Raw genomic sequence first — 72089 nt, 5'->3', positions numbered from 1 at the left:
AAAGGAGTTTCTCTCCAGCGCTCAAATTTATGTCTAGCTCAGCCACTCTGCCACCTTTTCTGATACAGCAATAAGAGCGATCCTGCATCTGTTTATTAATTAGAGGGAAATAAAAGCTGTTACTAAGGTCTGGAAACTCACAGGCATGAAAAACAAGGAGCCCTTTGCAGACAGTGCTCAGCAGACATGTGTTATGCCTGGGAGGCATGCTCTGTCCCTCTCCGGGGACAGCATCAGCACAAACAGACATGGCAAGAGATTCATTCCGTCTGATCTATTGATTTCCTGGGCATAGCACAGGAAGAAGACATTCAGAACTGCAGATTGTGTGTGTTTCTAAGGCAAGAACGATCCTAAAAAGGTCAAAAAAGTAATTGGGATGTAATAGGATTGTGTGAGATTACATTAAAGCCCACAGTTATTCAGTTTATTACATTTTGCTATGGACCACTAAAATGTCTATCTATCCAGGCAAATTGAAGCTGATTCAGTTATGCGTAAGAATGCTCAAGAATGAGTATTTTAGGGGCCCTCGCTCATGGAGGCTGTGGTAAGCGTGTTTCTCGGGGAAGTGATCTGCCCTGTGGAGAGAGGGCCACTAAACTTCAGTAACTCACATGCCAAAGTCACAATTTTTGCTGTATTATACAATTAATAACCTGGTTGTTTCCTCTTGGGAATCTACCCTTTTTCCTTTTTCTTCTTAAGTACATTTATTTGAAAAGGAACTGCAAACCCCCCTACCAAAAATTTAAATAAATGTGTGTCACATGTACACACAGACAGGGCCAGGCAAAGTAGGTGTACAGCAGTTCGTGTGGGAAGAGACATGCGGGCTATGGGTAGTACCATAGCTTGCTATACTCTGTGTTTTGTGTACTCACAAATGTGGGCATATACATCTCCCCTTCAAAAGCTTCCTCCCGCTACAGACTATATAGATGTATGTATGTGTTAGGGATGCTGTTATCTGCAAGGTTCTGAGCCTGAGGCCTGATCTTTCTTTTTTTAAAGTAAGGTAAGCCCTGGCTGGTTTGGCTCAGTGGTTAGAGTGTTGGCTCATGGACCAAAGGGTCACAGGTTCAACTGCCGGTCAAAGGCACGTACCTGGGTTGCAGTTTTGATCCCCAGCCCCAGTGAGGGTCGTATGGAAGTCAACCAGTCGCTGTGTCTCTCTCACATTGATGTTTCTTTCTCTCTCTCCCGCCCTCCCTCCTTTCTACTCTATCTAAAATCAATGGAAAAATATCCCTGGGTGAGGGTAACAAAAACCAAGTAAAGCAAGAAGACGTTAGGGAGTTGGGAGGCGTTAGCAGCACGCTGGGCCTGACCTAAGGCTTCTTCACTGGTAAGTTACAAATGGAAAAATTGTCTGTGAAATGAGATTTATTATTGTATCCATGTACCATGCAAAGTATTTTTTAACTATGTTTATTGATTTTTAGAGAGAGGGGGAGGGAGAGAGAAATGTCAATGTGAGAGCAGATCACCCATTGGCTGCCTCCTGCACGCATCCCACCAGCTACCTTGTTGCGCACGGGAGCTGCCCAACTAACTGGACCACACCGGCCGGGCCGTGAAGTCCTGTTACACACCATCGGACGTGCACACCCACCGCTCAGCGATGAGCACAGTGGAAAGAGCAGACTTTGGAGCTGGACGGAGCTGGGTAGAAACCGCAGCCCAGCGCGCCCTGTGCCCCTTGGGTAAGGTCCTTGGCTGTCCGTGCTTCGGTTCCCTCGTCGGCAGGATGGAAATAAAGCACGCGGTGGCGTATCGTGAGAGACCTGCAAGGCACCGTCTGCAAAGTGCCAGCATTTCAGCTAGGCTGAACCACATCTCAGGATGCCCAGAACGTGTCTGGTCACGGCGCACCTCAACGCTTTCCCGTGTAAGAGCGGAGGGCACGGAGGAGGCCGAACTGTGAGCTGCGGAGAGATGGCCAGAGGCCTCGGTCTGCCGCCAGCGCGTCCTCTTCAGCTCAGCCTGGCTCCTGACGGCTGGGCCCGGGGCCACCCAGAGGGGCTCAGCCTCCCACACTCCTCATCACAGCTGAGGTTGTCTCTTACATTTTGTGTCTCCTGCATAACATAAAGCCCACTTTTAGGTGAATAATTTCTGACTGATTCCCAAATAAAAATAACCACCATGAAAAATCTGACCACAGCTGCACATGTCACTGACCCCCAGAGGCAGAGGAAGTCAGAGCCTCACTACAGGTCGGCAGACATCAGTCACCTCCCTGCCCGCCTTCCGGAGGACGACCTCCAAGGACAGCCTCACACAGTGCCACAGGCCAGCGTGCCCCGCAGCACAGCCCCACGAGCACCCCCCCAGTCCTGGCTCAGCCAGGCTGTGCCCACAACCCAGCACAGAGCCTCCCAGGGCTCCGCCCGGAACCAGGACGTGGGGGCCCGGGGAGGCCAGGGCAGGCTCAATAAGGACGCCGCGTGTGATGTTTCACTAGAAAACATCTCCAACGCTGCCAGAAGTAAAAAGAAGGCAGCGAACACCCACGTACCGGTCTCATACTCGGCCATGTTAACGGTTCACCATCTTGCCATATTCTCTCTCCAGGATGGAGTAGAAGGAGCTTTGGGGGGACAGTACATTTTGCAGGGCTCTGTCTGTAGTCTTTTCAGCCTTATACACCCAGCTCCTGCACAGGCCTCCAGCCGGCTGTCTAGCAGCATCTCGAACCGCACATCCCGACCCCAGCACCACTGCACCCTGTCCTCACCCCAGGAAATGACACCGCCGTGCTCTCAGTGGTTCAGCGTGACAACCTTGGTGTCAACCTCGATGACCCTCTGACGTGGGACACCTCGAAAGCACTGTGATTCGGGGGCAGACCCGGGACAGGAGAGGACACGATGGCGCGGGGGCTCTGCGGGTGGACCCTGGAGTCACGCTGCCCGGGCCGCTGCTGAGCAGCTCACTCACGAGGCATAGCTTCCGGTTCCTCCTCCGAAATGTCCAGATCACAAGATCCACTCCCACGGTTGCTGTGGACATTACATGACGTAGTGTGACAGCTGTCCGAGGTCAGGTCCCTGGGCGTGAGAGGGAGCCCGCTGCTGCCAGTGCACAGTGTCCTCCGTGCAGTGAAGAGGGCAGGCAGGTCAGAATCCACGCGTCCCCACGGAGCTGAATGGCACAGCAGGAGCCGTGACTCGCTGTGGGAACCCGGAAGCTCCCTCCGAGGTAAACTTGGACTCGTGCACTTTTGCCAGACCAAGCCCCTCCCTTGGTTCACGCCCTCCTTCAACTCTACTCGCTTCCTCCAGAGCCCCCCCGAGGGTGGTGGGCACGCTGGCTCTCCACGGTCTGACCCCGCCGTGCTCACACCCACCCCTGTGCGACACCCACCACTAGTGTCGGGTCCTTGGCCACCTCACGGGGCCCGGGGCACTTCCTCAGTGGGTGTGATTTGATTGTTTGCTTATTAAAATCAGTGTGTTCAGATAATAAATCCGAAATAATGATGACTTCTGGCTTCCTCACAACCATGCAAGAAATGTGGTTTCTAATTCGATCAAGTATCAAAAGTGGATGTATTATCCTTTAAGGATCAACTTGTTTCGTGTCATTTCAGTCATTGATGAAAAATTATTTAAATATAGATACGTGATGGTAAAAAAAAAAATTGATAAATCCAACTGAGTACATACATTGTTTTAAAATATATCAATAGGTGAATTGTATTTTAAAGCTATATGTATAGCCCTGGCCGGATTGGCTCAGCAGTTAGAGGGTCGGCCTGTGGCCAGAGAGACCGGGTTCAGTTCCCACTAAGGGCATGTACCTCGGTTGCAGTTTGTCCCCAGCCCTGGTTGGGTCGTGCGGGTGGTGACCACTCAATGTATCTCTCTCACATTGATGTTTCTCTCTCTTCACCCTTCCTCCCTCCCACTCTATCTGAAGATAAATGCAAAAGTGTCCTTGGGTGAGAATTAAAAAAAAAAAAAAAAAAAAGGGAGCAACCACTGTCCAGTCAGGTCGGTCACCTCACATCCCACAACAGAAGCGGCAGGAGGTACAACTGGTGAGCTCAGGACCACCTGCTGACAAGCAAGCAACTCTCACTCATGGTGAGCATCTCAATCTCCTGGATGCCTGTCCTGGGGCCTAATTTTGTCTGCCTTGACCAAGAGTGAGAATTAGGGGGAGGAAATAAAGGATTTCTGAAAGCTGGTGGCGGGCACAGCGGGACCACGGCGTTCTACTGAAGATAAACAATTCCGCAGACACCAGCACCCAATGGGGTCCCTGGGATCATGACAGAGCGAGGTCAAGTACAGACAGAAACAAGGCCACGAGGAAACCGTGAGAATGATCACTGCCCCCGCGTGCAGCTATCACGAGGGCCACGGCCCTTCTGCCATTGCATCTGCCATTCCATTCCATCGCTCCCACTCCCCGGGGACACGCCTGGGGCACACAGGCACAGACCCCATTTCACTCCCTGCCAGTGCTCAGTCCCGAAGAGAAATTGCTTCTTTAAACATCCCGCAAGATCAGCCAACACAACATTCAATCCCGGGCTGCTTCCTGGTGGAGTCTCCTTCGTAGTAACAAGTAACCCAGGCAAATTTGTCCCACTGCAGATGTGTTTTGGGGACTTGTGCTGTGGGCAGTGTTAACACCAATAACTCCCCTGGGTCGCTCATCTAAAAAATGATCCAAAGCCAGAGAAAACCGAAGATATAAATAGAAATAATAGTGACCACTCAGGAGACATGTGCCAGAAGGTATTTTCACCTGGTTACCTCTATCTCACCCCTCAGCTCTGGGCTCTCCTGTTCCTCCGCAGCCCCTCGCATCCATCAGACCCCTCAGCTCCGCCTGCACGGACCATCCCGAACCTCACCTCCTCCCAACATCACGGTGCACACCACGCCCAGCTCCCTGGGCCACCACCACACTGTCGCCAGAGCCTCAGGAAGGATCTCTCAACCTCGGTCCTGGCCCCCACTCCCCCCTGGCGTCCATTCGTCTCACCACGGTTGGCGTGAGCCTCCCAAATGGGAACTCTGTATGTATCCGAAATATTACGTTTATGAAAAGATGTTCAACCTCAACAAAGAAAACTAAACGTGTTCAAATGAAAGTAACACATTGCTCAGTGTGGTGGCTGGCCCAGGACTGTCGGTGAACATTCGTTGGAGACGCGGAAAACAATGTTTCATCCGACAACTGGCAAAGAGTGTAAAGTATTAACCCCGGCGCTGGCAAGGGCTCACGGAAACCGCGCTCCGTGCACCGCTGGAGAGAGCGGACGTGGCATCAGGAAATCGGTCTCCAGCGTCTCCGAGACGGCCACACACTTAGAGCAAGCTCTGTTCATGTCACTGTTTGATTTAAGGATGTTGTCGGGGATGTGCCCAAAGCGTATGTATATTGAGCAGGCCAGGCATGTTAAGGAGCGGTTTCACCTTACATGTTTAAGAACGGGTCCTTTTTAGGTCATCAAATTCACTCTGGACTAGAAAGGGGCTTTCTGTTGTCGGCGGGGAGGAGGCTGTTTATTCTCTGTGGCTGCGGTAACAATTGGATTCACCACCAATCCACCATTAGGCTTAAAACAACACCCATCTATTACCATACGGTTCTGGGGGACAGAAGTCAGAATGGGGTCTCACTGGGCTAAAGTCAAGGTGTCCCCAGGGCTGTGCCCCTGCTAGAGACGCTAGGAGAGAATCCACCTCCTGCTTTTCCAGATGCCAGAGGCCTCCTACAGACAGGATGCCTGCATTTCTTAGCTCGGGCCTCCTCCTCCATTGTCAAAGCCAGCGGCACATCATCCTCAAGCTTCTCTCTGATCCCTGCCTCTTCCACTCGTATAACTGCATCAGGCTCACCTCCATAACCCAGAACAATTTCCCATTTCAAGGCCCTCTGATTAGCAATTTCATTCCTTCTGCGACCTTAATCCCACCTCACCCTGCTACGTGACATAGTCAGAGGTTCTTGGGGTTTGGATGGGGACAGTTTGGGAGGACTGATGTTCCACCTACCACAGCGGGCATGAGCGTTTTGGGCTCACTCCTAAGCAAACGATGACGCTTCCAACCTCCAGGTGGGTCTCCCAACTCCAGAAGGTGGCTGAGACTGTGGCTGCAGAGAAGAAAAAAAACGTCTCAGCACACTCAGTGAACCTGTTGGGAATCAGCATTGCTCTTATTGTTCGCAGTCCAAATATTCAGGCAATAATATCTGTAGCCTGACCAGAGTCAAGACAGATCACTGAGCCCCAAAGCCTAGGCTGAGTGTACCTTGAAGCAATCAGAGGGGAAGAGGGCAGAACTTGAGTTCTCCAGCCGTCTGAGAGTCAAAGTTTAAACACAGATCTCATGCAGCAGAAGTTGGGCTGAAGCTGAGAGACCAAGCCAGGGGATGAAGCCAAGTGTAGCTGGATGGACCGGGACTTCACATCCAAACACTGAGCCCATCGAGCTGCGGCACCCGCTGCGTGCCTACTGGACACTTGCCCTCACGGTGTGTGGCAGGTCAACCTGGCTTAAAGGTACAGGTTTGGCTGACATTATTTTTCTCACAAGAGCCCTTCCAACTATACCACTGTGTTGATTTATTTTTATTTTCTCCCACAAATTCAAGGATCTCAGTAGAGGAAAGTCTAGCCCCATGCCTACTAGTCATCCCAAGGCAGGAGTCAGCATTTAGAGCTACTGGCTGGGGTCCCCTCCCCCAGCATCTCTGCACACACAACCAAGGCAGGTGGATGGAAACCAGGCACCTAGATGCTCCCCACTCACACATTTCCGAAGAACTTGTAGGGCTCTGATACCCCTTCCATCCGGGTATCATCACTCTTGTCTTTCTTTCAACGGAGGAACCGGACTGGTGAAGAAAACAACATAATCGGGGTGGCGCCGCAAACTCCCGTTCACTCTGCTGTGGCTCAGAGTCAACAGCGCAGTGTTCAGCCTTCTGACCCGCGTGCTTCGTAGATTCGGATGAGGAAAGGAGAAATAAATATATTATAGCTAACTTCATCCTAGAAGCGCGAAGGACGGTATGGAATAGAGATTAAAGAGTGTATGGAATAGAGATCAAGGAAGACGCATCTCCGCTCGTTCTGTTTTTCCCAAAAGGAGATCGATAAAACCAAAGCTCAAATCCTTGTTGTAAACTATCACTATGCCAGAGTCCTAAAGTTCTGAGGACTTACAAGACAAGAACCACAAGCCACGAATACGCTCAAAGAAACCAGACCCGGGTGGAACTATCTTAAGATTCCATCACAAACAGTAGTCTCCCTTCCCATACCAGGAAAGTGTCTGCTTGGTATGAAAACAAATTCTCTCCGTTTGGCCGCAAGCTAAGCCAACAGAAGAAACATTTATTCCCTCTGCCCCCGTCTGGGCTCCCTCCCAGTGCCTGTGTTTCTTTCACTGGGAGCCAGAGCCCTAGAGCCAACATCAGGGGCGAGACTCCTCCTCACCCCTCATGAAGGAAGCAGTGTTGAAAGCCAAGTATTTGGTTTCAAGACAGGAAGGCCTGTTCTCAAGGCCTAAACATTCAGCTGTAAACTGTGTCGTGGAATTCTGGCTGTGGTCATGTGTCAAGCTAAGAAAACATCACGCCACCTCAGCCCTGTATGTAGCACAGAGCTACAGAGAGCTGAGATGGATAAACACACACATATGTTGTTAGCGGTGACAGTGAGCTACAGGAGCAGCTGGGAGGGTGTCTCTGCTACTGAAAAATTAGAGCCATTGTTGTATAAAAGCCATGTAAATTTTGGCTCCATATCATCATCGGTTAAGCAGTTATAAAGATCTGTTGTATGAAATGTACAAAGAGAAGGGACTATCTTATTTTTCCATGAGACGTGTTTGTGAAAATAGGTAGGTTTTTGTACATGAAATCACATCAGGCATGTCACTGTTTTAGAACGGTTTTCGATAGCGCTTATCACCATCTACCATAGTGTAGAACTTACATGTTTCTCGCATTTATTGTCCACTGACTCTTTGCATATGGTGGCTGCGGCTGTGGTTGTCCACCCAGGACTCGGCTCATCTCCAGGGCCTCTTACTCCACATCTGCAGCTCTTCCTCTCTTCCCCTCCACTCCGCTGGCCTGGGGTGCTAATCCTAACACGTGACTATCCTAAAGGTATTACAGGGCTATTTAGTCCCCGAACAGGGAAAAGTTTCTCCCTTTTGCCAACCCCTCGACCCAGCTGCAATCACTGGTTGGAGAGATGTTCCCCACACATGTCCTGACTTATCATTTCAACCTTAAAATTTGCCCCAAAACAAATACTTATTGAATGCCTACTATGTGCCACGCACTGTCCTGGTTGCTTGGGATACGAACATAGACAATAAACTCCTTAATTAATTAAACTGAAATGTCTCAGGGACCCATCGGAATTGGTCCTGTGGGCAATGCCTCTCTATAAATTCTCCCCATGTTGAAATCTCAACCTGCACCAATTTCTGATGTTTGCCTTTAAGAGAAGCAGACAGTAGGGCCTAGCCTACTCCAGATCTCTCGGGTTTTCATTAGCGTATCTGACTTGACACTTCCTGTAAATGAACAGGTGCACACCTCCCAGAGGGCCCCAGGAAAAGGCTCATTGAGTGCAAAAGCCTCAGGTTGTACAAACCCCACTGTCATTTCAGAGACTCCTCACACTCCCAAAGGAGCCAAAACCCAACCGAATTATTATAGAATTCCGGAATCAGTCGCGCCCTTTCAGAAATCACTCTGCTTCTATCTGACCATACTGGGCCCACGACCCGCCAAGTGGAGACCCTTGCTCGGGCAAACCTTTGGAGGTCTCTAGTTAGAGTGTAATTTATGTGCCGGGTCAAAATAACTATTTTGAAAATATTAGAAAAAGTCAATAGAGTGAAAAGCTTTCCCTTGTTTCTTTCTTGAAATTCTTTCTCCAGCTTAACCCAATTGCCTAAGTCACTTCAAAGCCTTTAAACAAAATGAAATCCTAATGATGTCTCTGCCATGAATAATTAATTGTTCATGTACCATCTTCTCAACAAAATCCATTCTCATTAGATTAGAGGTTTCCTCAAGATATGTGAGTTCATTATGGGCATTTTTACCTCCTTCTTGTATCTTCCTTTCTTTGTCCGTCTCGTCTGTGTCTGTGACCTGGGATTCCATCCCCTTGGCAGCTTTCCAAAGAGAAATGGCTGTCAGGGCCGTAAAGACCTTCCAGAAGTGGTCAAATGTCTCGCTGCTTCAAAACACGGCGGCTTAACCAAGACAGGAGGGAGCAGGTGCGAGGGCTCGGACTCACCTGGTGAGTCAGGGCGCCTTGGTCTTTCGGTGGGAAAAGAGGTCAGTAGGGCAGGGGTGTGCCTCACCGCCTGACTTTTCCCCGGAGTCTCTGTCTTCCTGAGAAAGCCCGATGACTAGAAAGCCTTGGGGAGAAAAGAACATCGTAACAAAAGAGCATCGTGTCATTTCTTTTCGGAGGATAAAACGCAAGGCCTTAGACACGGTGGGAGAATCTTCAAAGGTCATCTCCCATTCACTTGACAAAGAGCTGAGCGCTGCTGTCCATTACACAGTGCTAGCCACTGGACCACAGTGACCCGTGTTCCTGTCCCCTCCCCAACCGCCTTCTCGTTCTCCCCTCCTCCAGCCTCACGCACAAATGTGTTCAAGTCTCCTAACTGAATTGCTGAATTGAATCAGATTTATTACATCTGTGTTTACATTTTTGAAATGAATCTAGAAGAAGAAAAGGATCTCATCTATAACTTCAAACACGTTTCCTATTTTCCTCCTAAACGTAAGTTTGGATTATGCCCAAATTACAGTTGTTTTTCACAGTAATGGGCTCAAGAACATTTAGGCGTAGGACGGACTTGGCAAACACTAGACACAGAGCTTTTTGTCTCCTGCTCTTCTTACAAAGCTCTACTCCTCCAACAGACAAAAGCTTGTATTCTGTCCTCGCCACCTAGCCTAGCGGGTGCATTTTTCAGGTTACGGGGTAGTCACAGCCATCGTTTAGAAAAGCCACATGACACTCCGTGAAGCACACTCTCTCTCCATTTCCACTACTAGAGAGAGTCTTTCTGCATACTTTTCCAACCTTCCGGATCATTTCAACTCTTAGAAGTGGAAATACTGCCTCAAAGGTTAATATTTGGGTTGTTGAGGCATATTGTGAAAAACTTTCCCAAAATACTGCTCCCGTTGAAACCCCTATATCTCCTACTTAATCAACAGTCTCACTTAACCTTTCACTTGAAGAGGTCATGACGTACAGAAGAGGATGACTTTAAATATTTATCGTGAAGTGTATCATACATACAGAAAAGTATATAAAAGCTATGTAGCCGTGGCTCAGCGGTTAGAGCATCGGCCTGCGGTCCAGAGAGACCCGGGTTCGGTTCCCGCTAAGGGCACGTACCTCGGTTGCAGTTTGTCCCTGGCTCTGGTTGGTCATGCGGGTGGCAGCCACTCGATGTGTCCCTTTCACGTCGATGTTTCTCTCTCTCTCTCTCCCTCCCACTCTATCTGAACAAAAAATGTCCTCGGGTGAGGATAAAAAAAAATAAAATAAGTAAAATAAAAGCTATGTAGTTTTTAAAATAATAGCATTAATATCCATATAACCCATGACCCAGTTTAAGAAACAGAATATTCCCCGGCCGGTGTGGCTCAGTGGATGAGCGTGGTCCCGTGGACTGAGAGGTCCTGGTTCCATTCCCGGTCAGGCCTCTTCAGGTGGCTTCCACCTTATAATTGTACCATCTTGGAGTTTTTTCCTTTTAGTCAAGTATAACAAGTAAGAGAGAGGGCATGGAGAACTCATATCTGCTTTTATTTATTTATTTGTTAATCTTTATTGATGCATTACAGATGTCATATCTGCTTTTTAATATCTGCCTGTCTCAAGAAGTGATACAGGTCTGCTTTCTTTGGTAAGAACTGCCACATGGCCTCAACTTGACTACAAAGGAGGCTGGCAGATGTGGCCTTCTTGACACCCACACAGAGCTGCCCACCGCATGTAGGCTGTGCCACAGCTCCCTTCCCAGAGACAACCCTTCCTGACGTCTATGTTCATCGCTCCCTTGCTCTTCTCTATAACTGAAAAAAGAAACTGAGTAGGCAGCACAAACCTAACTGCGTGAGAGAAGGATGATACTGACACTATTACATAAAGGCTCCTGCAAGCGGATAAGATAACAAAGTGTCTGAGTCAGTCTAGCGTTAGCCTCCCTGAGAATCTGCAATCGACCTTTCTGGGGATGTCCATGGGCAAGGTCGTGAGTGAGTCTTGGGGATCACAGGGACCACCAGTTTTGCAGTGTTTGACAGCACTCCAGTTTGGACCATATGCTCAATGTCCGTCCGAAACGGCTTCCGAGGGAGGAAGCTGCTCTGTAGTTTTCCTTCTAAACTCACCATGATCTGAGGAGTACGTTGGAGCTAATCCAACATGAAGGCACAGAGAGTATGCAAAATCTCTCATGGTACGTAGTCAACACAGGACGAGTGCTGAGAGGATCTGGCCAGTCTTGCCCGCACATTTGGTCGCAATGACAAGGACGGTGCTAAGCACAGGGATCGTAGGATTCACAGTGCTCAACGTGCTGACTGATGACAGCCACCCTGCGGTCTCCCTCACCACCATCCTGGGGCTCCCTTCATCTCCGCTGCTGGATCTCCTGGTTCCAGTACCCCACAGTTCCTTCTTTTTTCTTTTCTTCTTTTTATTTCCCCTTTATATTTTATTCCTCAAAATACTGAGTATAATTGTTTTAAAGTCTTTAACTCAACTCTAATGTCTGGAGTCCCGAGGTCTTCCTATTGTCTATTTTTTTCTGCTGGAAACACATCCTCCTGCAGCTTCTTAAGAAAAGATGCATGAGAGGTCTGTTTTTTGTTTTTTTTTTAAATCCAAAAATATGCATTTTTGAGGTTACAATGTAGCCTGTACAACCATCATTTAGAGAGGCTGTATGACATTCCATCGAGTGGGTACACCCTTGTTTACCAAACCTTACCCTTTTTTTAGATATCTGTATTGTTTTCTGGTCTTCATTGCTATGAGCAGTGCTGCAGTGAGCATCCTTCTGCGTCTGGGTGCCCAGTGTGGACCAAGCGCTCTGGTGGGCGCTGAGGTCAGACACAGCCTAGCGGGCACAAGCCAGCAGGGGGCAGCAAAGGGAAGTAAGGTGTCTGTGCTTAGAGACACAAGCGCTCATTTCCCTGAGAGTCTGGGGTACAAAATGGCCTTTCTCTGAGGTCTTTATTCTAACTTAATTACACACTCAATTTTGAATTTTTATACATAATTATGTCTATGATTTGGACATTAAGTAATAATCTCTTAAATCACATTGGTAAATGACCTCACCTGTCACCACTGCTCTGTGAATACCTCCCCAACCACATCTGCACAAGCCACCTCTCAAGTTCCTGTCGTGCATCCAAACCTGTCTGCTGCCCCACCCTCCGCCGCTCCTCAAACCCAGCACATCCAGACCCCAACTCATCACCCTCGTTCCCCCTTGGACCTGCCCCTGCCCCTCAGCCCATTATAAATCTTCTGGGTACCAGCTGATTTAGTGAGGGGACAGCTTCACTCACTGGAAATCAGGGGAGGTGACTGACTACCACCCCGCAGAGGCCCACTGCCCTCCCAGGAGGGGCGGATCACCCACGGCCATTTGAGAGAGGCTCGGGACACCCGGGGGGCCGGAGTTCCAACAGTGACTTCTGATGACTTCTAGAAGGAAAAGAAGGACAGAGGGACCCATGACGGTAAGAAGAGAGACTGGAACTGAGTTTTCTCTGAATGCAACATTGTCATAGTGCCGCACCACCAGGAACCCAGGTGTTTCATTCGACTACTCAGGTCACGGCACTGAGCCTCTGAAGATAAATGGAGAAATAACCTCGAATGAGGATTTTTTTTAAAGTCCCCGGTACACCCTTCACCCAGCTTCTCCAAATGTAAACACGCATAGCCATAGCGCAATGATCAAAACCGAGGAATTAACTCTGAGGAGATACTGTGAACTAATGTACAGACTATACTCAAATGTCACCCAGTGTCCCGCTAACATCCTGTTTCCGGCCAAGGGTCAAATCCCCTGCCTTTGGTTGCTGTGTCCCCTGTCCGGGGGAGTGTCCCCGTCTTTGTCTTTCACCCCCTTAACACTTCTGGAGAGTCGAAGTAAAACAGTTAAACCCACTGAGTTTATGACCATCTCCCCAAACAGTTTTATTAATTTTAACAGTTTTATTAAAGGCAGCTCCCCAGATAGTTGCCAGCACATTGGGGGAGAGCCCTGATGGGTTCTAATCCCAGACGACTCTATTCCCTCCAGCAAGTTCCCAGCAGGGGCACGAGGAGGACAGAAGAGTGGTTTAGCGGGACCAGGACTCTACCCCGGCACCCCGAGTTTTTAAATCTAAGGTCTCCTGAGCATCTAAGCTTAGTGCCATGGTCCTGGATGCCCAGACACCTCACCCATTCGAAGGCACATCTGTTGTGCCATGTGACAAGTACACCCTCCAGGACTTGGTGGAGACTGCGGTTCACCCCCAGCCTGTCTGAGAGAAGCCCAGGCTGTCAGGACTGCCCATCCTGGAGCTGACTGGGGTCACTGTCCCCAGCCTTCAAGGGTGAGAATCCCAGGGCCAACCTCCAGTGCTCCGGTGCCCCCAGGCTCAGAAGTAACCTTCCAGGACCCCCAGCAGCAGAGCTATGTGGTGTTGCACTGCCATCTAGTGCTGAAAGTAATGAAATGCAACAACTCTGCCCCTGCCACCAGTCACAGCTATTGTAACAGAGAATGCAGCAGAGGTCCACAACCTTGAAGAAGCAACATGCCAAGCTTTCATCAGTTTACTCTAATTTCACAGGGTGACAAGCCAACGTGATTTATTGGGAAGAGGCACTGGAGTCAGGTGGACCAGGAGGGAATTCCTCCTCTGTTCTTATTCATGTGACCTGTTCAGTCTCTGGACATCCCTGAACCTTATTTTCCTCATATTAAAACAGCTACAGGCCCTGGTCAGGTAGCTCAATTGGCTAGAGTATCATCCGGATATGCCAAGGTTATGGGTCCAATTCCTGGTCAGGGCACATATAAGAATCAACTAGTGAATGCATAAATAAATGGAATAATAAATCAATGTCTCTCTCAATTCAAAGATTAAATGGTGCTTTAATAAAATGTTTGCATAAATAGCCACAGCAATCTTGAAAAAGAAGAACAAAGTAGGAGGGATCACAATACCGGATATCAGGTTATAATACAAAGCCAGTGTAATCAAAACAGCCTGGTACTGGCACAAGAACAAGCATATAGATCAGTGGAACAGAACAGAGAACCCGGAAATTAACCCAAGACATTCTGCTCAATTAATATTTGACAAAGGTGGCAAGAGCATACAATGGAGTAAAGACAGCCTCTGTAATAAATGATGCTGGGAAAATTGGACAGCTACATGCAAAAAAAAAAAAAGAAAGAAAACTAGACCACTAACTTACACCACACACAAGAATAAACTCAAAATGGATAAAAGACTTAAATGTGACTCGTGAATCCATAAAAATCCTATTAGAAAATGTAGGCAGCAAAATTTCAGATGTCACACGCAGAAGAACTTTCACTGATACAATGCCTAAGGCAGAGAAACAAAGGAAAAAATTAATACATGGGACTACATCAAACTAAAAAGCTTCTGCACAGCAAAAGAAACCAGCATCAAAATAGAAAAGGAACCCACTACAGTGATACCTCGGTTCTCGAACGCCTCGGTTTTCGACCAAATCGGTATTCGACCAGGAGATTCGAGAAACTTTTGTCTCGGAATCCGAACAAATATTTGGAACTCGAACTTCCGAGATGAGCCGAGTTGAGCCGAATGGCGTTCATTCGGCCCAGCGCGCCTTGCTTGCGTCATCAGTGTGAGTGCAGAGAGAGAGTCACGCTTTGTGGAGTCACGCTTTCCTATTGGTTTCATTGCTTCGGTTCTCGAACAATTCGGTTCTCGACCGTCCTCCTGGAACGAATTATGTTCGAGAACCGAGGTATCACTGTACATGGGAGAACATAACTGCCAACGATACATCAGATAAGGGGTTAATTCCCAAAATATATAGAGTACTCATACAAGTCAACAAAAGGAATCTAAGAACCCAACTAAAAATGGACAGAGGACCTAAATAGACACCTCTCTAAACAGGATATACAAATGGCCAAGAAATATGTAAAAAATGTTCAATGTCACTAATCATCAGAGAGATGCAAATTAAAACAACTAGGAGGTATCACCTCACACCTGGCAGAATGGCCGCCATCAACAAATCATCAAACAAGTGTTGGCGAGGGTGTGGAGAAAAGGCGACTCTAGTGCACTGCTGGTGGGAATGCAGACTGGTGCAGCCACTATGGAAAACAATATGGTGTTTCCTCAAAAAACTAAAAATTAAACTGCCATTTAACCCAGTGATCCCACTTCTAGGAATATAGCCTAAGAAGCCTGAAACACCAATCAGAAAGAATATATGTACCCCCATGTTCATAGCAGCACTATTTACAATAGCTAAGATCTGGAAACAACCCAAGTGTCCATCAGTAGATGAGTGGATAAAAAGCTGTGGTACATGTACACAGTGGAGTACTATGCAGCTGTAAGAAAGAAAGATCTTGGACCTGGAGAGTGTTATGCTAAGTAAAATAAGCCAGTTAGAGAAAGACAAGTATCACGTGATCTCACTTATTTGTGGAATATAATTAACAAAATAAGGTGATGAACAAAAGAGACCCAGAGAAATAGAAGTAGGGTACAGACTGACAAACTTCTGAGGAGGGAGCAGGGGTGGAGGTGGGGGATAAACCACAGAATTTAGGCATATAAGCACATCCAATGGACACAGACAACAATGCTGGGGGTTGGGGGAGGGGTGGGAATGGGAGGAGGGTGTCAATGGGGGAAAAAGGAGAAACATCTGTAACAAAAATTAATTAAAGAAAAATAAAAATAAATTAATTAAATAAATGCTTCCATTGCTCCACAAAACTTAGGTTCAAGATGCATCATGATTTATTTCTTTGTGTTTAAATGTTTTTAAATGCTACTATACTATACATATATATGTATAGTATAGAGTATACATATGTATATATATATTTTTTTTTTAATCCAAGGACATATTTTTATTTTTTATTGACTTTAAGGAAAGGAAAGGGGGGAGAGAGAGAGAGACATTGATCAGTTGCATCCCATGCACACCCCGACCAGGAATCTAACCCACAACCCAGCCATGTGCCCTGACTGGGAATCCAACCTACCACTTTATGCTGTGCAGACGATGCTCCAACTAACTGAACCACCCAGCCAGGGCTGTATCATACTTTAAAATCTGTTAAGGTGGATCTCATATTAAATATGCTTACCATAATAATAAAAAATATATTTGTAAATGGTTGAATACTGAAACACCCACAATATTATCTGTGCAAGACATAAATACAATAAACGTGCTTGGTACCCACCGTGGTGCCCATGTGTCGTGCTTTCCGGGTTGCAGTTAGAGCATGTGAGTGAGCCAGCCGCTCCCAGGGGTCTCGAGGGGACACCAGCACAGGCCAGGGCCTGGGCGGTTCTGCGGAAGCAGCAGCTTCCGGATACAGCAGACCTTGGGGTCTGACGCCCCAGACTTACAGCAAGCTGACCTGAAGTCAGCACCTTCGTCTTCAGTGAAGCAACAGCTGCCACTGGGGCCGCACCCATGGGCTCCAGGACATGCCTGTGCCCCTCATTTGAAGCCACATTTCCAGCGATGGGGAGTCAGAGCCTGAGAAACCGGTTAGAATAATGACGGGTGATGGCATCAAGCTGCGCCACCACTCTACGGCGAGATGTCTCCCTCTCCAGCCCTCAGAACCCCCTCCCTCTTACCCACCGGACACGATCTGACCCTCTCGCCCGCACACCCGGCTGTAGGTCATCTTGACTGTGCAGAGTACTGGGAGCAGTCCTGGAAGAGTTCCTACCCCACGAGCCCGGCCTGGTGTTGCTAGTCACCACCGGCCGTGTCTAGGCTGCTGTGATGCTCGTCTGCCATCTGGAAGCCAACGCCAAGCCACCCGCCCTCGAGGTGCTGTCTGGCCCCAGTAAGACCACAACTCCTCCTTTAATTGTTCAAAAGACAGCTGACGCTGTAGTTTTTGACAAGAACTACCGCAAGTGAGGCTACCACGAGGAAATTAGCAACATGGGGAAATAACTAAAATTGGGCAGTCCCATGTCCTTCGAATCCTTGGCCACACACCTTCATGGGGGGTCGATGACTAGCATCTTCCTCTTAGGCCCCAAACCACCATTCGGATGCAGACACCTACTCCTCCAGATGACTGTCCCCCCAGAGCTGCTCCCCTCTGTGAACTGTGGCTCCCATGCCCCCTCTCCAGCTCCCAACAGAAGAGACTAACCTCGTAATTCTCTCTGCAGTTTTACTCTCCCCACCTGCTCTGTTTTAGGATCTGACCCGGGGAGTATGCCTTCCAGCTTTGACAGTTTATTTATTTAGCTCCCAGGTTCAAATGCAGATCCTCCCTCTGATTGCACCAGCCCTGAAACAAGCCATCCCTCACCGGGGACCCAAACCAGGTACAAACGCTTGTACGGAGCTCACCCTGCTGAATTCAGTCAGTTCTCATTTGTTCCTATTATAAACAATATCGAATATCCTAAAAGCTAAATCTCACACGTGTGCTACCCTTTCCATCTTGCTGATGCAAAGAGTGATTTCAATCACTCATCCAATATGGAACTCACCGCTGGGCACTCTTCTAGGTCTGAATATACCATGAGGAGCATAAACACTCCCCAACCGCACAGCCCTCCTGTCTTATGGGAAAGACAAACAAGGAGATAACCTTAAACTGCAACCGTGTTAAATGCAGAGGGAAGAGCGTCCCTAACCTACGGCTGAGATCTGGTGACTGTGTGTGAATGAGTTCCAAGCCAAGAGCAGCAGTTTCAAGCCCCGGGGCTGGAAGAGTGCTGGAGTCATGGCAACCAGCTGAAACAGGGGTGTTAAGGGGAGCACAGACAGAAAGGGTGCAAGCGCCCAACCTCTCAAGACTTCGTAAGTCACGTTAAGAAGTTTGATCTTTACTAGAATAGGATGACATTGAATGATTCTGTGCAATTTGAAAATCTGATACTTAGTGGATGGGCTATATACTATTTTACATTCCCCTATAGCTCCACCAGCACGGAGTATTATCTTACCAATTTGATGGTTTTAACTTGTACACATCACATTTTTTTCATGTGTATTGCCCGTGCTTGTATGTTATGTAATGTTTGTGACCTCCCCCTCCCCAATCCTAGCCCCCAATGTGACAGGATTCGGAGGGGAGGTCTTTGGGAGGTATTTAAGGTGTGAGGGTAGAGCCCTCATCAATAGCATTAGTGCCCTTATAAGTGCAGACAGGAGAAACCTTGCCTCAGCTCTATGCAAATCAGGAAGTGGGCCTTCACCAGACACCAGATCTGCCAGCACCTTGATCTTGGGCTTCCCAGCCTCGAGAACTATGAGAAATAATGTTTATTGTTGAAGTCACCCAGTCTGCGGTGATCTGTTATAGCAGCCCAAGCTGACTGACAGGATGCCTGTCCATTCCTACTGGGGCACTGCACACACACACACACGCTCTGTATGATTCCATTTATAATAACGTTTTTGGATTTACATATATTTATTACAAATTTCTCTTTATTGTGGAAAGTATTACAGATGTCCTTCCATACTTCCCCCACGGACCCCTCCCCAACTCCCCCGCCACCCAGCCTTCACTGGGCTATTACTGTCTGCAGCCATCGATGATGCTCATATGCACATCAGTTCTTTGGTTTATTTCTTCCTGATCTCCCTCCCTCCTTCCCTCCGAATGACCTATTACCTTTTCTGTAATCTTCTTTTCCTGTTTGGCTTTTAATTATTTATATCAAAACATTATAAACAAGCAACCTTCTTTTTTTTTTAGCGATAAAGGTATTTTCTGACCCCAATATTATATAGGTATTCATCTATAATTTCTATTAGTATTTGTGGTTCAACTGCTCATATTCAATCATGATGTCTTGATTGACATCTATGAACAGAAACCTAGTATTACTTTTCAAAAGGTAAACCAGTGGTTGCCTTGGAATGTCACCGTTATTATTATAAGTAAACAACCCAGAGAATAATTCATGGCTGTTTTCTTAATCTACCATTTTGTTCTAGCGTAACTGTAATACATTCCATGAGACGGAGCTCATCCTTGGTAAGTCTTCTCCATCCTCATTTATTCCATTTTAATTAACTCCCCTGTAAGAAACATATTCCTTTTATATGAAATACTGAATTGGCTTACACAGGGATTATTATTTTTTAACTATTGAGGATTTGGACCACCTGAGAACTAGGAGGTGTCCATCTGGAATGGAACAAGGTGAAAATTCCCAACATCCACTTACCTTCATAATGATTTTTGCACATAATGCATATATTACTAAAGAGTTTAAGCAAATATGCCATTAAGACAGTTTATCATAACTGACCTTTTATTTTAAAAAATTACAGGGAATGATTTCCAACATATCTTATTTTATAAAAGTACTGCTTATATCAAACATTTTATATCACTATTAATTCCATTGAAGAGCTGCCTTTTTTTAAGGTACTAATTCCAATTGATGGGACACTTGCCCTTAAAATAGAAATTTCCATTATTTATTCAAATGTCAAAATTAAGATTATTGAGAAGTTTATTGCTTTATGGCTGGGCAAGATACTACTAGCACATTTTAGGTAAATAATAATCTTTTTTAAAACTATGAGGTCATTCTGTTTAAAACTTTTAGAATTATTCACAGAAAATAGATAATATTTATTCAGTTACACACTGAAGGGCTGGGCTATCATAGACACATATATAAAGCAGCTCTTTAAAGAAATAAGATGCACATACAGGTCTGTCTGGTATAATCCACATAATTGAAATTAATAAACCTGGAAGACCAGTATTGTTACACTATGTTCTGTTAGGATATTTAAAAAAAAAAAAAATCACACATTTAGTAGTCCATTTGTGCTTAAACTATTCATATGCATGAGAAGCTTAAAGAAAAACACTTCTGTACATGATGATGAAAAGAAAGTAAATTTTTTGAAATTGCACTGTTATTTAAATCACGTTCCAAAGGCCAGACCCTCCTTGGCAGCTGGCAGAGTTTTCAGGTCTAATTGGCAACCTGGGGAGGCCCCTCCGGTATCAGTGAAGTGAAGAAGGTGGTGATAAAAGACCACGCGGAGGCCGCCAGCCCAGGTCTCTGCAGTGCACTGGCCTCTTCGCCTGCATCTTCTCCACTCTCATCCTCAAGCCCGTCATCCATAAGACGCTCCTTCCAAACAAAACAGGGAAGACACTCCTGAGTGACAGAGCGAGCACGGACTCATGACAGAAAAGGAGAGCAGCCCTTCCCTACAATAAGGACTGTGAGACCGAAATAAGAAAGTGGTCCATATCTGGTTATGAGAAATCTTTGCTAAATCCAAAATTGATAAATTCCTTGGTGTTTGAATTCAAAGGGACAACTGCCAATATAATACAATAAACTCTCGCGATGTGCATAATTTTCTTTCTGGGCTATTTTAAGGAAGGGTATTAGGTCTTTCCACTTAATTCTAATTTGACTAAGTTCTTCCAGATGAAACCACACAATTTATGTTATCTTTTCTTCATGTGTTATTCCACAAATAACATGGAACATCCCAAGATTCTTTATCATGTTGACCTCATATAACGCTGAGGACACAGCTACACTGAAAGTGCACCTCTCATTAGCATACCATTTCTTCGAGTTCCAGGTTGTTTGCGTTCTGCCCATCATTAACTTCAGCATTGTTGTTGGGAGCCTGCTGCTGACCCCCTTCTTGCCTAAAAGGAAACCATCCAGCTTGGTGTCTGTTTGGTAAAATAAAGAGTAAAGTAAATTAAGTCACAACTGTTTTTATCTGTAAAACTATAAAACATCAGTGTCCTACAAGAGAAAATATCAAATGAAAAGGCCATACTGCCTACTTTGGGCTGAGTACTCCTCTCAAAGCAATAACAGCAACACAGAAATGAATTTAAGTCAAAAAATCTATCATGGGCTTAACAGCTCTACACTAGACATGAAAGATGTCAGGAGCTGCAAAATCGCTTCTGCTACATTTCAAAATGAAATTCAACTTCATGAGTTGTTTGCCTCTTGGGGAGCCAGGGGGCAAGGCAAAGTTAGTCTACTTATGAAGAAAAAAATCTGACCTGTGCCTATAGAACTTACTACTGATAACTGTAATTAAAAAGAACATCCTTGTAAAAAATGAATCATATACTTCCTTAAATTCTAAATAACTGATGGAGCATATCTAGCTGAATTAACAAGTTTTTATAAATGACAATAAAGGGAAAATTTGCTTCTAGACAATTCTAATAAATGTTCTCACTCAACATAACCTGGTTTGCTTCTGATGCCATACCTATGACACTCAACATTCATATTCCCGCATCCAACATCCACAACAGACACCACAGGCCAGGTTCTATGCTGAACAGTTTCAGAACGTCACTAAAAGAAACTACAGAAAGGTAAAGAAATTCACTCACAAATAAACCAGCAGCATGGCTCCCATGACCATGACAAAGCGGCTAAAAGAAGAATAGAAGTAGACAATGCTAAGGAGAATCGCAGCTCGTGAGAACGTGTACATCCAGTCTAGCCAGTCTCGATTGAAGTCTTCTTCGTTCAGCACTGGACCCCCTTGTGCATTCATCTGAACATTCTCATTCATGGGTCGGTTTTCTTGGGCCACTCGGTTGGGGACTGGAGGGGGTTCTTCTCTAGGAACATGTGCCAAGTTTAAAGGCTGTGAAGGCGCCGGCTGGGTGGCGGTGGCATCTGATGTGGCCTGAGCTGAAACTGCAGCTTGGCTGGAAGAGTCACCAAAATAAATATTAAAAAGGAAGGAACTTTATCACACTATATATTTTTCAAAACTTCCTGGGTGAGCCATATGTACTTTTCATAAACCTGATATGGATTATCGCTACCCTGCCCCCATTCCTTAGGCAAGCACACATCTCAGTGGAAAGTGAGACGAGATTATGGCGAGAGTAGCTCAGGGGAGGGTGCTTAGGCTGGCTGGGGAAGGGAGGAAGAACAGCCCTGTGCATCACTCTTTTCTCCCTAGCACTAAATACTTCGTACAGTAATGACCAGGTCTCTTTGCAGCCTCTTCACTAATGGCCCCTTTAGTCATTCGCATGGAATGAACACCCCACACCCACCACCTCTGCCCCAGACCCTGGTTTCAAAAGATTTGTCTTTAAATACACTGGTCATTACCCTGTGTGTCCACTCTCAGCGATAATGATTTGTATTAGTATTTTAAGATATCAACTAGACTCCAAATAACAACCCCTCAAACCCAATCCTGACTTCTGAGAACTCCATCTGAGGATCACTGGCATAGGTCCTGAAGTATGCTTATAATTTAATTCCTTGAAAATCAGAATAAGTTTTCCTATAATATGCTACCAGTGAAATGACAATATATCTGGAATATAAATTATCTAGCATAGGGGGAAAAGTTATAGAACAAGATTGCCATGAACTGATAAATGCTGAAACTGGGTGATGAGTACACAGTGTTCATTTTACCATTCTACCTTTGTATATGTTGAAATTCTTCTATAATCAAAAGTTTAAAAATCGAGATAGCAAAATAACATAAAACATAAGTTTCCTAGGCTACAAAAGCCAATTTAAGTTTTCTCCTCTTATATATGAATGCTTTTTCCTTTAGCCAATTGATTTTTTAATTTTTTCATTTTATTTTTTCATCTTCTTTTATCCCCCCATACCCTCTTCCGCCGTCACCCACTCGCCTCCCCGCCCCCGAGCAATCATCACTGTTGTCCATGCCCACCAGTTCTTTCTTCGTGCTCAATCCCTCCACCCCCCAGCCCACCCCGAACTGTCAGCTTGCTCTCTACCCGCGCGTCTGTCTCCATCTTGATTGTTCATTTAGTTTGTTTACATTCCACATGAGTAAAATTATGTGGTACTTGTCTTTCTCTGACTGGCTTATCCACTTAGCATAATGCTCTCCAGGTCCATCCCTGCCATCACAAAGGGTACATTATTTCTTCTTTTTTATGGCCAAGGAGTATTCCATTGTGTAAATGTACCATTCACTCATCTACCAACAGACACTTGGGCTACTTTCAAATTTTGGCTATTGTAAATAACACTGCAATGAACACAGGGCTGCATATATTCTTTCAAATTAGTATTTTGGGTTTTTTCGGATGAATTCCCAGAAATGGAATCTCTGGTCATAGGGCAGTTCCCTTTTAAATTTTCTGAGGTACCTCCATACTGCTTTCCACAGTGGAAGCACCAGTCTGCATTCTCACCAAGAGTGCAGTGGGGCTCCCTTCTCCCCACATCCTCACCAGCACTTGGTATTTGTTGATTTAATGATGACAGCCATTCTGACAGGTGTAAGGTGGTATCTCATTGTGGCTTTAATTTGCATTTCTCTGATTAGTGACAGTGAATATCTTTTCGTATGTCTATTAGCCATCTTTATGTCCTCTTTGGAGAAGTGTCTATTCAGGTCCTTTGCCCATTTTTATTTATTTATCTTTTTAGTGGCTTATAGCAACTCATGTATTAAGTCACAGTTCTGTATGTCAGAAGTGCAGGTGCAGCTCAGCTAGATCAGCTACAGAGGGGCTCCCAAGGTGAAATTTACGTGTCAGCTGGGGCTATGGTATCATCTGAAGTCTGGAGTTCTCTTCTAAGCAAATTTAGGCTGTTAGAAAATTCATTTTCTTGTGGTTATACATCTGAAGTCCCAGTCTGTCATGCTGGGTGACAGTCAAGAAAGTAGCCTCATTTCCTAGAGGCCACCCTTAGGTCTTATCCAATGTGGTGGCCTCCTTACAACATGCTAGCTTCCTTCTTGAAGGCCCACAGGAGACGCTCAGACTTCTTGTAAGAGCTCACCTTATTAGGTCAGGCCCACCCAGCACAGTCTCTCTGTTGATACTCAAAGTCAGCTCATTAGGAAACATAAATGCCTCTAAAATTCCATTCACTTTGCCATATAATATAGTCTAATTAGGGGCATATCATCTGGGATTATTTGGCCTGTGGTGACTAACTGTTTAAAATAGAACACTATAAACATGACCCCATAAACAAATGACTGTAATAAAATTTTATAATCATCTATATAAACTTTAAATTTTATATCACTTTATAAGTTACGAAGTACTTGTAAACATTCTGCATCCTTTATTTTTATGACTACCTGTCAGAGAGGCACAGTAGGTATTAGTCCAATGTTGCAGGTGGGAAAAACCAAGGCTCAAAGCCGCTAGGAGACGCCCACAGCTTTATGGAACAGTAGTAGTGGAGTGGGCTCAGCTCGAGGTCTTTTCATCCTAGTCCGGTCCCCTGGTTTGCTAGTCCTGTAGTTTTCAAACTGTGTCCGGTGAGGTTCCAAGAAGACATCCGGGGAGTACTGCAAGAACTGAGGATGGCACGAAGAAGGTAGGGCTGCCCTGGTGGTTTGGCTCAGTGGTTAGAGTGCCGGCCTGCAGTCCAGAGAGACCCGGGTTTGGTTGCCGCTAAGGGCATGTACCTCGGTTGCAGTTTGTCCCTGGCCCTGGTTGGTCATGTGGGTGGCAGCCACTCGATGTGTCCCTTTCACGTCGATGTTTCTCTCTCCCTCTCTTCCTCTCTCTCCCTCCCACTCTATCTGAACAAAAAATGGAAAAATGTCCTCGGATGAGGATAAAAAAGTAGGTAGGGCTAAGGGTTGATATGGCAGCCCTACTTCTACTTGTTCTATACGTTGGGGGTTCTTCATAAGCTTTAATAACCACTGCACTGCCCGGCCGGTGTGGCTCAGTGGTTAAGCGTTGACCCACGCACCAAGAGGTCGCTGGTTCGATTCCCGGTCAGGGCACATGCCCAGGTTGTGGGCCTGACTCCCAGTGCGGGGCATGCAGGAGGCTGCCAATTGATGTTCTCTCTCATCGATGTTTCTCTCTCTCCCTCTCCCTTCCTCTCTAAAATCAATAAAGAAAAAAAATTAAAATAAATAAATAACCACTGCACTGCACCGCACCATGCTGCCTTGTTAAAGGTAGAAAGAGAATGCTTACTAAAAGCATTTTAGTCTAAACAATGTTTCTGACAGCTGTATGTAAAAAAGCCAAGAGTCTCTTCTACTAAAGTTTTAAGAAGCCGTCATTTCTTGCAGCAGCTGTTGGACCTTTAGTATCTGGCCTCTTATTTTCCTTTTCATTCAGACACTGACTGGTTTGCCCATTTTTTAATTGGATTGTTCTCTTTTTTTTGGTGCTGAGCTTTATAAGGTCTTTATAAATTTTGGATATTAACCCCTTATGAGATGTATCAGCAAACATGTTTTCCCATTCAGTGGGTTGTCTTTTCATTTTGTTGGTTTCCTTTGCTGTGCAAAAACTTTAGTTTGACATAGTCCCATTTGTTTATTTTTTCTTTTGCTTTCCTTGTCGTAAGAGATATAGCAAAAAAATATTGCTACAGGAAATGTCGAAGATTTTACTGCCTATTTTTTCTTTTAGGATTTCTGGTTTAGAGTGTAACATTTGAGTCTAATCAATTTTGAGTTTATTCTTGTGTGTGGTGTAAGGTGTTCTAGTTTCATATTTTTGCACACATCTGTCCAATTTTCCCAACACTGTTTATTAACTAAACTATCTTCAGCCCACTGTATGTTTTGCCTCCTTTGTCAAATATTAATTGACCATAAAGACACTGGATTTATTTCTGTGCTTTCTACTCTGTTCCATTGATCTATATGTCTGTTTTTATGCCAAGAACATGCTGTTTTGATTACTATGGCCTTGTAGTTGATATTAGGTAGCGTGATTCCTCCACCTTGTTCTTCTTACTCAAAATTGCTGTTGTTATCCAGGGTCTTTTGTGGTTCCATATAAATTTTTAGAATATTTGTCTAGTTCTGTGAAATACGCCATTGGTATTTTGATAGAAATTGCGATGAATCTGTATATTGCTTTGGGTATTATGGACATTTTAATGATGTTAACTCTTCCTATCCATGAACAAGGTATATGCTTCCGCTTATTTGTATCTTCTTATATTTCTTTCTTCAGTGTCTTATAATTTTCTGAGTACCAGTCTTTTATATCCTTGGTTAAATTTATTCCTAGGTATTTTATTCTTTTTGAAGCAACTGTGAATGGGATTGTTTATCTTGGTTTCCCTTTCTGATAGTGCACTATTAGTATACAAAAATGTAACTGATTTCTGGATATTTATTTTGTATCCCTCCTATTTTCCTGAATTTACTTATCAGTTCTAGTAGTTTTTTGGTGGTGTCTTTCAGGTTCTCTATATATAATATCATGTCATTTGCAAATAATGAGTTTTACTTCTTCCTTTTGAATTTGGATGGCTTTTATTTCTTCTTCTTGTCTGACTGCTATGGTTAGGACTTCCAGTACTATGTTGAATAAGAGAGGTTAAAGTGGACATCCCTGTCTTATTCCCAAACTTAAGGGGAATGCTTGAAGTTTTTGCCCAGTGAGCATAATGCTGGCTGTGAGTTTGTCATATATGCCTTTATTACATTGAGGTATGTTCCCTCTATTCCCACTTTGCTGAGTTTTTATCATAAATGGGTGCTGGATTTTATCAAATGCTTTTTCTACATCTATTGATAGAATCATGTGGTTTCTAGCCTTCATTTTGTTTATGTGGTGTATCACATTTGATTTGTGGATAGTGTACCAACTCTGCATCTCCAGAATAAATCCAACTTGATGGTGGTGCATGATCTTTTTACTGTATTGCTGGATTCAGTTTGCTAATATTTTGTTGAAAATTTTAGCATCAATGTTCATCAGAAATACAGCAATGAATTTTTTTAAAAAGTATCTGCTAAGATGTCTGTGAGCTCTTTCTCATAATAATTTTTATTTTTTGTTATTTTTTTAATCCTCACCCAAAGATACTTTTACATTTATCTTCAGACAGAGTGGAAGGAAGAGAGAGAGAAACATCGATGTGAGAGAGACACATCGACTGGTTGCCACCAGCATGACCCAACCAGGGCCGGGGATGAACCACTACTGAGGTACGTGCCCTTGGCTGGAATCGAACCCGGGACTCTTTGGTCTGCAGGTCGATGCTCTAACCGCTGAGCCAAACCGGCCAAGGCTCTCATAATAATTTTTAAAAGACAATGAAATACATCAGTAAATGCAATCCCAAATCAAGTTACTTAGGATAAAAACAGAAAATAAAGCAAATAACACAGTGAGTCAGGAAAGGAACTGAAGTTCACTTACTATTGCATATAATACTGGTGAGCATACATCTGCTGCCACCACAGCACCTGCAGCGGGCTGAATGCGGGGTACCCTGGGAATCCGGCTGGAACAGCCTCCCCAGGAAGCTGGTTGTCTACATTGCTACCATAAAAGATAAAGATACGTCTTTGAATGCTCTAAAAGTTGAAAGCATTTCCCTAAATTTGCATTTCTGAACTACAAGTCATCCTGCTGAATCAGAACCTGTATCTTGAAACAAGATCCCCAGGTGATAATCACAAACATTACAAACTAAAAAATATGGCCCGAGATGATTCTGACACATGATCAGCTTTCACCAGCACTACTCCACTTAACCCTCTAATTCTCAAAATATGCAATCAGGTACAGGGGTAAATTTCAAACGCACTTGGCTACTGCAGAGGGCTGCCGCTGAAGGTCACGGAAACGTGTGTGAAGGCCCACAACCGCCCGAACCCACGCGCCTTGCCTTACGTACGGGAGCTGAGGGCCCTGCGCAGGGTCGGTCTGCGCCGGAGGGAAGGTGCGCTGCCTCAGCCCCGAGGCCGAGCTGACCGCCAAGGGCAAGGGTTCTCGACCGGGTGACGGAGTTGATGCTCCTGACTGATCTGAACTCTGCAAACAGAAATGTAACTGTTTTTCCAAGAAGGTTTAATTCATTACAATCATGAGATTATAGACACATTTATGAAAACCCTCTGCAAAGAGTGAATTTTAGGAATTTACTAATTTGAATCTTGTGCCCAGCATAAGTAGATACTTTAATTCTGATTAGACTAAAGAATTCAGAAAAATAAAAATTGCTTAATTATACAACAGTTCATCTACCAACTAGAAAAGGCTAAGTAGTGAGTAATTGTATACAAAAAAGAACATACAACATTGTGAGCATTAAACTGCATATAGTCTTTCACAATCCCTAAAACACTGAAAGTGCTCAATAATGCCACCAACTACTTACTGTGTCATATAAACAGTTACTATGTGCCAAGTACTATATAACATGCTGTCTGTAACACACTGGTTTAAAACGAGGAACATGCTAGGAATCAGAAGATCTAGAATCTGGCATTATCTCTTGACATTAACAAAGAACATTAACCTTAAATTTTCCTTTAACCTCCAAGTCTCAGCTTTCCGACAAAAAATAAGGTTGAACTACATTTTCAAGAGTCCTTTCAGTTCTAAACTTCTGTTAGTTTATAGATACCACCAACAAATACTGTTTGTTTGTTTGTTTTTAATGAACAAGATACCAATGAGGATTTTTAAATTCTCATGCTCCAATGATGTCAGTAATTCACCAGACTCAACAACCTTAAACAATATAACCCCTTGAAGACTACCCCAATTTATTGCTTTTTGAAAATAGTTTATTAAGTGTCTTATGTAAATTTTAAAAAACAATTATATTTTATATAAATTATAGTTCTTCCACTTAAAAACACCTGGGTACAATATAATTTGCACATCCTTCCAGGTTTGTTAAAATTGTATTTTAGCTGCACTGCCTTCCTACTGACAGGATGTCTTTTTAGTGTGTCTACCTTCCTAAGTCCTGCCATGGAAAAAGTCCCAAGGATACTGGTCTTTGCAAAACTAACAGAAGCTTTCTTCAGATGTTACTTCACACAAAACAGATACCAAATATCTTACTAGGGAGTCTGATTCTTAGGGACATTACTCAGAAAGGCTTCCTTTTTGGCAAAATATCTTATTAAATGGACCGTAAAAAGGTGGTTAATTGAAAATTAACATAAGAAAGACCTAGTCATTTGGCAGCCCAACCTAATTTCTCTAGAACTAAGGATTCCTGACTTTATCAGATAACTCTTTCCATGATTAAATTTTTAAAACATTTTCAAATCCCACTGAAATTTGTCAGTCATAAAACATTACAGGGAATTCAACTTAATTTTCCTCTGATACATAATACACCTTGAAAAACTGAATACACACACACACACACACACACACACACACACACATGACAGGAAATCATGGCTGAGGAACCACTAGACAAGGCAGAGGATTCTTTCTCAACAAAAACGGGAGCGACACAGCTGTGTCCAAAGACTGCGTACAGAACTTCATGCAATGCCCAGGTCTGTCCCTTCAGGTGCAGGGTGGGACACAAATCCAGGCCCTTGGGTTTACTGACAAAACATTTCAGTTTAATGAAAGCTAAATTCCTACTACTGGTACTAGAGAATACTTACCACTGAGGCCACCCTAATTAAACACAGCAAGTAGAGGATCTAGTTCTTAACGAAGTAGTTAACTAGTACCCACTGGGAGGGGGCACCCTTCCCTCCCGTTCGGCTGGGTTCTCACGAGGAGGAGAGCACACGCGGCCGTGTGAGAAAGCCCTGCCCACGTGCCGAGCAAGCTTCCACTCACCCTTTGCTCTCACCTTCAAGGTGTCATATAAAGCTTTTATGCGAAACCAAAAATAACGAAAAGAAGTTGGGACAGTGTCTTTAAAACTTGTAGAGAATGTCTAAGTAGAAAAGTTTAACCATTAAGAAAAATTTCCAGAACAATTTTAGGTAAATGAAAAATAGAGCAGGAGAAAGGCAAACCCAAGTCTGAAAGAGCCGAGTGGGTAAGTCGCGTTTCCTCCTGCGGTTGGAATGTACGCCCAAATCCAGTCCTTTGAAAACATAAAATTCCTGACCAACAATCTACTTCAAGAAGATTTAGCATACTTAAAATGTAAATAATTTATTCCACCTTGAATAATATACTATATTCAACACCTTAAATATTTCTGAAACTTTGCTGGCCTTAGAGTTTATATTATATAACTATATCGTAATTCTGTTTTCTTAGTATTTCAATAATTAAACCCCTGAAGATTAATTAGATCTATTACTGACTACATACAGCAAATTATATATAACTTGTGGGGAACAGGCTTCAAGGGGTAACACTGTATATGGATTTCTAAAAACAAAGTTTAAACCTAACTCAAGCCATTCAAAACACAACCTCACAACCCACAAGTTCCCACAGTTCTGTCTTCTCACTTAGCTTTTAGAGGCAAAACTGGGGTAATCAGTCAACATTTACGCTTTTCGAACCGACTCACAGAATTGCTGCTGGATGCCAATGCTTCGTGACTTTCTCTACTGGTGCTGGATTTTGGAGAACTGGGAGGAGTCCGAGAAGTACATACTAGATGAACCATATGATACTCATCTTGCTAAAATTAAAGAAGATTACATTTAAAGGGTATTACTCGAAATCTATATACAGTCAAAAAGTCAGCAGCAGCTAAGCTGAAATACTTAACTCAAAACTTAAGTTCCTTAACTAGCATAGCCATTTATTAGTAAGAAATCGTTGTCATTTGAAAGTAAATTTATCATTTTAGAATTGGAGCCCTTTTAGTCTGTATTTTCTCCATGCTTGGCAAATGGTCTAAATATTCAGTAATTGCTATATGGAAAAGGATCCCTTTGTATGTGAAGGAGTCTTAAAGCAGTGTTGTAAAGTTGTGTCGATGCAATGTATTATTTCAATATAAAAACATCAAACACATACCCGGCCAATGCGGCTCAGTGGTTGAGCGTCAACCCATGCACCAAGAAGTCACCGGTTTGATTCCCCATTAGGGCACATGCCCAGGTTGTGGGCCCAATCCCCAGTGGGGGGCGTGCAGGAGGCGGCCAATTGATGTTGTCTCTCATCGATGTTTCTCTCTCTCCCTCTCCCTTCCTCTCTAAAATTAATAAAGAAAATAAATAAAAATTAAATTAAATTAAGACATTGAGCACCTTAATATCAGAACTATAATAGTCATAATGAGGCTTAGACCTGCAAACTAAGTAGTAAAATATTTTCATTACTTAGACCTTGCAGCTATAATAAAGAAATTCAACTTCACCATAATCTCATTTCCCTTAATTTTATCAAGGGTGATGTATAGTTTTTTTTTTTTAAGTCAAATACTGGTTTCGCCCTGGCCGTTGGTCTCAGCGGTTAGAGCATCAGCCTGCACACAGAAAGGCCTCAGGTTCGACTCCTAGTCAACGGCACACACCTGGATTTAGGTTCCATCCCCGCCCCGGTTGGGGCACATGTAGGAGGCAACCACTTGAAGTGTCTCTCTCACATCAATGTCTTTCTCTTTCCCCCTCCCCCCCTCCCTCCCTTACACTCTCTCTAAAACTCAATGGAAAAAAATATCCTCAGGGAAGGATTAACAACAACAACAAAAAGCCTGATTTTATCTACAGTACTTACATTTAAATAAAGCATATATTTGAACTATAGTCTATAAGTATTCTGTGTGTTTCCATAAACCTACAACTATGACTGAAGAAAAATATTCTAACAATGATGAGAATTGACATTTTAGCTTAGCGATTACATGAGAGTATTTATACTTCGGCATGAAGCAAATAAATAAGATGGAGAAAGGAAAGAAAATAAAGGAGAGCAAAGAAGAACATGGGATAGCTCAGCAACTTAAAAAAAAAAAAAGGAAAGAAAAAACTAGACTATGATAAAGGAAAGGGGCAGGAGGGTAAGGAAGATGCCCAGGTACAAGAAAGAGAAAGAAAGCTTCTAGAAAACTACTAGAAACTAGGAATTTGTCAACTGCCTACCATCAACCTAGAATTGTACTTAATTCTGAGGTAAATCCCAAAAGGTAAGAGTCAGCCCGTCCCCTAAAGAGGCTCATGACACTGTTCAAAGATCAGACTAGTGCATTAGACACAACCAGAGACATATATAAAACGGTCTTTGGCACAGAACTGAGAAGCACAACTACAATGCGCTAGGAGCTTAAAGAAAAGGTTGATGGGGTAGAATCCTTCCAGACAGAGGCTGACATGATGTCCTAGCACAGCAGACAGAGGGCACTCCTGACTTACAATGTCCCCGCCCCTTAGCTTCAGGATACAGAACACTAAAGCGTCCAACTATAAGATGCTTACCCTTAGAAACCTAATTTCAAAGGTCGTATTAATCAAATTAACTCACAGTATTCATTCACCTTTGGGGGATGTTTCTGTAAAATAGTTTCTATCTAAATACGTAAAGCTAACGGCAGCCCTTAACTGAAAAAGAAGGGGTACGCTGACCTTAACGAAAACAGTTCAAAGCTCTATAAAATACAAACATGTTATTCAAAATGTTTTATAGAAGGGCCAAGAGTCCTTTGACTGAAACAATTTCATTTTACGTCTTCTGGTCGGAAACCACTTCCGCAGTGAGAGCCTTTTTTAAAGTATTCGTTACAAACCACCCATCTTTGGGTTAAAATGAGATAAATCTCTACTTCAGAGTATAGAGCAGGGAACAAATGAACAGGTGAGGCACGGAGGATCTTTAGAGTAGTGAAACTGTTCTGTGTGAGACTATAATGGTGACTACACGTCATTATACATTTGTCCGAACCCACAGAATGTACACCACCGAAAGGGAAGCCTAATGTAAAGTATGGACTCTGGGTGACAATGTGTCCATAATGTAGGCTCATCCACTGTAACAAATGTAGCACTCTAATATGGGAGGTGGTTAGTGGGGGAGCCTGTACAGGTGTGGGGGCAGGGGGTAAATGAGAAATCTCTGTCCTTCCGCTCAATTTTGCTATGAACCTAAAACTGTCTAAAAAAATTAAGTCTTAAAAAGAGAGAAAACCTGCTGCAAATTCCACTGTTTGGGGAAGAAAAAGAAGTTAACAAACAACCTTGGCAACTTGAAGATACATGATTAAAATAAAAATGACAGCAAGAAATCACACTGGCCAAGTTTCCCAGATGATCATCAGCAAAAAGGAGAGGACACAGATTTCCTAAGTCAGTCCAGAACAACATGAAGAGTTAAGTCAAAGATCTAAGGCAAAATATCAAAGCTATATATTCATAAACAAAAAGCAGCATCGCAAATGCAGAAAAGTTATAAAAGTATAAATTTCACAAATAAACATGAACTAAAAGCTGCCATTTAAAAAGCCAGCATATATTTTAGCTCTAAGCACCAGCATTCCAAGGTTGCTAACTGATGGACCAATTGGGCTTCCTCCTAATTCCTTGCCCTGAAATTAAACTCCTAACCCAAGCAACTTGTATTAAAATGTCATACGGTTTGGTCATAAGAGGATATGAGAGAGGAGACTGTTATCAGTGAAAATCCTTCACCACACCCTGAACACTACTCCTGCACTACTGATAAGTTGATAGTTTTCTTACACAAAATGCCAACTACTTGAACACAAGTATATAATCATAGTTCAGATTTAGCTATCAGTAGATATACAAACTACCTAAACTAATTGGAACCTATCATTATGTTCTTTACTTTCTATTTCTAGTTCATGTTTACACGTTATGCTACCCCAAAGGATTGATTTTAAGCATCTAAAAACTGAACTGATTGGAGATCGACAAAATTTCAGAACAAACCTTCTCTCATACTCTGACTGTGTCTGGTATCAAATAGTGGTAGAAATCTGCTTACTTTTCTGAGAATGTCTTTCAGCTGCAGATGATCGGGAAGCAGTCTGCCCGAATACACCAATCTCTGATCCTTCGTCGACTAAGAAATGGGACAAAGAAAAGAATTCAACTTTTTCTAATTATACAAAATAAAGATTGGGAATAACATGCCTAAATATGGGTAAAGTAAACTCCCTTTAGGCACAAATAAGCAGAAAACGGACATTAAGAATTTTGTTTTTCCAAATTATGCTTAAGACATTAAGAGCTCAGAAAATAGTAGCATATTTATTGTAGATATACTATTATACAGGTAATTAACATTTTTTTTTTATAACAGAAAAAAAAAGGTAAATTGGAAGTTTTTTCTTTTCAGCCATAATGCAATGTATATGTGACTATTATTTAAAAACCTTCTAATTATAGCACTGGCTGGTGTGGCTCAGCTGGTTGGAGCACTGTCCCATACACCAAAAGGTTTTGGGTCTGATTCCCAGTCAGGGCACATACTCAGGCTGCACGTTCTATCCCTGGTTGGGGTGTGTACAGGAAGTAACCAACTGACGTTTCTCTCTCACACTGATGTTTCTTTCTCTCTCTCTCCACCCTTCCTCCCTCTAAAATCAATTTTTTTAAAGTCAATTAAAAAAATAACCTCAAAACTATGAATGAGAAGGTGGCTGGCTTTCTATTAAAAGTCAAATGAGATAAAATTTCAAAGTCACCAGAGTTATTTTGCATTGTTTTTAATCTAAAAGTGTATGTAAGATTTATCTTCTTCTTCACTAACATCATGTAGAACAATTTATTGGTTTTAATTCAAGAGCCATTTGGATTTAGTAATAGCTTTAGGGAACTATTTCTAGTTTTTTCATTCCTACCACGCTCACGAATAGCTCTGTACATTTTTCAAAAACATGAGACTAAAGAAAAATCAACTCAACTGTATGGAGATTTAGTTGCCACTCTATAGGCAATGGATGGATGTTTCTGCCCTCCCCCCACCCTACCCCCAAAATTAAAAAAAAAAAAAACAAAAACAGTAAAACAATCAAGACCAGACCCTCTTTTGATTCCATCTCCCTGCTAGCCATTGCTCTATTTCTTTCCCTGTCCTTAGTGCAAAACTTGTAAGTTGTATATAGTCACTGTCTCTACTGTACTCCTTTCCTTTTCTCTGAGATCCATCCCAAATAAGTTGTTACCCTATTGTCCACCAAGACTGCTTTCATCAAGACCACTAGGGATCTCCATGGTGCAGGATACTCGAAGGGAGTACAGAAATAAATAGGAAAGTATGAAAGAAGAACACTGTGACTAATAACAAATGCCTGGAAATTCTCAAATATCCATTAGCACACTGTAGCACTTCTATATAATGGAGAAGTATGCACCTGTCAAGAATAAAGGGGAAGACACCCTAATACAACTACAGCATAATCTCCAGGGTATATTAAGTGAGAAGACAAGGCACAAAAGAGTAGGTAGAGTGTATTACTTTTTATGTAAGAAAAGAAGGAAAATACTTGTGTTTATTATATTCAGATTTGTTGCATTGTTAAAAAGAAATGTTGGAAGGGTAACTCGAAATTAGGGAGGGAGGGAACACTAGATTTAAATCGAATTCCTTACCATCGCCAGCCAGTCCTAGCAGATCTGGTTTCCTGCCTCTCTAACCTCTTCTGACGGCATTCTTCCTTCCTCGCTCACTAGCCAAACTGGCATTCACTTTGACCTCTAGTATGAACATGCCAAGCTCCTTCCCGACTCAGACACCCTACCTGCATATTCTCTCAGCTCTTGTGTGACTGGCTCTGAATCATCTTTTAGGTCTTAGCTTTACGATGACCTCCTCAGAGAGGTCTTCCCTGATTTACAAACTTCGAGCATTCCCTTTCATACACCATTTGTTTCCTTCATAACACAAACCACAATCTTAACTATGTCCACCTGCTTATTTTCCTAAGTGGAATACGAGTGCCAAAATCAAAGGGTCCATGTCTATCTAGTTCATCACTCTGTTCTCAGAGCCTAGCACTGTGACTGACAGATTAGATATTAAATGTCAATCTATCAAATGAAGTGGTATGAGTCCAAAAGTGTTCACACAGATTTGGATGCACAGCTCATTTGAAGTTCACTGTAACAGTTACTTTACATGTAATCATTAAGAACAGAAATGGCCCTGGCCAGTTTGGCACAACCATCGGCCTGCGGTCCAGAGACACCCGGGTTCGGTTCCCACCAGGGGTGCGTAATTCGGTTGCAGTTTGTCTCCGGCCCCAGTTGGTGTCATGTGGGTGGTGACCACTCGGTGTGTCTTTCTCACGTCAATGTTTCTCTCTCTTCCTCTCTCTCTCCCTCCCTCCCACTCTATCTAAAGATAAATGCAAAAAAAAAAAAGAACAGAAATGAAATATTTAGTCTATGAATCAAAACACTTGCTGGTGCCAAATCTGCCTACAAACAGTACTGATACTAGCAGATAGCTTCGAAGGAGCAATCGCATGTTAGTACCCTTTAGCTTTGCTCTAAGTTAGTAGTCAACTTCAAACAAACTTTTCTCTTTCCACAGCAAGGGAATATCAATTCAACTTTTAAAAAAGCAGAATACAGCATTATAACAAAGTTACATGGTACTTTCCCTAAAAAACACATGAAACAGAAACAGGTGTGGACCAATCTGGAATCCTCATACATTGCTGGTGGGAATGTAAAATGAACAGTCATTGTGGGGAAGTTTTGCATTTCCTCAGAAAGTTAAACATAGAGTCACCATATGATTCAGTATATACCCAATTCCTAAGTATATGCCAAAGAGAACTGAAAACATGCACACAGAATTTGTACAGGAATGTTCATAACAGCATTATTCATAATGCCGAAAAGTCAAAACAACCAAATGTGTATCAAATGATAAATGAATAAACAAAATGGGATAAATACGTATCATGGAATATTATTTGGCCATAAAAAGTAATGAAGAAGGGATATGTGCCATAACATGGATGAACCTTGTATACATGACAGTAAGTGAAGGGAGCCAGACACAAAGGCCACACATATACTATGATTCCATTTATATGAAATTTCCCAAATAGGCAAATCCAGAGACAAAGTAGGTAAGGGTTATCAAGGACTGGGGGTACAGAGAATGGGAAGTGACTGCTGGCGGGTATGGGGTTCCTTTTTGGGGAGATAAAAATATTCTGGAATTAGACAGTGATGATGATTGTGCAACTCTGTGAACTACTAAAAGCTACCAAGTTGTACACGTTAAAGGACACATTTTGCCCAGCCGGTGTGGATCAGTGGATTGAGCATCATCCCTTGGACTGAGAAGTCCCAGTTTGATTCCTGGTCAGGGTACATAGGTTGCGGGCTCCATCCCCAGTGGGAGGTTTGTAGGAGGCAGCTGATCTATGGTTCTCTCTCACATCAGTGTTTCTCTCTCTCTCCCCCTTCCTCTTTCTCTAAAAAATCAATAGAAATATATTTTTTAAAAGGGGGCAATTTTTTTTTTTTTATCCTCACCCGAGGACATTTTTCCATTTTTTGTACAGATAGAGTGGGAGGGAGAGAGAGGAAGAGTGAGAGAGAGGGAGGGAAACATCGATGTGAAAGGGACACATCAAGTGGCTGCCACCCGCACGACCAACCAGGGTCGGGGACAAACTGCAACCGAGGTACGCGCCCTTAGCGGGAACCGAACCCGGGTCTCTCTGGACCGCAGGCGGACGCTCTAACCGCTGAGCCAAACTGGCCAGGGCAAAGGGGGCAAATTTTATAGCATGTGAATTATACCTCAATAAAAAAAATATTACTGCTTTAAACTGAATATTCTTCAGATAAGCAGAAGTTTTAAAAGGAGAAGGAATCCTTTAATTTTATTGTGGTTGAAAACAGAAAAAGAAATTTTCATGTGTTTAAATTAGGTAAGAAGATTTGAAAAATTTTCCATGTCACTAAAAAAAATTGCCTCTTCAGTTTAAATATCAATGAATTTAATTTAAATATCTGAAAAAGCCAAGTTTAGATATGATAACAATAATCAACTGAATTTTCATCTAGTTATTTTAAATTATAAGTATTAGGAAAGGTACAGATTTTGAGATCACAATTTAAATTAAATTTTACCTGTAAAAGTGACAATTATATTCATCCAAATCTGCTAATAACAATATCCTTTACCTTGATTGAAAATCCATTTCTGTATTAGAGTAATGCTACCTGATATACTTTTAACACAATAAATGTTCATTTTTATCTCAATAAAAAAAAAAAATGTATGGCACCTTTTAAATATAAGAATTCAGAAGACTCAGAATTACAAAGTAGGGACATCTGTAATACTTCCAACAATAAAGATAAATTTTCAAAAACTGTATAAACTCCAAAAGAATAAATAACAAAATACTAATTAAATTGTCAATCAATAGTTTCTAGCCACACAGATTAACATATAAATGCACTGCCCTTATCTGTTAAGAGCATCACCATTTTTCCCGTTGCCCACACCCTATATCCAGTACTGGGCAAACCCTGCCGGTATGCATCACTTTTGCGGCCTGCACTGCTCCATCCTAGACGAAGCCTGGTGATACATGGTACAGCAGAGGCAGCTAAATTACCAGGCTGAAAACATCCTGATGGCACTCCAAGTAGCCCAAAGACAGAATTACACCACTCCTAGTAAACAGCTGCTTAACCAGCTGACCCCAAAACTCTACTACCTACTAGAGAGACACTGCTAAAAACCAAGGTCAGGAAAGCTCCTTAGCTAGTATAACATGCAAAAATCAATCGTAAACTGGGGAGACATTTTTTTCTTTCTAAAAGGTTTACGTACATTATCTAAAGTGTCTAGCTTTTCAACATTTAATCAGATATCAACAACAAAATAAAATACTATATGCACCCCTAATGCATTGTAACTATTCACAAGAGTCTGGTAGTTGAGATTTACAAAGTCAGAAATACTTTGTATTTCTAGAAATTACCCAGTTGATATCGAAAGATTAAACTTTTTTATGTGAAGGACTAAATGGGTCTCTCATAATTATGTATGACTTAAAAAAATCATGTTTTTGGTATACTCAACTTCAACATAAACAAATAGCTCAGTAAAAGCAATCTACAACTTAATGTTAGTTCAAAGAACTATGACCCAAGTCCTTTGAAAGTACTAACTATTAACATTTCAGTACTTACATATATAGCTGTCACAAATGTCAAACAGCTTAAAGAGGTGGTTCCCAAGAACGCACAGAACATCATTTCTGTGGGAAATGAATTCTATGGATCTGTACTGGAACGTATCTGGCACTCCCACTACATTCGGCCCATCTAAAGCCCCAGGGAATTCAGAAACACAACAAATGGAAGCATAGTTTACTCAAACTGTCTCTACCCCTTATCTCCTTGCAACAACTGTAAGCAAAACCAGCACACAGTGCTTAAGGAAGAATTTCCTCTAGAACTCCAGAGGGGCATTCCCTGCTTAGCTGTTTCCACTCACAGGCCATTCACAAATCAGGTATATGTACAACAGAGAATGACACAATACATGACTGCTATGGTTCACACAAACAAGTAGGGATGTGAAAAGACAGGGCAAAGCAATGTGCTTTGGAGTCTTAATATGTTGCCACAGCTTCCCCATAATTTAAAAATAAGCAGAAATAGCCCTGGTTGGTTTTGGCTCAGCAGTGAGAGCATTGGTCTGAGGAACGAACAGTGTCAGGTTCGATTCCCAGTCAAGGGCATGTACCTGGGTTGCAGATTTGCTCCTAGGCCCCAGTAGGTGTGGTGCAGGGGGCAACTAATTAATGTCTCTCTCACATGGATGTTTCTCTCCCCGCCCCCCTCACGCTATCTAAAAATCAATGGTAAAATATCCTTGGATGAGGATTAAGAAATAAGTAAGTAAATAAATAAATAAGCAAAAAGAACCATACTCATTAGAACAGAACTAAGGCTGTTATCCACTCATCTGTAGCCATTAGATGACAAACCATCTAAACACATATACCTCTTTTTATAGTTCTTTCAATTTGCAAGTATACAACTGAGATGGCCAAGTCCCTAAAGACCTTTCTTGATATTATTACACATGACCATCATAAATAATGTGAATTGTGATGGTTAAGCGCTAAGGCTTGCAAGTCAGACAAACCTGAATTCAAATTCAAATTCTATCAGGTAGAATTCTATGAACTTGGGCAAAACAAAGAGCTACTAAGATACCTTAACATCATAAGGTATCTATGAAAAATAAATGTGATAAAACATAGTGCTTAGCAGAATGCCTGGTACACATGGTAACCACTTAGTAAACTTAGTTAATATTTAGTTATATAACTATAATAGGTCAATAAAAGCATTTGAGACCATCAAATTGATATTTATTGCCCTGGTCAGTGTGACTCGGTTGGGTGGGCGCTGTCCCTTGCACCTGAAGGTTGAGGTTCCATTCCCGGTCAGGGCACATGCCTAGGTTTTGGGATTAATCCTTTCCTGTCTCTCTAAAAGTCCATTTAAAAAATATTTTTAAAAAATGAAACCTTTAGCCCTGGCCAGTTTGGGTTAGAGGTTAGAGCATCAGCCCACGGACCAAAGAGTCACAGGTTCGATTTCAGTCAAGGGCACATACCTCGGTTTCGGTTCAGTCCTGGCCCTGGTCAGGGTCTTGTGAGAGGCAACCAGTTGATGTGTCTCTCTCACATCAATGTTGCTCTGTTTCTCTCTCTCTCTCCCCTTCTCACTCTGTCTAAAGATAAATGGGAAAAAATATATATCCTCAGGTGAAGGTTAAAAAAAGAAAAGGAAAAAAATGAAACCCAGCCAGTGTGGCTCACTAGTTTAGCATTGTCCCATACACCAAGAGGTTGCCGGTTCGATTCCTGTTCAGGGCACATGTCCGGGTTGTAGGCCGAATCCTCAGTGGAGGGCATGCATTCAGGAGACGGCCAATCAGTGTTCTCTCTCATCAATGTTTCTATCTCTCTTCCTCTCCTTTCCTCTCTCTTTTTAAAAAATCAATAAAGAAAAAAAAATTTTTTTTTAATGAAATCTTTAAAAAAATTATTTATTATGTAAAGAAGTGCAACATAAAGTTCTGGGAAAATCCTATTTTAAAAAGCACTGATGCATAATTAAACAAACTTCAAAGTACTGTTGTTTTCCCAAAAAGACATTAGAAAAAGGTTACAAAGAAGTTTAATAAAATTCAATGTAATGCATTCATTCAAAACTTAACTTTTCATCAGCCTTCACACTCAATTTAATATGCTTTGTTCAAAAAGTTTTAAAAATTTGAACTATACTGCTATGTGACATGAAACTCTTAAATATCTGTACTAAAATTTCATGACACTAGTCCTATAAAAAATGTTTTATGTGTACGGATTATAGCCGCTTTAAATTCCACAGTTCAGCAGTGGTTAAACAGATAGGTTTTAAAAATGACCTGCCTAAATAAGATAACAGGGAATTACAAAAATGAGACATACCCTCAAATTATATTACACAAGCTATTTTCACTGATAATGAAAGTCAGACATTCATCTCAACTATAGGCAATTTGGTTATGAAATGTTACATTTTCAGAACAGAACTTATACAACTGGTTCTATTCCTATTTATTTCTAACACAATCTCAGAGGAAAGGAACAATCGGAAAACACAGTATAAATCTCCCTAGCTGAGCAAGAGAGCTGGCTAAATAATCAAATTGACTACTTTAATTTACCAGTATGAAGCACCAAGACATAGGAAATCTACCCTGAACTGACAGACATTTTCAATAGGCATCTGATCTCAACACTGAAGAATGGAAAGCCAGGCATACAAAACCTAGAAAGGTTTGCATTCAAAATTGAATTTACTGTGAGTCAGGGCCATCGTAGTTATTGTTTCTGTATGAGAATGGTAAAACAAAAGAAAAAAAGGCACCTAATTTGATTTAGAAATTCTTATATTTTAAGTTTTCTCCAGGACAGTCCATCAATCATTTTGATATTTACATCTCTAATAAATAAGTTTAAGCCAAATAAAAGTCTAAAACTACTTAAGTGAAAGCCTTCTTCACTCCCTAGTAGCAATCACCAAAATTTCAGAATAATTATTTCACACTACAGGCCAATTTCAGGATCTGAAAATCTAAAGTCATCAAGTGATGACAAATGCTGTATTAGAATATGATTCACAATTTTCCATATAAACTATCAACAAGAACTGGGGCACTTCCCAGTTCCTAAACCAGGCCCTAAACCAATAATCAACACCATTCAAAGTTAAACAAAACTCCCAAAGAGCTCAATTCCACATCTGAGGTTTTTAATAAAGATTTTGTAAACTTCTGCATAAATATGGCAACTACCTTACTTCCTATCAGGAAAACACCTTCCCCTCTGTAGCTCATTATGGATCTGTAATCTTTTTACATAGTACTATAACACTAAGTAATACAGTAGTTAAAGCACTTACAATCATCAATGCAGCAGCAGCTCCGAGAGAACAGTTTTTTTTTAAGTTCCCACCTTGCCTGGTCAGAGCGCCTCAGTTGGCTGAGCATGTCCTGTACACCAAAACGCTGCCAGTCCAATTCCCAGTCAGGCATGTAACCTGGGTTGCAGGTTTGATCCCCAGTCTGGAGTGTACAGAAGGCAACCGACTAATGTTTCTCTCTCTCTCTCTCTCATTCTCAATATGTACTCGGGTGAGAATTTAAAAAAAACCCTTTCATCTTGTCTGCTTAAAACTGTTACCAACTTTGAGAAAAATGTCCCTGTGAACCTTTTCTTAAAACTGCACATTCCCTTCCCGGACTCCAGACTTGACCATCCTTCCGTGTTTCTGCAGCACTCAGTACAACCCTTTGTATAGCACTATTTCCATAATGTCACGGTCATTTACTCTCATCCTGGTATCCCCACACTAGACCTGAGCCTCTTAAGAGCACAGAACTCTTACCATCACCTTCATGCTTGGCATACAGATATTCAAATACTAGGTTAATAAAATCCAAATTAAGTAAATAAATGAAGCCCAAGAAAGTATGCTTAGGCAAGGATAGTAAGTATCTATTGTGGGTTTACTGAGATAGACAGTTGAATTTAAAATATCCAAGTGGAGCCCTGGCTGGTTTGGTTCAGCAGTTAAGAGCGTCAGCCTATGGACCAATGAGTCACAGGTTCAATTCCGGTCCAGGACATGTACCTCGGTTGTGGTTAGTCCCCAGCCTTGGTCAAATCATGTGGGAGGCAACCAATCGATGTGTCCCTCTCATGTCAATGATTATTCTCTCCCTCTCTCTCTCTCTCCCCTCACCTCCTCCCTCCCTTCAACTCTATCTGAAGATAAATGGAAAAATATCCTCAGGTGAGGATTTTAAATAAATAAAATATCCATGTGGAGATAATCTGTGATTAAGTCAAGTCAATATCTGACCTTAAAACTAGAATCTGGAGATTTTACACTGTTGCTGAATTCTGTTAATAGCATGTAGACACGTGACTATCCCTGTAGAGATCCCAAAAGGACAACTTCAAACCTCCATTCTTCTCCCTCCAGCAGCTCCCTTTACTTTCCTAGAAGCTACTACCCACAGAGACCAAGGCCTTCCACCTGTGACACATCAGACCCAGTTAAGAGCAATGTGGACCAGAGCCATTAATTTTTCTATTTCTTACAGGGGACAAAGCACTGGAATTCTACTCCGCTTCCAAGTCCACCCTCCCACCAAGCAGATGTGCAAGGAATCAGGCATAAGAAATTATCTCTATTACCAACACAGTACTTGAGACACATAAACACAGAATAATGTTAAGTAGTCATTGTGGGTGGTCATACAACCTAAACTTCCTGTGTAATGTATTATTCGTCATGTAACACTGCTTATATTGCAAAATGTTCTCTTTCTAGAAAACTTTTACAACTCCAATTTCTATACTGAGGACTACCTATGGCTTTCGGGTACCATTAAACAGTTGGTCTGTTTAACAACTGTGATACTTCAAATCCTCATGTAATAAGTAGGTTAGACTGTAAGCCTGTCAAATATAATCACCATACAAAGTTTTCAGTTAAGTTCTATGAAAATAAATACATGTGCCCTGTGCCTCCAGGTCCACCCTCTCATTAACCTAGAAATAACCTTCAGCTGTTACAATTCGCTTGGCGAAGACTTGCTGGAGGAGAAAGAAAATGTCAGGTTTGCCACAAAGTTTGGCAGTTAGGTAATTACTAGGCTGCATATTATTTGTACAGCCTCCAAAAGCATCTCCAGTGTGTCCAAGCGGCAGGCAGGGAAGGAGGGCGAGCATAGAGGCGTTTGCAACTGCTCTGTCTCCAGCAGGATAGCCCTGCACTGGAGATTAAGTGCTGCAAGGGGGACAGGTAGGGCAGACGGGCTTCACACTCCTCCTACAGAGTTTTTACCATAAAAGCAAGTTTTAGAAAAGTAAGAACTCTTGATCTATCATAATGCAAACCAAGTCCCTTTCGATTAAGTCATGTAATATAAGGATCCTCACACTCTTGAGCATATATACTGGGACGCGTACTACTTAGAAATGGTATTCGGGCTATGTTATGAACTGTATTATGGAAGTCTATGACTTTAAATTCTGACTCTTCTGAAATGCTATTTTCCGCTTTGAAATGTGCGAAAGAAATCATATGCAATAGGAAATCTTTTGTAAAGCAGAAGTTTTTAAAACAAATTGTTATCCCCCGTGAAAATCTTAACTTTCAAACAAAAGAGTTGAATAAATGAGTTTCAGCTAGTTTGTTCCAAGTACTTAAATACCTCAGGGTTTTTATCTCCTGTACTAAAAATATTTGTATCACAAGGTGCTGACAAACACAGCTAACACCAACTAAGAACTGTTTTTCTAAACCTATTTCTGCAGTAATGGCAGTTATTTTTGTAGTTCTTCTAGATATCTAAAGTGACTAAACTTAGTATTTTAACACTGAAACAGTCCTAATTCATCACTATCTGAATACAGATCAAATGTCTTCTTTACTTATCAAGACTTAATTATCAATTATGTCATTTCAAACCTACCTTTGGGGACAGATGGGGCTGTACTCTTTATATTTTATTATCTTTGCAATATCCAGATATGATTGAGAATGGAAAACACTGCCACAATGATTTACAAATGGCCATATGAAACGAATAAAAAGATGTACCAAATGGTGGGGGGAGTTGAAGGACTATTCCCTTCTAAATTAGTGAAATTTCTGTACAGGAGAAAAATGAGGGAGGGAGGAGCAGCAGAACGTGAATGTAAAACTCATTCGCTCTTTGCTTCTTAAAACATATATACCAGTCTTGAAAGTGTAATTTTTACAGGGGCACACACTTATTTCCAAGAAGAAAAAAACTGCTCAACAGTGAGCAAATTTCTGGACCAGGTGTTGAAAATAAAAAAGAATTTTAGTCTAATAAACCATAAAAGCTTTCGTATAAATTGTAATGCTTCTTTCTTTTTTTTTTTTTTTTCAAGGATGCATCATGTCAGCCCATATTAGCTTGATGACTTTAAGTCCAAGGAAAATGGTCTTTTTTTGTGCTGGCCAGTTATGTCCCCGATACTTCTGTATACTCTAACTAATTAACTGAACCTCATCAGGGAGAGATTAATGATGGCTCGGACACTCAAGAGACACGACTTCGCAGTCTACCAACAGAGGCCTGTTTGAGTCGAGGGGGGAGCGGGGGGCAAGGTGAGCACAGGGCACGAGGGGCTGCGGGCCAGGGCAGCGCGCCCGCTTTCAGACACTTACTGGTTTACTAGGGTACACGTTAGAGAGGTGCGTTTTTAGTTTCCCCACGGTCCAGTTCAAGAAGCAGCTAATAGTCTGGTCACTGTATTTCTGATTCGGTGCTTTAATGATGAGGGTCACAGGAATCTCCATCCCACTTTGGTCCATGGTGCCCCCGAAGTCGGAAAGAGGCAGGAGCAGCAGCCCTTCGGAGCCCAAAGGAGCCGAAGTGGTTACTCCCGGCACGACTGGGATGGGGACAGAAGCTAGCGGGTTCTTAACACTCCGGGTCCAAGTCAGTCACAAGTGCATCGGGCGACACGCAGGCCATTGCCGGTCCCAAGGATGACGGACGGTGGCGGCGGGGGGTCTGGGGGCCCGGCCGCGGGGGCAGCGTTCCCCGCCAGGTCCGGGCTCCGCTAGGCTCCACCGGACTCCGGACTGCGGAGGGGGGCCGGGGAGACAGAAATCGATGAGAAGGGGGAAGGGAGGGGTGGGGGCGCCACGGCCCGAGTCGCCGCCCCGCCCCCGCCGCGACCCCCCAGCTGAAACGCAACAAGGCCCCTACGCGACGGCCCCGCCACGCGGCCTGGGAAGGGACCAGGGGCTCCGGGGGCCGGCCGGGCAGAGGTACCTGAGAGAAGGTCGTGGGGCCCGCCACCGCCGCCCTCCGCGCCGGGCTCGGGCCGCCGGCCGCTCAGTCGGGCCGGGCGTCCTCCGCGGCGGCCGCTCCCTTCCTGCTGCTCGGCCGCGGCCAGCGCCGGGTCTCGCGAGGCGGCGCGGGGGCAGCAGGAAAAGTTGGCCAAAGGGCGCGGCCCGCTGTCCGCCCGAGGGGTCGGGCAGGGGCAGCCGCGAGGGGCCAAGCCCAGCCCGGCGGCGGCAGGTGGCAGGAGGGCGGGGACTGCAGCCGCGGCGCCCGCTGCCAGCGCGCCGGTTTTGTTGTTGTTGTTGCGAGCCTGGGCTGGGGCCCCTTTAAGCCGGAAGCCGCCGGGCGGAAGTGCGTCACGCGACCCTCCTGACGCGGGGCCCGCCCACCTCGCCGCCCGCCGCTCCGGGGCTCCCCTAGGCGACCCCGGGCGGAGCAGTTCCCGGCCACCCCGGGGCGCGGCGAGCCCCGCGGGCCTCACCCTCCGTGGGGTCCCCATCCCTAGCCTCATCGGGAGCTCAGCTGGCGTGAGCTGGCCTGTTTTGACCACACCCCAAGATTTGGCCAGGGCTCCTCCATCCTAAGAGCTGTCTCCGCAAAGGTTACTTAGTATCCTTCCTGATGCTGCATCAAACTTCTGCTCCAGGTTTCAGGGCTCGCCTGTCTGCAAAGCGCGGTACCCGCAGCGTTGGCGGAGGAGAGACCTGGGCGCACAGTGCACAGGGCCAGAGGCTTGCAGAGAAACCCCCACGCCACCCCGGTTAACTCGGAGCCTCGGTGCGCTCCTCGGAAGGGAGCCCGCGACGCCTCCCGACTGCGCGCGGAGGAGTGAGCGGTGCTCGGAAACCAGCCGCCACCGGTCCAGCGCGTGGCAATCTCCCAAATAACGTAAACTGCCCTCCCTGCCCTCACAAAGTGGACCGGTGTGCCTTGAGCACCTACTGTGTGTTTAGCACGGCCGGAGACAAATAGGGGTGGCTGCGGTATTTTTTTTGTTTTCTGGCTCAGACATGGGAACGCAAAGGTTAAGTCCACTGCCCAAAGCTGACCTACTGCACGAGTTTGGCAGTCAGCACAGTGAGTTCAAGTTTGTTACATGTGTAACATGTGTTACATGTTTTCACAGCTCCGGGGGCTTCCACTTAGAGGAGGATGCGAACAGATAATACAGGGGGCTTTGGGGAGCTGGACTCTTCCTCCTAGTGTCAGGAAAGTAGGTTTGTGAAGGTTAGCCACCAGTGTGTTAGTGACCAAGGGCGACTTCGTCCTCTCAGGAGCTCCTGCAGCAGGATCCCTCAACACCTTCTCTGTCTGGCTCTTTGTGGTAGGACACTCCGCCTATGCCCTAACTTTCGGTGACCTTCTGAAATAAGAGGAAGTCCCCTGTATTTCTTGCCATGGAATAAGGACAGCTTGCTGAGGTTTTCTGTAGCAGAATTCTTCGGATCTAGTTTCTAATCGTCCTAATAGAACCTTTTTTTTTCTAGCTAAAAAAATACTTTTTTAAAACTCCTTACACCTGGGGACAGCCATTTGACACAATCCTGGATCAATCCTGGACGAAAGCTGAAGTGGCTACTGGGGCTTCTGGGAAAGCTTTTAGATCAATGGTTCTCAACCTTCCTAATGCCCGACGCTTTATGTTGTGGTGACCCCCAACCACAGAATTATTTTCATTGCTACTTCATAACTGTAATTTTGCTACTGTTATGTCTTAGGCGACCCCTATGAGAGTCGTTGGACCCCCAAAGAGGTCGCGACCCACAGGTTGAGAACCCCAGTTTTAGATGGCTGTGCTCTGCAGATGGAGCTCATCCTTGCCCTACACCTGTTCCTTCCTGGAGGGATGGAGGTGCAGAAGCTATAGTTCAGGCATCAAGCAACAAACAGAAGAACAAGGACTTACATTCCAAGGACAGCAAGCAGAACAATTAAAAGAGGCTGGATCCTTTATGGCATCATCATGCCACCATATAAGTACTAAACTGTCACCTCTATGACTTCCTTTTTTGTCTAATTCCTCTTTAAGTCAAGAAATCTCCACAACCACCCAGACCTGAAGATCTTGTCACTTATGCTTGTGACTCAGACTTCTAGGAATCCTTTAGAGTAGTGGGGGTCCTCTCACTTGGCACTGTGAAATGTATATAATTAATTATATATGTTAATAATTCTTAACATTAAAACAATATGCCCTTCACTGTGATGAGCACTATTTACAGTAATCCATCAAAGTTTCACTAGCATGGACAAAAATATTTTAAAATGTAATGAACATTCAAGAGATTGAAATATATGGATATAAAAATGATATGGGATCTGAAAAATGATATTTTTCCATAGTGGCCGCACCAGTCTGCATTCCCACCAGCAGTGTACTAGAGTCCCCTTTTCTCCACACCCTCGCCAGCACTTGTTGTCTGATGATTTGTTGATGGCAGTCATTCTGGCAGGTGTGAGGTGATACCTCATAGTTGTTTTAATTTGCATCTTTCTGATGATTAGTGATGTTGAGCATTACTTCATTTGGTTCGGCCATTTGTATGTCCTGTTTGGAGATATGTCTATTTAGGTTCTCTGACCATTTTTTAGTTGAGTTCTTTGTCTTCCTTTTGTTGAGTTGTACGAGCACTCTATATATTTTGGAAATTAACCCCTCATCTGATGTATTGTTGGCAATTATGCTCTCCCATACAGTGGGTTCCCTTTCCATTTTGATTATCGTTTCTTTTGCTGTGCAGAAGCTTTTTAATTTGATGTAGTCCCATGTATTAATATTTTTCTTTGTTTTGAATGCAGACTGGTGCAACCACTATGGAAAACAATATGGTGTTTCCTCAAAAAAGTAAAAATTGATTTGCCATTTGACCCAGTGAACCCACTTCTAGCAATATACCCTAAGAAGCCTGAAACACCGATCAGAAAGAATATATGCACCCCTATGTTCATAGCAGCACTATTTACAATAGCTAACATCTGGAAACAGCCCAAGTGTCCATCAGTAGATGAGTGGATAAGAAAGCTGTGGTATATATATACAATGGAACACTATGCAGCTGAAAGAAAGAGAGATCTCTTAACCTTTGAGATGATGTGGAGGGACCTGGAGAGTATTATACTAAGCGAAATAAGCCAATCAGAAAAAGACAAATACCACATGATCTCACATATTTGTGGAATATAATGAACAAAATAGACCGAGACATAGAAAGGAGTATGGTTCAGACTGACAAACCTCAAAGGAGGGGGGCAGGAGGGGATGAATGAGATAAACCAAAGAAATGCATGTGAGCGTAACCAATGGACATAAACAACAATGTTGGGGTTGGGTATCTGGGGGGGGGGGGGAATATCTGTAACAAAAATAAATTAATAAAAACTGGGAAAAAATGATATTTTTTTACTTTACAGATCCCTGAATTAAGTACCTAAAAGTGCTTTTGATGCTATTGAACTTGGCCACAATAAAAACTGCACATAGCCCTGGCCAGTTTGGCTCAGCAGTTAGAGCGTTGGCCTGCGGTCCAGAGAGACCCCGGTTTGGTTCCCGCTAAGGGCACGTACCTCGGTTGCAGTTTGTTCCCAGCCCCGGTTGGGTCGTGCAGGTGGCAACCACTCAATGTGTCCCTTTCACGTCGATGTTTCTCTCTGTCTCTCTCTCCCTCCCACTCTATCTGAACAAAAAATGGAAAAATGTCCTTGGGTGAGGATAAAAAAAAAAAAACAACAGTACATAAACGTCCTGTTTTTGTTAAATTGCGTATATATGTGTATAGAACAGTGTATTAAAGAGTGGTCCCCAGAATACCGAGTGTTTAACTTGGAATCTGGGAGAGGAAAAATAGAAAGCATTGAGGGGATGCAACACAGAAGTTACTCAGAAGCCGCCGTGAGTCTTCAGCGGCCTAGTTAAGTCACTGCACATGTCACAGATCAATGGCCATGTGAAAGAACGGCTGCACATCCGTTACCACTTGTCACTTAAGGACAGCCTCTGATGAGAATGCTTAAGAGTACGATGCTAATAAATAAAAAAAGAGTTTGTGATTGTTAAGACTGAATCTACTTTAAGAATGTTAACTGTTCAGTACAGGTAATCATAGTGGCTCATTCAGGAATTCAGGTTGACCTGCCATTAGGGTAGCTTTCTTTGTTAACAAAGTAAAACAAACATTTAAAAATTATTTATAAATAATAAAAATTGATTTCCAGTATTTGTGGGATGTTTATTTACTTCCAATTATTTTAATCTTTGAAGTGGGAAGGACCTCTAGAAAAGCCTATAATTGACTCATTCTGTTAGATTCCAGTTTCTTTTAATATTTTAAAGAAAATAAAGTGCTTGTTACTGATTTTTTTCTTACTAAAATTTAGAATACCTTTCAGGAAGATAAAATACTTTATTGATGTTGAATCATCTAGGTTGTGGTGTTTTGGTTTTGGTTTTGGTTTTTTGGGGGTTTTTTTCATATAACTCTTGGGAGGAAGGACTTCCATCAAGTGATGATCTTGCAGTTGGAAATTTCAAAGATGATGTTGGCCATCTGGCTTCTGATTCCTTCTATTTCTGTTCACACCAAACTGTCTTTTCCTTTAAAAAAAGATGCTATGCCACAAAGCATCTAATCAAATATTAATCAAGTTTATTGTTGAAAAACAAGTAAAATCCTACACTTGAAGCCTAGGAAAATTAGCTCGTTTCAACATTGCACTCTCAAAATCTTAATTGGCCCCAGATGTTTGATTATGAACCATACCGTAGAGAATGGAAGGAGGAGAACTACATATGCATCAAATGGCAAATGGGTGGTTTGAGTGATGTGTCATTGAATGACTTCTCAGAACAGCCCTGAAGGTAGTACGGAGAGCGAAGCTTGGAAACACCAAGTCTCTTGCCCGAAGTCATACAGCTGATAACTTCCAAATAGAGTTCTAACTGCTCCGTACTGCACACACTTCCCACTACACTAAACTTTCTTATTTTAAAATGTTCATGTGTAAATAGATGCATTTAGGAGGAAAAGGCCTTCAGGAACAACATCTTGGAGGGCCTCCTGATCAGTCTCCTGAGGCTCCAGATCTCTGAAGGGCAGTCAGCCAATTTCAGATCAAACCCTTCCAAGGAGATGAGGCGCCATAGTTTTCACGACAGTATGACCTGTTGTTAGACATTCCTATCTCATTAAGCCACTTTTATCCTCTTGATCAACCCAAAATATAACTCTTATTCCACATGCCAGCCTTTCAGATGTGTACCTGTTAAACGTTCTCTCTCTATGTCTTCCCTAAACTAAACAGCCCCAGACCTTTCGACTGTCCTCAAGAATAATTTCCAGATCCCTCAGAACACCGACTCACCTTTGCACACACTGTTTTGTATATCCTTCATCAATTATGGGAGCCATAATGAGCATTTGGACACATTGTGACTCTAGAACAGTCTTCATAAGGATACGTCTGTTATTTCTATTAATTTCTGCATTAAAAGAAATCTTCGTAAGCTGGTTCAGCAGTTGGATTTCCTGCTTTTCAGAAACTACATGCCCAGTCAGTACTTAGAGTGACCATTTGGCTAACACAGAAGTCTGTTATCTCTGATGAGTCAACCTAGGACTCGTTTATAATAATGCTTGAAGAAAATTATAGCTAAATAACTAGACTGACTTCTCCTTTAGGTGACCAGAGAAGAGGGGAGGGAACCAATCCCTTATATTTTCACCCTTTAGAGAATTTTGACCTAAATGTATACATTAGTTGTCTATTGCTGCAAAACAAATGACCACAAAACGGTGGGTCAGAATATCGGGAGCAGCTTAGCTGATGGCTCTGGTTCAAGTCTCTCGTGATCTTGCAGTCAAGATAGCAGATGGCATTCAGTTACCTGAAGGCTCGAATGGAACTAGAGGATCTACTTCCAAGGTGGCTCACTCCTAAGGCCAGCAAACTGGGCTGGCTCTTGGTGTGAAGTCTCAGTTCCTCCCCCTGTGGATCTCGCTTGAGTTTCTCACAATGTGGTGGCTGGATTCCCCCAGAATGAGAGATCCCAGAGACCAAGGCAAGAGCAGAAATGCCACTCATGACTTAGTCTCGAAAATCATACTCTGTCACCTGCACAGTGCTCTGTGGTCTCAAAGACCAGCCCCACGTCAGTGTGGGAAGAGACAATACAGGAGCATGAACATCAGGAAGTAGGGGCCATCAGTGCCGTTTTGGAGGCCAGCTACCATAATGTACCTTACCAAAGCGTACCAGGCAGAATAGATACCGGCTCCTTCTATATACAACTACCCAAGTCCAGATCCTAATAAGAGTCTTTGCAATTGTTTCACAACTACTTGCCCTTCCTCTGGCTTTCAGCCTGTCTGTTCCAGATAAATTTCATCAACTTCCTCCCCCCAAAATAGAACTATCTAACTCTACTGGCTATGTTTCTCAAATGTTTATAAATATCTTTGTTGCTAAAAGCAAACATAGTTTAGTTGACTTTGGGGGATATTAAATATGCTACTCTATATGCAAATAAAGTTCAGAATCATCACTGAATTGAACCTGGAGTATAGTCATTGGTGTAGCCCAGGGGTTCTTAATCTGGGTTGAGACAGTTACTCTGAATTATCTACAAGATTGTACATATGTGCACGTTGCACTTACCGAGAGGGAGAGCCCATGGTTTTTATCAGCTCCTCAAAGGGGCCATTTGTAACAACTTTCAGAGCCCCAATAAAATCCAGTCCTCACTGTAAGGTTTTGTGAGTTAAAACACATAGATTTATTGAGCCAATTATTATGTTATTGCCTAAAGTGTCCCAAAACATTTCATTGCCTGCTTTGTGATAATAGAGATAAATTATGTAAATATTTCTCCCTTCGCGATGTTGTGAGATTAAGCTTTGGTAGTGGAGGGCACGGGGACCCTGGGGGAGAAGAGATTTCTCTGCGGGAGCCATGTGGTGCTCTCCCTTAAGCAGGCTCTTCCAGCACCCCTGGCTCTGCAGCTGCCTGGCCCCTGACTGATACAGAATTGGCATCAGTAGTGATCCTAGGAGACAGACACAGCAGTGTGTAGCACCTTCCATGGACAGCTTCTCCCAGAACCCCTGGAAGTGGCTTCACAGTGGAGGACTGTCAGTACAGCGGCCCTGAGGAACAGCTTCCCCTCACCCCCCCAGGCAGCTCTGCACCCTCCGCAGACTTCTCCGGTGTCAGGTGATCCACAGTCACTGGACCTTTCCAACGAGGGTCTGTCTCAGCCCTAGCAGCAGCAGATGATCCCTGTATCTGATTTTCTTACATTCTTTAGAATTCTCTTTGCTCCTTACCAGCCATCTCCTCATCTTTCCAACTCCCTGTTATAAGAACTCTTTGTGTTTAACCTCCCATGTTCAAAATGTTTCATGTCTATATCCTAATTGGCCCCTGACTGATACAGAATTGGCATCAGTAGTAATCCTAGGAGACAGGGGCCCAGGGAATTTGAGAATTGCTTTGGCCATGCCGTTTGGCTGAGTTCCTCCCCAAGGGGAAATGAGGGCATTACAATTCATCACACCGTCCTCTGCGGTTGATAGCGATGACACGGCAGCTGAAGCGAGGCATCACCCAAGTGGTTGCTGCGCTTGGCCCTTATGACAGTAAAGGTGTCCACAAGGATGGTGTAGGAGGGAGACTCTTCTGAGAGGCTCATGTCTTTCAACTCTCAGCTCCAGCCACAGTGTGAGGCCAGAATGCTTCCCTGACAGCTCTAAAGAACTCATTTAGTTCTTGCAGACACAGCAGAATGTCGTTGAAAATCAAGCACAAAATGTTAACATAAGGATTGCTGAAGTATAGCAAGAGTTGAATTCACAGTCCCATCAGAATTTCATATGCTAGTTAGGGTAGTAAATGGGAAGGAATGGGATCCTGAGAATTGGAATGGGGCTATCTGCTTTGACCCACATGAAGCTAGCAATCTTGAAACGACAGGTCACTTTAAGCATCCTCTGCTAGTGAGTATAGATTTTCTTTGCTTAAAAACTCTGCAATAACCTCACCTGGGGGCAGATTCCTTAAAAGAGGATCTTTATTCTCCCCAAGACCCACAGGAGCCACCCCTATCGCCACCAGACCCATAACTAGGGTTAAGTTTCAGCACGCTTGAGGGGCAAGTACACACTGTGATCCAGGAAGAAATAGCTTACACAACAAAATGATTGCACGACTCTGCTAATATATATCAGCAGAAATCAGGAATACATTCTAAGAGTGTAAGACTGGGGAGGGTGACGTGTAACACTGGGTTGAGGCAATTCGTGAATATGAATACACTTGCTAGAGACTCCGGATTTAATGTGTTAGTTCATGGAGCTAAAAGAGACTCACAATTTATCGACTGACTGACCAAAACCGGGACTCATGGCCTACATTGAACACAGCTGAGATACCAGAGCGCTCCTGCCATGATGCAGATAAAGGAACCCCAGGGCCCAGGCAGATAGGAATATGAAAACGCGTGATGGGTTACCTGCACACCCGCCTCCACCCCTCCAACATTCCATGAGAAGACCCAGGAGACAGTCTCATGGAATGTTGAAGGCATTGAAAACGACATTAGCAAGGGGAGCACCCATGTCCTTGTTGAACCCTGAGGTTGCTCTCATTTGCGGACGAGGTAGGCCAGAGGGGATGCTGCCGCTAGGATGGGCTCCCCGCTGGGAGACACACCCCGAAAGGGTGGGAATGTGTTTTGTAGGGTGCAGTATATGCTTTGAGTCGGAGACCGTTACGCACAGAGAGGCATGTGGGCTGTGAGCTGAATTCACTGCAAAAGCACTTGATGTCACCCTTTGCATTAATGTCAGTGCTCGTCACTATTACAGAGGACAAGAAGAATGGTGAGATGTAGCTGCCGTCAAGGAGTTTGCGATTTGGTAGGAAAAAAATAAGCTCATAGGTGACTCTAAGACACAGAGGAGCAAGGGAGGTGCCCCCAGGCCAAAAGCAGAGGGGAAGGTATGTCATCTGCATGTCAGAGTGGGCTCGGGCGATGTGCCAAAGGCAAACAGGAATTAGACGTGATTCTTGCTTTCCTCAGCCTTTTCCTCCCGTTCCCCCGGAGTTTATGTTCATTAAAACCCCCTCCCCGCCTTCCCCTGGGCCCAGCTGGGACCACAGGTCAGCCACCAGGGAGGGGTCCAGCTGTGCTAAGGAGGTGAGATGGGCCCACACGACCGGGTACGCATTGCCTGCCCTTCACTGTGCCGTTCCTGACGACAGCCTCATCCTCCACCCACTCTCCACCATCCCTCCTGCTTTACCTCCAGTAACTGCAGTGTCTTTATGTTAATAGTGCCTCCTAACGAACTGTGCTGAGATTCCCGGGTCAGATCTGGGATCAGCCGAGTAATGGATTAGTTTGACCGACGGAACAGGAAAGAGGGGAGGACAGCAAAGTCAAGGACTTCAAATACTGTGCACTAGAAGCCCGTCTCACTCAGTCATTCGTCCACTCATTCATTCAAAGCATTTTGCGCTCCCAAGATTTTGTGCTTTTAATCTTTTATTGAAAACTATTTCCAAAATTCATGCCTAGCAATTTTTAAATAGTTACAGAACTGGTCAAGAGTAAAGGCCAAAGTTCTGGACGAAAATCTTGGCTGACTTCACATTGCTTTCGCCTTCCTAAGAAGTTTTTCTTTGTGTATTACTCGTCCTGACTCCCTGGGGTTTAAAATGAGGTTGAGTTTTTGAAATAGCAAGCTAGCCTTGACCAGGAAAACTTGTTAAATTCCAGGCTTTGGGGAGTCATGGGACAGCTTCTTGAGTACAGTCTTTGTGACACTCACTGCTGAGGAATGCAGGATTGCATCTCCGCGGAGTTTATGTTTCACAACTTTGATGTGGCCCAGTGCTAAATGCTCAGTTCTGTTGCAAGAAGTCGTAACTAAGATCACTCAGAACGAAGGTAAAGCAACTTAACCCGGGCAGGGTGCCCCGAAGCTCCCACCTTCAGACTCCCCCCCCCCCATCCTGAGCTCTTTTTCACTGCTTCCAAGGGAAATTGGCTGCATTTACCATGTGCTAATGATCTCTGTGAGTCTGTCTCCTTCACTAGACTGTGAGCTCCCTGCAGCTAGATTTTAAGCCTTAACCATATTTTTACCACTATTGCTCAGTACAATTCCTGCTGTATAATAACAATAAATAGTACTGACTAAATTATAATACTCATTTTACAGAGAAGGGAAATGAGCTATAGAGAAGTTAAGGTATGTGCCCAAGCTGTTGATACAAAAGCCCCCAAATTTGCCCTGGCCGGTTTGGCTCAGCGGTTAGAGCGTCAGCCTGCGGTCCTGAGAGACCCGGGTTTGGTTCCTGCTAAGGGCACGTACCTCGGTTGCAGTTTGTCCCCGGCCCTGGTTGGGTCATGCGGGTGGCAGCCACTCAATGTGTCCCTTTCACGTCGATGTTTCTCTCTCTCTCCCTCCCATTCTATCTGAACAAAAAATGGAAAAATGTCCTCGGGTGAGGATAAAAAAAGGCCCCCAAATTTGATGGCATTTCCTGTTTGTTTGTATTTAACACCACTTCTAGCTTCCATTTCTATAGGATTTTTGTAATACCATGTACGCCCTCTTCCATGATTCAGTAACAGACTGTAAGTGTCTAGGAGAACTCCGGGATAGATGTCACTCTTCAGACATCTGCTAGGAATCTCGGGTAGCTAAAAGCAGCATCCCCCAATTAACTTGCTTGTTATCTACCCAGAAAAACAACCACAGGAATTTCAGCATTGTACCTGATTCTTATCTCTTGTGTATTTTCTTCTGTCATTTTAATAATTGGCCCTATCACAGACATTTTCCTGCTAACTCCTCAGCCAAACTCAGTTTTTTAATCCATTATTTATATTGCACATATGACTGGAATCTCCTATCATTATTCTGTGCTTCTAGCTTTTTATTTTGTCTGTGAAAGCCATTCTTTGGTTAACATAATCATTTATTTTTTAATTCTCAACCAAGGACATTTTTCCATTTTTTATTTAGATAGAGTGTGGGGGCGGGGGGGGGGGGAGAGGCAGAGAGAGAGAGAGAGAGAAAGAGAGAGAGAGAGAGAGAAACATCAATGCGAAAGGGACACATCGAGTGGCTGCCACCCGCACAACCCAACCAGAGCTGGGGACAAACTGCAACCGAAGTACATGCCCTTAGCAGGAACTGAACCCAGGTCTCTCTGGACCACAGGCTGACACTCTAACCGCTGAGCCAAACCGGCCAGGGTAACATAATCATTTTTTATTCACCCTTGCCCCAAATTGCAGCTTATAGAGTAACACCTCAGGAAGGGAAAATTTTGAGACTCTGTCCTTATAAACCACCTACATTTATGAGGACATCAAGGGACCTATGAAAGTAAATGAGCTTAAAGAAGAAAAAGAAAGCTCAGCATAAATTGGTACTATTCCTCAGATTCACACAAGAGATGATTTTCTTTGCTCCCCACCATTTATGTATTGGTTCTCTAGTTTTTTCCAAAATCTCTGTAGAAACTTCCATTTTGGATATATGACATGATCTCATTTTGACTTATTATCAACAGAAACCATTTTTATTTTTTATTTTTTTATTTTTCTTTATTGATTTTTAGAGAAAGAGGGAGGGAAAGGGAGAGAGAGACAGAAACATCGATGAGACAGAACATCGATTGGCCACTTCCTGCATGTCCCCCACTGGGGATCGGGCCTACAACCTGAGCATGTGCCTTGACCAGGAATCGAACCAGTGACTTCTTGGTGCAGGGGTCAATGCTCAACCACTGAGCCACACTGGCCGGGCAACAGAAACCATTTTTAGATTGCTACTTTATAGGATTTTCTTATCAGCTATGATTCTTTTATTTAAAACTTATTTTTTGACTTTATAGGAAATTAAAGTCTGATTTTTATATCCTCACCATCCTAAGTTAGCAACTACTATTATTTTTACAATGCCTTCTAATTTTCATTATATATGTATGCATATCTATAATAAATTCATGTGTGTATATAGTTTTATAACATTGTAACAATAGTCTGCATACACAATTTTAGAAATTCCTTTGTTCCCTTAAAAGTTTTTTTCATAAATTATTTTTATTCCTATTTCATTACTTTATTTCCACAGTCTCCTTTCCTCTTAAACCCACATCAAAGCCTAGCAGGGCATCAGTCTGACCCTGAGAAGTGATCAACCCAAGGAAAAGGACAAGAGACTGAGAAAATGCTTGTGAACTGTAAGCCCATTCCTGTACCGACACCCAAATAGTGCCCTCAGGCTTAACCCACTTGTGTCAGCTCCTACCTGGGTGGGTGGGGCTTCCCTTATCAGTCGCCATAGGCCCTGATGCCTAGGACTGTGTGAAATAGTATAGGCTCAGTGAACTGAAACTCAAAACTGAATTATATTTTCAAATCCTGCTCAGGAATCAAAGGTACCACTGTAACACTGCCAATGTGCCCATATCACAGTCTGTATAATTCACTCTGAGTTTTAATTCTTGAGTCCGTGGACAAACAGCTTGCAGTTACTTCAAGGTCATTCTCTCGGATGGATGCCTCTTGTACTGCTTACAGGAGTATAAATGAACACCACATTTTGGGAGGGGGCGGATTTGATTATGCATATCGAAATCTTACTTACGGGGGTGAACACACTACAGTGTACAGATGATGTGTTGTAGAATTATGCACCTGAAACCTGTATAATTTTGTTAACCAGTATCACCCCAATAAATTCAATAAAAAAAAACATTTTAAAAAAATCCTATAAGAGGACTGGAATCAAGAAGGGATGGGGATATATTTCTGGGGGGCCAGTGATATTCCTTTGTTGACTTGGGTGGTGGGTACCCTGTTGTTTTCTTTGTAACTATTTGCTCAAGCGTATATGTAAATTCCATGTACTTTTCTCTATGTTATGTTTTAATTTACAATGTAAAAACTGTTGTAAAATATACCTTCTCTGTTATTCACTTTATTTTGTTTTTTGTTTATTTTTTTTTTTATCCCCACCCGAGGACATTTTTCCATTTTTTGTTCAGATAGAGTGGGAGGGAGAGGGAGGAAGAGAGAGAGAGAAACATCAATGTGAAGGGACACATCGAGTGGCTGCCACCCGCACGACCAACCAGGGCCGGGGACAAACTGCAACCAAGGTATGTGCCCCTAGCGGGAACTGAACCTGGGTCTCTCTGTACCGCAGGCCGACGCTCCAACCGCTGAGCCAAACCGGCCAGGGCTGTTATTCACTTTAAATGGGTCTTCTTAAGTTTAAAAAAGATAAAGGAATGATTGTACATTGTTATCTATAATAGCAAAAGATGAAAACAAAAAATTCATATGAAGGATTTGGTTAAATAAACCTTAACATAGCCATAGTTGGAATACTATACAGCTTTTTAAAAATTATGGCTAGATAAATGTTTACTAAGATAGTAAATATTGTTCATGACATAAAGTGAAAAACAAATTGGAAAAATTATGTACAGTAAAATATCCCTTTCCACTAAAAAATTATATAATCTATATAAAAAAACAGTTTCTGAAGATATAAACCAAAGTAGGAATAGTGAAATTATGGTGAGGATTTTACTTCTTCCTTTATGAACTTATTTTACTATTTTGATTTTTTTTTTCTTTTTAAGTTATTTTTGCCCTGGCCAGTGTGCCTTTGTTGATTGGAGCTTCGGCCCTACAGCAGAAGGGGCAGGTTCCGTTCCTGGCAGGTCTGGGCACATACCTAGGCTTCAAGTCCCTTCCCCTCGCCCTGGCCAGGGGGGGGTCTGTGTGGAACACACACAACTGATGTCTCTCTCTCTCCTCACTCTCTAAAATCAGTAAAAACATATATTTTTAAAGTTATTTTTAATTTTTAAAAGGCTCATTTACCCTCTGACTCAGCAGCAAGCCTCATTGGCATTACTCTCAGTTTTGGCCTTGTTTGTTTTTAAAATAAAATACAGGGACAACCAGTTCTCTTCATAAGCCCTTATATTTTGAAATGTTAATGTATTTTGTTTACTGAGAATTTGGGTGGAGTCAGAGAGACATTTTCAGGCTGTCAGTTAATTTCATGTTTTCAGTTTTGACCTCTGGAAAGAATCTTTTCTGAAATCAAAATGGGTACTAAAAAAAGTAACCTACTTTTATGTTTTAGAAAAACAACAAAATTTTAAAAGTTATTCAGGCAGGATGGAATAGTATTTTCCTTTTCTTCTATTCTTCTATTTTTTTCTATTTTTAAAAGTCGCTTGCTCACAAATTCTTCAGTTTTTCACGTGAAGACCGAATTTGAGAGTAATAGTCAAGTTATGGGTCTCATATTTACTATTACAACATCCCATTTCTTATTAGAGGAAATACACTCGTCTGTGAAGCAGGAAACAGACGAAAAGCACCAGGAAACTCACCATTGCTGCGGTTAACCACGTCGGCCACTGGGTGGCTCTACTGCTTCACTCCGCTCACTGTCGCTGCTGATGGAAGTTTCCAAGGGAAGAGCTAGAAGGCTTTATTTACAGAACGCTTCGCTGGGAACTGATGCAGCATTTACATTCTAGACGTTTTATTTAGAAGCAAGTCTGCTCATGTATGCAGTATTTTCTTATGCTCTTTGCTATCCGGGCATTTGATGTGCCAAGGAGAGGAGGGGGAAAGCTTTATTTGTTTCTTAACATCTCATCATTTCCTATTCCAATGTTTTCATCAGAATCTACATTTCTTCAGTTGTGATGCCTTGGTTCGCTTCATAGCTATCATTTTCAGGGTCCTAAAATAACTCAAGTGAAAAAGACAAAAACCTTACTGCGAGACAGGAATATAGTTTGTTCTCCTTTTGGAAAGGTAGAAAGCTGCGTTGTATTGGCCTCAACTTCTAAGAGATGTCACTGTGCTCTGGTACAGACCAGCGAATAGAAGAAAGAGATGGAGTAACCACACAAATGTGGGGTTGACCTCTGGATAAGGCATCTTTAAGGCTAACTCTCCCTGCGGTCACAGATATACACCTTGGTCGTTATTTAGAAAATGTGACCTCAATTTTATATTTCAAGATGCTACTATACTTGTTTTTTGTGCACTTATGATACACTTTTTCTCCATCCGGCCTTCTTTTCGTGTAATTTTTCTGCCCCAAACCTATCACTTTCTTCTGTGTTCTTGGTTCCTTTTGCAACCTCCTAATCCCATTTTAATTTAATTTTAATTTTTTTTTTTTTTGCTGTCCCTTTTCATGTTCTAGGTTGAGTGTATAATTTTTGAATGAGAGCATTATTTTAAAAATTCTACTTTAGCCCTGAATCATTCCATCAGAGGAAAGGAATTCCAGAAATCTAGCATAAATGGTTCAGAATTTGAGGCACCCTAAATGTGAATACAATTCAATACTTGAGCTAGTAACCACTATTATTTAATAAATTAGCTATGTAACTGATTTATTTATCTGCTTGGGGAAACTAATGAATGGTGGAATCAGATGAAAAACATTTGAATTCAAACAGCAGGGAAATTGGAGAGAGAACATATTTTTGATTCTACAAACTATAAATAGAAGAACTAAAATCAGAACTTGGTATTCATGACATAACTCCAAGTGAGAAAGTAGAATTTAAATATTAAGTTCACTTTATCAGGAAAACATACAGTTATGAGTCAGAGACTACATCATTTTAAATATATTCAAATAGGTGAGGAAGAAGAAGTAATGTGGTATCTTGGATCCCAGGATTGGGAATAATTTAATGTCATGGAATTCACAGAGTTCTCTGCAGAAGTTGTTGGGGGGGGTGGCGGGGGGAGTGAAGAATATGATTGCTGATCAAGGAGAGAGGTTAATCTAGTCCATCATCTGACCAAGAAAAGATAAATCCTCACAAAACTCTAAAAGCCCAGGCAAGTCATCTATCCTTAGAGTGGGTCAAATCCCTTTCCTGGCTGCCCTGTCAAAAACAGGGTATTTCCAGAGTGTGAGATCCAAATAGCAGCAGCCACACCCACCCCGGATTTTCCTTCTCTCCCAAGGTTGCTGGGGTTAGACTTGTGTGTTGTTGTTGTTGTTGTTGTTTTCTTTCTTTTTTTTTTTAGAATTAAATTTTATTTCACATTGATGAGATGTGGAATAAGAAACCATGGAAATGATTTACATTTTCCACATTACAACACATTTGAACAGAATAGCTCTTGCCATAAATTATATCTTGCTGGTTTGCATAACTGAGACTTGTGTTTTTTTGAATGAGACTGCTGTGGCGAGGCCCCATGGGACATTAGTCTATATTTAGATTACATTTGAGTTATATTTTGAGTCTCGAATGGGGCTAAATCTAAAGTATTCTTCATCCATAAATAGACTGGTATCGATAAAAACTTAGATTAAAAACGTATTTAAAGCCCTGGCCAGTGTGGCTCAGTTGGTTGGAGCATCATCCTGTGCACCCAAGGGCACACACATTGAAAGTGCATATGGGAGGAGATCAGGAGATTGAGGTATGTTTCTCTCTCTCTCCCTTCCTCTCTGTTTCCCTTCTTCTCTCTCTGAAAATCAATAGAAACATATCGTTTGGGTGAGGATATTTTTTATATGTATTTATTTATTTATTTTATTTTTTATCCTCACCCGAGGACATTTTTGCATTTTTTGTTCAGACAGAGTGGGAGGAAGAGAGAGGAAGAGAGAGAGAGAGAAACATCAATGTGAAGGGACACACCGAGTGGTTGCCACCCGCACGACCAACCAGGGCCGGGGACAAACTGCAACCGAGGCACGTGCCCTTAGTGGGAACCGAACCCGGGTCTCTCTGTACCGCAGGCTGACGCTCTAACCACTGAGCCAAACCGGCCAGGGCTATATGTATTTAAATATTTCCAAATACTTACTGTATTTGTGCAAACATGCAGTCCCATCTTGTAGCAACTTGAGTCCACTGTTCTTTCTTCTTTTTTATTTTAATAATGAGGTGTTTCCAGAATGCAGAAAACTATAAAGATTTCTATAATGAACTTGCAGGTACTTATCATTCAGCCAAGTCAAAGTTTAACATCCTCCTCACTTGCCTGAGGACCTTACTTCAAATTTTAAAAAACAACAATGACAGCCCTGGCCGGTTTGGCTCAGCGGTTAGATCGTCAGCCCACAGACCAGAGAGTCCCGGGTTCGGTTCTGTTAAGGGCACATACCTCGGTTGCAGTTCATCCCCAGCCCCAGTTGGGGTCATGTGGGTGGCAACCAGTCAATGTGTCTCTCTCGCATCGATGTTTCTCTCTGTCTTTCTTCCTCCCTCTCTCCTTCCTGCTCTATCTGAAGATAAATGAAAAAATGTTCTCATGTGAGGATAAAAAAAAAAAAAAACAATGAAAACATGTCCAGTCCTGATGAAATCCCTGTGCTATCTCTCCCAAACCCAGTCCCCGTCATCCTTCCCTGGACATAACCACAAGCACGCGCTTGGTGTTTATCATCCCATGCATGTTTTTACAGTTTGACAACAGGTATGAATTCCTAAACAAAACAAAACAAACAAATATATATACACACACACACATATATATGAATGTTTTAAACTTTTATAAAAGAACACTGTACTGTATAGTATATAGCCTTCTGCAATTTGTTTTTTCTTACTTACGATTGTATTTTTTAAAATTTATCTGTTTTTGCAGCATTCACCATCAATCTTCATTTGTTTTCATTTAGGACTGAAGCTCAGTTTCCTCTGCTCTGGCTTATTCGCTGGGCAGTTTGGCCATACAGAAGTTTACCATCTACTGGTGAGAGTGAGAATTGCAATTTTTTGGCAACAGTCATAATCTTCATCACGACTGTTTATCACGGAGAAACTGATTTTTTTTAAAAAAAAGGTATTTTTCAGTCCTTCTCATATGGTTTTTAAAGATGAACTGAGCTATTCAAGTAATTCCCTAAAAGTTCTTCTATGTGTTATGAAGACCAACAAACACATCGCTGAGTTTTTAGGCTACAAAATAAGGTGGAGAGGTCTTGTGCTAGGTCAGTGAGCCTGCGGTCTAGTCCGCACTCGGCTAGCTTTGGCAATTTATCTAACTTCCCTGGCCTCTCGCTTTTATTAGTTGGACTAGGTTCTATTGGTGCTAATTTTCAATGATCTGTGAAATATATTTAAATAAAAGTTATAAAGGCTGAAAATTTGTCATATGCTTTGGTGGAATTTCATTTTCTGTATGATATAAATTTTTATTACTATCCTTTGATAAAGAAAGTGCATACTGTACGAATATGCATATTTTTAAAGGACAGAGTATATTAATGTATTTAAACTAGTAACTAGGTGTGTAGTTATAATTTTGCCTTCATCATACATGTTGCTCACACCTACAATCTGCTTACCTCCAGTTGTGACACTGCTCTGACTGGGAAACAGGACCCGCTCCCGCAGTCCGCTTCATCGCCAGGTGTTTCCAGCTCACACGGGAGGGACTGTCTGTAGGCCTGCTGTAAGGACGGTGGAGAACCTTGGCCGTCTTAGTCACTATTCCTGGGCCCTTCAACACAGGACGACGCTCTGTAATTAAAGCTGCAATTTTCAGAATCCTCCTTCAGTCTTGTATCAGAAAACATAAAATCTGTGATTCGGAGGATTTTTATATTCTTATTGCAGATATAAAGACCTATCAGTCTAGAAAATAGCTGCGTGTAATGAAAGATATAATCTTCCTTGTAACATTATAAGCTTTATAGTAACACAAAGAGCCCCCCAGCTTCCCTCCTCCTCCTCCCAACTCCTGTCCACGATCTCAAAAGCAACAACAGAGAATATTTTTAAAGCATCCTTTACCTGAAGTAGATTTAAAAATGTGATCAGGGATGGAAACATCACAGGTGCTAAAGCTGTGGAAATAAATCTTGATAACTCCCACACACCTCATAACTTTTTCACCAATAGACTATTTTAAAAATGTAAGTTTTGTGAATAATGGATTATTATGATGATTTGCCTTTGAACAGACTGCTTTGCCCTCTTTTTTAGTGGAGGAATAATCCTGATTTATTGCTCTGGGAAGTTGCCCTATTTTGCCTTATTTCAGAAAGAAACCATCTACTTTTGTGGAAAACCATCCTCATAATGTAACACTGCAGCCCATTGTTTCATCTTTTCGGAATATAATAAAAAGTGTTAAAAACTCACGTTAAAACGATAGATTTCCTTTACTGTTCTTTATAACAACCTTACCCCCATAGACGTTGCAAATTATATTTAAGAAATCAGGGAACTTACTTTCCTAATTTTTTTCTCACGAACACTTCTAGGACAACTACCCGTTAAGTAAGACGGGTGGTTAGATTCCATCCGCTCGGCGTGTGAGCATGTTGCTAGCCAGATGCAGGCTCTGAGCACATGATGTCGTGATCGATACAGCTCTCCTCAGACGTTCTCCTTCTCACGTCCCCCCACCGAAGTCTTTCATTTCTCTCGCACTCATTCTTACCTACTCCTACTCGTAACTCCACTTAGACTCTCTCGCCCGTCTCCTTCCCCACAGTCTCTCCTCACTGTGCGTGTCATCTTCCCCAGTACATGTGGTCCCATCTGCGCTGATCTGCAGGTGTCTTGTGCCTCCAACCCTGGGCAGGTGAACAGAGGCAACAGTATCAACCTGTCCAAAAAGCACTGCAATCGTGGAGGGTGGAGAAGCAGGTGGCGACAAGCGCATCCAAGTGAACCTGGGCCAGGCTGGGCCCGCGGAGCCGGCCGCACTCGGAGCCGGCAGGAAGGCGGTGTGAGCCGCAGACATCGCCAGGACTGCGGGTCCCAGAGCAGGAACACGGCGGTGCTCCCGTGGCGCACCGAGGGGGACGACCTCTCCGGGAAAGAATGGAAAGCCGAGGCTGGAATCCCAAGGAGGTCACTGCCAGGCCAGGTCCAAGGGCGGGGGAAGGGCCAAGTTTGCCGTGAGTCTTGGCTCCGTCAGTACGTGGGTGCAGGCAAGTGCCAGCAGCCGAGCTGCCAACACAGGCAGACGGCAGGAGTGTCGAGAAAAGGCGGCGGCAGAAGGAGACACCACAGGGTGGTTGAGGCGGAGGTTAGAGAGCAGCAGAGCTGGCAGAGACTGTTGGGTGGGACCAGGCACCAGGAATGACAGGGAGGCTGGCACAGGTGTCAGCTGCTGGGCAGGACAGACCAGATTGGCCAGCCTGAGAGCTGAAGTCGTGTTGGCTTGGCCTCGGGGAGGTGGAGGCAATTGTGAGAAGGTAGAAGAGACGCGGTAGGTAAGCCAAGGCCGCGAGTGGCCAGCACGGACAGAGACGGTCCGGCCAGATGGCTGATACGGTGGGTCCAGCTTGCCGGCTGCAATCAAATAACCAAATTAAAATGTAAGTCAATTTAAGCCAAGGTCAATTTTAATTCTACCCTTCGCTGGTAATAAAGGATCAGTAACTGTATTAATAATGCCCATGGTAAACCCATTCTGAAGTGAGGGCAACTGTATCTGTTATTATTAGTCTGGAGAGGTTCAACCAAAAGGAAAAGATGAAGACAAAACCATTCAACTACATAGTTTTGAACTGATGCCCATTCATACAGTCTAGGGGATCTTGAGGGATTTAACTGACAGTGTTGAGATTCATAGAACTCCTTGCTGAGATTTCATTTTCCAGGAATAACGTTTCAATGAGTCACATTTTTATCTTCCACTAAAGTGTACATTTAATGTAGTGTAAATAACTACCAACTGAATACTAATATAATATTTTTCTTTATACCAAAAATAAAGAATATTATTTATGTGTGCATACGTATATGCATCAAGACTGGAAATTAAATATAGGTTAAAGTCTTTGGCTAAGAACAAACTATGGGCAAATTCTTAAGTTAGAATTTATGACTCCATTGTGAATTTAACTAACTAGTTAGAGTAACTGAGATTGTCAGCACATAAAAAAGATAACCCTATCTCAATTGTAGTTATAGATTGTAAATCTTGTGTCAGATCAAACTTTTGTCAACAGCTATTAACGACTTTGCTGAAAATGGAGGACATTTGGAGTGGAACTGAAGGTGCAAACACAATCCAGTTTGATTAAATATGCTCATTGTACTTCCTTATTATGACATTAGCAAATATTCTGTCTTTAAGATATGTGATATATTCAACAGTTATCACGGCTGCATAATTTTTTAAATAATCTGTCCAAAGTTTCTATTCATCCCTCCTAGCAACAGAGCCAAGTGTTAGAGTTCTTGTTGCCTAAGATACAACAGCTGCCCTGGGAATCTTGTCCAACCAGCAAGTCCACTGCTATCCACAGTTATATCTGGTCCTTCCCACCCCCAAGCATACACAAAAGATTTTTGTCATTCTTGGCATTGGGCAATAGAAGTAGCAAGACATGCCAGCCAAGCTCCAAAGGCAGACTGTCCTTCCACCTGTTTTATGCTGTAAGACAGACTTCCAAGGGTGAGGTGGTATAGAGGGCTGTTTCCTTGAATGGCAGCTGAATGTGCCAGCAGGATCCTTGGCAGCAAGGCCTGGGCACTGGAGCTGGGCATTCAGGAGAGCTCAATGGAGAAAAGAAACTTGAGCAAAGCACTTCCTGGGACACTGAGAACCTGAATGGGAAATGAAGACGTACCAGATTACGTCTGTTCTTACCCCAGCCACGGTCAGATTTCCAAGCTCCTGTGTATTCTAAGCTTTCCCCCCAAAGTGCTATGGTGAAGTATGAAGGCAATAAAAATTCTCTTTTGTCTTTTAGAAAATAGTGTGACTGCTGTGTTCCGCTGTTGCTTGCGAATATCCCCCATCCTAAAGGAACAACTTCGTGCCACAAATCAAGCAGAACCCTGGTGGAGAGGTTGCTCTAGGAAGACAGGTGACGCATTCTCTATACCCAAGGGACAGCTCCTTGGGGGAGAGGCCCGGATGTGCCAGCTTGCTGCTGACCCTTTCTCATGTGGCGTCATGTGGACAGAAAGCTGGGGCTGAAGTCTGGCCCCTGCCTGCTTGGCAGACAAAAACCTCACGGCTCAGCAGGCCCCCTCCACCGGGAGAACGGTCACAGTCGAGCACGCGTTACCAGTGCGGAGGTGAACTGTCCGCAGGCTTCTGTGAGCTCTGTGCTGGCTGTCCGATGCCCTCCGGACACTGGCTTCCCACCTGGAAGCCGGCAGTTTGGGACAGTGGGGACAACTGCTGGAGTGGCCCGGGAGATTCCTCCAGCTAGTTTCAGGTTTTCAGGAAGCTTACAAGTAATTGTCTGTTTACTCAAAATAAAACCTCAAGGATGACTTTTAGTTAGAAAAAAAAAAAACCATGACTCTGATTTCCTCTTGGGAAGATACATTTGTTACTATTGCACCAATGTGTTTGCTTACAAACACAATCTTTCAAAACAGAGCTTCTATTAAATTGGGGTCTTCAGTGGGAAGTGGGTTAGAACACACTGTCCTAAAGAAAATCGATGAAGGGACGTAATGTTTCAATTTTCATGAAAATGGACGAACAGTCTCACCGTGCGTCTGACTCGGGGGGAGCACTGGAGACTGGACGGGACTGCTCCGGGGGCGGCTGTGGGACTCCCCTGCTGTGTCTGCGGGGACTTCCTCGCCCTGGATCCCAGACAGCCTTCTTGGCCAGAGCTGCAAGGAGGTGGTAGGGGTTCAGCAGAAGCAGGTCTCGCTGAGCCAGGCGGCCCTCTCCGAGTTTCAGATTCTCCAGAGCCGAGGCAGAGGTGCGCACGGACTTCCAGAGTCCAGAAATGTAGGCAGCGACGCTGGTTCTCAGCCTTCCTCACTTTATCAGCAAGAAAGAAAGGAGTGGTTTCAGTGGACTCCAACGTGCATTTATTCATTAAATTGTCAGGCATTGCTCACAGACCTGTCCTTTGCCGGGTTGTGTGCTAAGTGCTGGGGGTATAAAGATGAATAAGATTCACGGGGCCACAGTCAGGATTGTCAAAAACTGATGTCGGTAGTTCATTCTGGACAACAACCCGGCTGGGATCCCGGTCCTTACCTCCTCCCCAAAGGAGGCGTTGCACCCAAACTTCACAAGGGACCGGCTTCTCCCTGCCACAGAACCCAGATCCTCGGGTGCTGGGCAGCTGGCTGTGCAGGGGAATCCTGTAGACAGCTAACATCTAACCCAGACTGGATGTCGCCAAGAAGTCTGACTATACGCCCACGGACTAGGTCGTTCTCACCCCTGCCCTAGAGAAGGACAGCAGCCGGGGGCAAGTTCCCTTCCCTGGAATGTCCACCCATGGGCGTCCAGCAGAGACCGTCTCATCTCTTTTCCTGTTCATTCTTGCATGTAAATGTCCCCAGCGAAGCCTATGGGGTTTCACGGAGCTCGTCACAAGTCCTGTGGCACAGCAGGTGATGAGCACGAGAGGCTCCGTCTTAAACAACAGTGCTTCCCAGCTTCTGTGATGCGACACGCACAATGCCGAAGTCGCCTGTTCTAGAACGACTGTCCTTCAGCAATTAATTTTCAGTTCTGGGGGGGCGGGGTTGGTCTAAGCGGAAGTGGGAAGCATTTTCAGGGAGTCTGCAGCCGTCCCAGCCGGAGCGCAAAGGTGCCGTGGAGCACCAGGGTCCCTCCAGCAGCTCAGCTCCTCCGGGACCAAGACCGTGGCCATGTCTGTCTGAAACCTCCCTCAACTGCAGACTGACGACAGAGATGTTTGTTTCATTTGTCCATCCATTTAGTCAATCAGAGCCATTTTAATACTTAAGAGAAATAATACCTGGAAAAAGTATAAAGCTCTATCCAACTAACGTTGTTTGAATATCAAAGGTGCCTTTACCTTTTATCAGTTTTATCTTTATCAGTTCCATTCTTGTTTTGCTGTTAAGCTAGAAATTTAGTCTTCAGATGAAGGCTTACGATGGAGCCCACACTGTAAAATACATATACGTGGACCCGCTCCGACTGAAGTGAGGTAGAGGCGGGCTCCCGGGTTCCAAGGAGCACAACTTGAAAAGCACTGGAAGAGATGCCACAGGGCAGAAAGGTTCAGAAGTGCCTTGAAAACTTAAGTCCCATCGTTATGTAGCTTGACCGTGGGGCTGAATCCACAAGCCAACGCATGTGATGAAATTGCATAGAACAGAATGCATACCTCCACAAAATGATGACATCGGTCAGAAAGATGGGCCGATTGTATCAACGTGCATTTTCTGGTTGGGAAACTGCACTATAGCTGTGCAAGATGTCACCACTGGGAGAAACTGGGTGCAGGGTACCCAGCATTTCTCTGCATTATTTCTTCCAACTGCAGATGACCCTGCAATTACCTTAGAACAAGAAGTTTCATCAGCCCTGGCTGGTTTGGCTCAGCGGTTAGAGCGTCGGCCTGTGGTCCAGAGAGACCCGGGTTCGGTTCCCGCTAAGGGCATGTACCTCGGTTGCAGTTTGTCCCCGGCCCTGGTTGGGTTGTGTGGGTGGCAGCCACTCGATGTGTCCCTTTCACATCGATGTTTCTCTCTCTCTCTCTCCCTCCCACTCTATCTGAACAAAAAATGGAAAAATGTCCTCGGGTGAGGATTGAAAAAAAAAGAAGTTTCATCAAAAAGAAAGAAAGAAATCCACACGTGAATTTCTCATCCTGTCCTTTTCCACCTCCTGAAATTGCAGAGCAGTCCCCCGCCCCAAAAAAAAAATCCACTTGGGACCACCAGCTGAGTCTTTGGCATCCCTATTGATGGACATAGGCAGGTGTATCAGGAAAACTTCAGGTATAGATAAAAGAAAATTGTAAACTTCTAAAGAGAATGTTTTACACGTTTTTTTTTAATTCCCCAAAGTCCCTAAGAGGAAGAAATGCAGTGAGTGTTGAATGAGGGAATGATACATGTCTTGAGAGGCAGTGTCCTGGTTGAGATGCTGCAGGATCCACAGGCAAGAGCCGGAGAGACCACAGGCCCTGCTCTCAACCGCAGCTCACACCCCCGCCTGGCGGGAGAGGGGAGGTGCCCAGGACAAGCAGGCTCCCACCTGAGCAGTTCTTGTCAATGTTTGGACACAGATGTGCATGTATATTCAGTCTTTTTGTGGGGAAGACATTGTGATTTAGGGTGCTTGTCTTCACAATCTATTTAAAGCCAGGTGTTTCCATTATTAGGTCAATTAAAACTATTAATTACTACATGAAATATATTTTGAGCCCAACTTCAGGCAGCTGGCGGGTGTATCAGCACAGCTACCAGACACTATGCACCTGTTTGCCTCTCTCCCTACGGCTGGGAACTTCTGTTTTGTGACCTGGAGCATTAGTTGCTGGGATGGCCACGAACCAAGGAGGCATGAGGGACGGTTCTAGGCCTTAGGTCTCAGGACTTGCGCAAGCCCCAGTGCTTAGACGGGTGAGGGCCAGCGAGTGGGAACCTCGACACGAAAGTCTTTATGATTCTCAGTCTTACGCATCGCTGCTGCAGATCCCCCGTGACAAAGCAGAGCGCAGCGCGGGGGGAAGAGGCTGTTTCTGCTGCTGGATCATCAAATCCCCTCTGCCCTGACCCCCAAGGGCTGCTGAGCTGGGCGCACTAGCAGTGACTGTGGGCCACTGTCAGGGCTGCTTTCGTGATGGTAGTGACAGCCCTGCCACTTCCACGTGGCCCTGCAGGAAGCAGACCCCGGGGCGCCAGGGCAGAGAGAGGGAAGCAGGTGAATCTGCCTGTTCATGGCAGCGAGTCTGTAAGCAAGAAAGACGCGTTCTGTTGGGGACGCCCAGAAATAGCTGGAGGACACAGGCCGAGCTGCGATCCGGCGGTTCC

At 43.5% G+C, this 72089-nt stretch overlaps 1 protein-coding gene and 1 long non-coding RNA gene across 5 annotated transcripts; both read right to left on the bottom strand.

Moving 5' to 3' along the window:
• Positions 1-6016: 6016 nt before the first annotated feature.
• Positions 6017-9410, bottom strand: LOC118619533. Its single transcript, XR_004957290.1, has 4 exons — positions 9096-9410; positions 7967-8136; positions 6777-6963; positions 6017-6117 (listed from the first exon to the last, which is right to left on the bottom strand). It is a non-coding gene; the product is annotated as an uncharacterized LOC118619533 (long non-coding RNA).
• Positions 9411-18825: 9415 nt separating this feature from the next.
• On the bottom strand, positions 18826-46093 carry HERPUD2 (HERPUD family member 2). Of its 4 annotated transcripts, none has more exons than XM_036246662.1 (8): positions 45698-46091; positions 33924-34001; positions 30544-30657; positions 27922-28067; positions 27450-27572; positions 21684-22007; positions 20882-20996; positions 18828-20433 (listed from the first exon to the last, which is right to left on the bottom strand). In XM_036246662.1, the coding sequence occupies exons 1-8, from the start codon at positions 45842-45844 to the stop codon at positions 20272-20274; spliced, it is 1209 nt and encodes a 402-aa protein (XP_036102555.1). In that variant the 5' UTR covers positions 45845-46091; the 3' UTR covers positions 18828-20271. The 4 variants fall into 4 exon arrangements, with proteins under 4 accessions (XP_036102558.1, XP_036102557.1, XP_036102555.1 ...); XM_036246663.1 differs by having other exon boundaries at positions 18829-20433; positions 27931-28067; positions 45698-46089; XM_036246665.1 differs by lacking the exon at positions 45698-46091 and having other exon boundaries at positions 18826-20433; positions 33869-33982.
• Between the last annotated feature and the right edge of the window lie 25996 nt (positions 46094-72089).

Source organism: Molossus molossus, unplaced genomic scaffold (assembly GCF_014108415.1).
Source record: "Molossus molossus isolate mMolMol1 unplaced genomic scaffold, mMolMol1.p scaffold_m16_p_7, whole genome shotgun sequence".
NCBI classification, from domain to species: domain Eukaryota; kingdom Metazoa; phylum Chordata; class Mammalia; order Chiroptera; family Molossidae; genus Molossus; species Molossus molossus.
This window is presented reverse-complemented; position numbering and strand designations above follow the sequence as displayed.

What these genes read in the sequence shown, in the direction of transcription:
- HERPUD2 (XM_036246662.1), bottom strand. Translation starts at nt 45,844, where the DNA reads ATGGACCAAAGTGGGATGGAGATTCCTGTGACCCTCATCATTAAAGCA. An exon ending in TGGCATCCAGCAGCAATTCT is followed by an intron (nt 28,068 to 30,543) that starts GTGAGTCGGTTC and finishes TTCTGTTTGCAG; the next exon opens with AGTTCAGATCAGTCAGGAGC. An exon ending in CCTCAGCTCCCGTACGTAAG is followed by an intron (nt 27,573 to 27,921) that starts GCAAGGCGCGTG and finishes CTTTTATGGTAG; the next exon opens with CAATGTAGACAACCAGCTTC.